The sequence below is a fragment of the Alosa pseudoharengus genome, unplaced genomic scaffold (assembly GCF_046254945.1).
Source record: "Alosa pseudoharengus isolate Yale_2024_CS ecotype anadromous, Long Island Sound unplaced genomic scaffold, YU_APseudo_1.1 YU_APseudo_1.1_scf_2, whole genome shotgun sequence".
In the NCBI taxonomy this organism is placed as follows: Eukaryota; Metazoa; Chordata; class Actinopteri; order Clupeiformes; family Clupeidae; genus Alosa; species Alosa pseudoharengus.
In genome coordinates this window covers 48212695-48284783 of record NW_027468663.1, presented here as the reverse complement: position 1 = coordinate 48284783, position 72089 = coordinate 48212695, and the positions used below count along the sequence as shown (strand labels likewise).

Below are 72089 nucleotides of genomic sequence, written 5' to 3'. Positions count from 1 at the left end.
TACCGTTTATCCCGTGGGAAAGGAAAGGTTTCTGTTTTAAGTCAATCAAGTCATGATGGTGTCATTAACACACTTTGTAGGCTTGTAGTAGGTCCTCATCCATCTCGTCACGTGTTAGCTGGATGTGAGAAATTTATGTGTCAGCTCCTCAAAACATGGTTTTCAGCTAAAGCCCTTCGGTGGAACATGTTTAAAACTCTGAAACCCAACCAGGGAGTGGAAAAACTCGGGAACTAGGGAAATCCCATCCCTATGATTGCCCTACCATCGCCTATTGCTGTCCCCATGCTCAGATTCCTGCCTGCGCAGCCTAGCGACCCACTATTTGCCCGATGACAACTCCTAATTCCTATGGATAATTCATCCCCTACACTGAACTATTTGAACTTAACACTAAATAGGATTCATGCATTATCATACTGGTTATGTAACCATACAACCACTTTGTAACATATACCTCAGGTGGCTCTAAATACCATGTTCTATTCTTTGTATATAGACCTTACTGTCCTGTAACTGACCCGAGGGAGATGGGTCAGGCCCTTGAGTCGTGGATCTGCTTGAAGTTTCATCCTATATGCTTCTACCATTCTTGGGAGTTTTTTCCTCGCCCCTGTTACTCATGGGCTCTGTCTGAATGTTTAACACTCTGTAAAGCGCCATGAGACATGTGTAATGTTTGACGCTCTATAACTGAAATTAAATGGAAATTCTGAGAGCACACAGGCAAGCAAATGTTTGGGCGCAAGATACAGTGCCTGCTCCAAAGATTCTTGACTCACTATCACTGGGATGGAGACAAATTGTTGATGGGCAATGGGCTCCTGTTCTGTCAAAACTTCCACCAGCACCAGAGGCTGTTGTGGAACTTGTGAAGTGTTGTTGTCTTGCCAGCCAATGCAGTATAAGGTGTTCTTGCAAGAGTAACAACTTACCATTCACGCAACTTTGCAGGTGTGAAGGCTCTGAGGAGATGTACACCAATATTAAAAAGACAGTGACAGTGGTGAGGATAAATACTTGAGTGACAATGACAATGTTTTGTTGAACTCTTCAATAATGAAACAAGATGCAGATTTTTTTCTCTTTTTTTCCATTTTTTCTCCAATTTTTTTGGCAAATGATGCAATACATCTTTTGAAAATAGTCTGTATCTCACTTGTCTACCTTATTAGGTGTATATTTATCAAAAAGTTGAACACTTTAAGCCTTTATATTATTTTTCCGCATATATTCTCCGCCATCTTGAATTTTGGCACTAAAAATTAAGAAAAAAATTGGAAACAGGTTGTTTTGTATTCAATGGGGTCCAAGCAAGTAAAAAAACACCAGTTGCAAAAATCTATATGAATCGTTCCTAAAATAACACAATTCCCCATACTAAGTAATGTTAAAGTGTATTTGTTGTCGATTAGCAATCTTTAAGGGTAAGTCAAAATGTGTTGACTTCCCCCCCACTCATTTCTATTTTAGTTAGTTAGGTACAGGTAGCCTTGAGCTGTAGAACTTAAAACTGCTGGCTTTCAGAGGAAATTATCGGTCAATAGCATCTGAAACACTCCAGGTGAAGTCCTTAAATGTCAGTGTGTGAGCGTGAGAGTGGTTGTGTGTGTGTATGTGTGAGAGTGGTTGTGTGTGTGTGTGTGTGTGTATGTGTGTGTGTATGCATCTGCATTGTTATTCATATACTTACGGGTTATCTACATCTTTTCTCAGCACATTAAGAGTGTAATAGACCCTTCCATGGAAATACTCCTTATGAAGGCACTCAGTTAATGAGTTTCTCCAGTTTACATACAACCGATTACAGATATACTGGTCTAGACTCTTCAACTGCAGACAAAAAGTAAAGATGTCCATTAATGCTACTTCAGACAAGTGAAAGACATCCGTACAAATATAAAAGTGTTGTTATTGCCACTATTTCCACAAACAGTTCCAAACACGTGGTTTCACCACGGAAAACTAAAAAGAACATTATACAATTAAAAATTTAAATAGTTCCATTAATATTTGCCAAGTTGCCAACAGTATGAGAATGAACTTACTGATGAGTTCATCAGGATCAGCAGAATTGCGAACAAAGCCAATGATTTAAATGTCTCAAAGTTCTTTTCTGATAGAACATTATAGAACTGACTGGGAATGACGCCCACTTGGTAAATGACTAGCTGTTCTGAAACATAGGAATCATTTATTGTGTTAGACTGTTATAGATGAAAGATAGTGTGCTCAGTTAATTTACAGAAAAATCATGATTCCAAAATATGTCCTCCTCAGCACTAGGTTACAGGGGGGATATGCTGGTTACTTCAGTTTAAGCGCCATTCAGGAAACATCCTCTAAATTTCAGTTAAGATAACAATGCAGGTAATGAGTATCCTTACAAACTGTAAGTGACTGGATCAATTTGACCAGGCTCAGTGAAACCAGCCCTTGTGACATCTTTGTCTATCTTTCGCTGATTACGGCCTAGGACAGCTCTAGACAGTCCAATCCAATCTGCCAGGCTTGCACTAACTCTTCAGCTATCAGTTCAGAATATGCTAGTTTCATAATTTAACTGAATAAAATGAACTAATTGTTCACAGTCATGACAACTAATGCAAACTATAGTCAAAAATAGATACAATTTAGTTGAGGGGACAGTTTCATGGTCATTTGTTTTGATTGATCATTCATAATGTCTTCTTTTAGACAAACAATCTGTGGTGAATACTTCCTTATCTGAAACTCAACTGTGTTATAGGTATAGCTCTGTAGGTAACCGCCTGCAACAGTAGGCCTACTAATAGTAGAGAATGAGAGTTACCATTTTAGACCATAAGAATTTGCACCATGGACAACACACTAGTCACAATCCTAGATAAAGAAATAACAGCATAATCACTTATAAGGTGTTTGTATTTCTACAGTGTTGGTTGATTCAAAAAGACTCACCTACCTAAAAGAGTAACACCAAGCAGGGTCACAAACATGTGGACATTCTGACTGGACCAACATGGGAAAAGGATCCTTTGGATGCTGCAAAATCTCTGAAGACATTTTAGGTCCAACTTTGGTCTAATAATGAAGAAAAGAATAGGCTTTGTGAGATTTCGAAATAAAGTAGACTTAGACTAGAAAACACTTGGATGTGCAACACTTGGATGTCAACTTCATGAAATGTTTCCTATAGTAGGCTAAGGTACATTACAGTGATAAAATAATCTCCAAAGATGTGTAATACATGAATACTTATGGGGGAAAAACTACCTGTAATCTAAGAATAGTAGATTTAACATATCAAATGAATGAATGTGTGTATTTTCTGCATTAGGCCTACCTCTTATGGCTTTTAGCTTGCCCACCTGAAGACATTGTCCAAAACAAACAAACCAAAAAATAGCAAAAAGACTTCGATGCGGTAGGCTAATGCTTACACACATGGGCATATGACCAATGTGTTCACGAGGACCAAAAGTGCAGTGTGGGAATGTCTTGGGTCTAAAGTTTGTGTATCCATGTGACAGTGCGACATAAAAATTAAGTCATGACTTTCTTAAGGAGTGGTGAGTCGAAGCGAAGAATGTCACTTCTGCGATAAAGTACATGTTGACGCGCAAACACAATTCAAAGAACCCTTCATTAGCAGGACTTTGCTATCTCCACCTCTCTCTTTCTTGCATACACATTTCTCACCCGTCGCTCGCTCACTCACTCGCCAACAACCGTGCTGCTGCTGCTGCTGTCAAGAGATGTTGGGGGAAACAAATTCCTCTGACAAAAAGAATAGAATGCTATTACGCCTCCCACTGACTGATGTCTTTAAAATAGCAATGGGCTACTTAAACTGTCCTCAAGGGATTATTCTCAACAAAATACATATTAAACTATACATTTAACTGAAAATCCATTTTGAAGTTGCAAGGTCTTCAAAACCTTACTAACTACCGGAAGAGGACTCTTAATTCAAAAATCAAAATGTGATGAAAACTTGACCCGGAAGTGAAACTTCATCTGGGTCGCAGACTCCTCACATGTTGCTGTTTGTACATGTGTGCCACAGTAAAACTGTCTGAAATGTTTGTTATGTTCCACATTTACAGCAGACAAAACTTCGTTTAAAGGCATTCGCTGCACGACTTAAAGTCAAGGATAAAGTTAGTAGTTATAGTACAGCGAACCACGCTGCTAAGGATATCAAAACATGGGCGTTGAAGTTGAGGTTGTTGCTGGAAGTTATGAGCAGATTTCATTTGGTTATCATGTGTGCAGAGATGGAGAGGTAACGTTAGTAGTGTAACTTATTCAGTGTATTTATTTGTTTGTTGTTTATTTGTGTTTGCATTTGATAGTTCTTTCATTCTCTTTATTATGGCAACACGCACTTTTAACGTTAGCAATATGTATGTTAGCCAAACGAGGATAATCTATCTATCTATCTATAAGTAAGCTGTATTTCTGGCTGAAGTATCTATCTATCCTCACTATCAGGATGTTTACATTTTGTTGTAGGACTGGACATCAACGCCTGACTTCACTCATCACGCACACACAGCTAGCTTGTCAGCTGTAGCATCTAACAACAGGTATATTGCCACAGGCAGTAAAGACGAGACCATTCAGCTGTATGACATGAAGAAGAAGATTGAACAGGGGGCCTTACTGCACCATGATGGTATGTCAACAATATGAGTTGGAGAAAGATCTTGCCTGGTTCTTTGTGGTGATCTATTTTTACACTGTGTGGTTTACACTGTAAGGTTTATTGTTCAGATGTCCCCCTGAAACATGTAGTGACTAAGGTTAAGAGAAGGTTCCATTCTAAAACTCGAAATGAATATGTGACATGTCCAGGTACCATCTCGTGTCTGGAGTTCTACGGCTCATCCCACTTGCTCAGTGGAGGAGAGGATGGACTGATGTGCGTGTGGAGGACAAAGAAGTGGGAGTGTTTGAAAACCATAAAAGCACACAAGTAGGTGTTGAACCTGAATCTATGTGTTATTAGGTGTTGCAGCCCTAATTATTATCCTGACAAGTATTATTATGCATTCTTGATCAGCTGACCTCTCACTAATGTCCTTAGGGGCCGCTTGTCCTCGTTATCGGTCCACCCATCTGGAAAACTTGCTCTGTCAGTTGGTACAGACAAAACACTCAGGTACATTTTATTTGAACTGAACTTTAGTATACTTTTATCTACCATCTACTGTATTATTTCAGTAGTGTGAGAATGTTTTGTTAAAGGTTGTATCAGGGATGGCGGGGTAACATCACTTCTGCTGACGTTCAAACAAAACAGAGAACTAGCTCGCTACTCCCTCCCCCTCCCTCCCGTGCAATTTAAACTATCCTGAACGCACATCTCGTCGGTTATTGGTTGGAACAATTTATTTTGGCTTTTAGTGGTTGGCAGTGGTGGAGGAAGTACTGAATGTCAGTACTTAAGTAAAAGTACAAATACACAGAGAAATATTTACTTTAGTAAAAGTAAAAGTACCACAATGACAACACTACTTAAGTAAAAGTAAAAAGTACCTGCTTTTAAATGTACTTTAAGTATTAAAAGTAAAAGTATTTGCATAATGATTTATTCTCTTAATATCTATATTCTAAAAGAAAAAATAGTATGGGCTGTGGCATTTTAATTAAGCTAGTTTTAGGTTAGGCTATATTCGACTAGATAGTTTTAAGCTAATGCAATTGTGCTTACCATCTGTGGCCCAGTTTACATTCTGACCTACAATTCTAGAGACTGTAATTCTGGTTATCTACTAGGGTGATCTGCTGAGTATATCATTCAGCAAAACACGAGAGCCTGAAGTTTAATGGGGTAGACCAGGGAAACGTAATGCCAATTCTGCTGATTGATCAGAAAAGTTGCTGAGAAAGGTGTCTTTATGATTAGGTTCAGTTTCACTTGCACACACGCACATAGACATTGAATGAGCGCTCACATTTCTACCCCCCCAATTGTAGGCTATGCCTCTTTATTTGATCACACACAATTAAGAAATATTTCCTAATCTGGAAAATGCTGGAAAAGTTTTTTTCGGCCAGCGGTTCTATAATAGTCTACCATTCATTTGTGCCGCAAATGATCAGATGTGTGACAGAAGCATGGTCATAGCCTGTAACAGCAATCTCATCGGAGAGGAGGCCCTAACGCTGCAGATAACAGACAGAGAAAGGCACAGAACACAGTTGCATGTAGTGTAGCCATGGGTCTGGTGAATATAGCCTACCGAATGCAGATGGCTACAAGCTCACGCTTTGCCTGGTCTAGACTAGAAGCTTACGTTTCAAAGATTTAGAAGCTGGGCACATAGCGCTCCAGAATCTGTGGTAGCAACCCCGCCCCCTGGTAAAACAAACGTGTTTGTCAGAGAGAAAAAAAATCTGATCATAAAATGTATCGTAAAAAGGAACGATGGTGTTGTAGAAATGTAGCGGAGTAAAAGTACAGATAATTGCTGTAAAATGTAACGAAGTAAAAGTCAAAAGTATGCACTATAAATTCTACTTAAGTAAAGTACAAATACGTGGAATATTTACTTAAGTACAGTAACGAAGTATTTGTACTTCGTTACATTCCACCACTGGTGGTTGGCAACACTTGTTGTTAGCAATTGTTTTTGTGTGCAGATCTCAGAGCCTAGGCTGCCTACAGAGACGCGTTTTTTTGATGCCTGCTTATGGGGCGGTCAGCTAGCGGATCGTTAGGAAAGATTAGATGAATGTGATCATTATGTTTAGGCCTTTTTTGGCCTGCAATCGCTGATACAACCTTTATCACACACTGCAAAATATATTTTGTGCAGAATGAATTGTGTTTGAAAATGTCAGTGAACCAAATGTCATGTGATGGTCTTACTTAAATTATGCTTAAATCATAGAACATGGAATCTAACCGATGGAAGATCAGCATTTATCAAAAACCTCAAGCAGAGTAAGGAAACTTGTCATGAGTTTTCTCATAATACATTATTTGAATAGTTTAATTGTGAATTTATTGTGAAGTGTTTTCATAAATAGATGTAGTGTGAAAAATGACTTGAATTATATTACTTGTACTGAAACACATAGGAATTACTGCTGCCCACAGTGTGTAGAGATGTAATGTCAAATGTTATTTTCTAGATGCTGATATAGTTAGGTGGTCTCTTGAGGGAGATAAATATGTGGTGGTGACCAGCGATAAGATAGATGTTTACAACCTTGACACTGCCACAGTGACTGCAACCATCACCAATCCCACAAGAATATCATCTGTCAAGTTTGTACAGGTACACTACAAAATATTTTTTGGTGATTGACCTAACTAATAGGCGTTTTCTTTGATGACCATATGTTGTTTTTTCAGAGTTGTGATTTTACGCTATAACATTTGTTGGCTGGATTTGTGTGTGTTCTAGAACACTTGTCTGGCTGTGGCTGGTGATGATGAGACAGTCCGCCTCTTTGACCTCACAACAGAGAAGTGTACATGTGAGTTCAAGGCCCACGAAAATAGGTATGGCTGTCCTTTTAAAAGTTAGAGAATCAACTTATTTCAAATAGATGAGGGAAACTTTAGTCAGATGTAAAACTTTTTTTTGCAGGGTAAAAGCTGTGGATTGTTTTATGCTGGATGACTTCTGTGTTATTGTGACGGCGTCAAATGATGGATTCATCAAATTGTGGAAACTGCATCTTGACAAGGTAATATATATTTAACAGCAGTTTGACTGGTAAAAATCTTACAGCTCTCCTCTCACTCACCCACTCCACATTGCCTGGTAATAATCATGTCGCTTTTGTCCATTAGCTTCCCGAGCCTCCCAAGCTTTTGTTGGAGGTGAACACGACAGCAAGGCTCACCTGTCTGACTGTGTTCAAGCCGACTGCGGAGAGTGAGGCCACAGAGGAACAAAATCCTCAGCCAACCTCTTCTACAGGTACAGTAGTCACTGCAGGTTCACAGCAGGCATAGTTAGTATCTGAAGTAATGGAATAAGAAGGCGTCATCTAGTAAGCCTATGTTTTAATTTGGAGTCACTCTACTAGCTTTGATTTTAGGTCATTCTGTGTCAAATCAGATGAGGTTGCTGCTGCACTGTCTAAATTTTGTTCAAACTATGTCAAGATTGTGAATGCGTCCTAATACCAAGACCTACAAAATATCAGTCAATGCATTACCTGAATTCTTCTTTCGGTCGGCGCTATCTTGCTAGGAGAAGTTTCGTACAAGTTGCATCAACTTGTATTTACTTTCTTCTCACAAGATGGCAGAAACCAGAATAATAGTCAGGTAATGGGTTATAGGTATATATTACCTCATTGCTCAGATAATGAGATAATCACTGACTCCACAAGCAGTCCTTTTTATACCACTACCTAAAATATTGACACAACATTAATAAAGTATTGTATTCGCAGACAAAATACTGATTGATGCCATGTGGGTACAAAAAAGATTTTATAATGCCCTCAAAATCCTCTTTTTGAACTTGATCTGAATTTAGGACCTTAAATAAAATCAGTGGGCATGTAGTACAAACTTTTAATGATCAAGCCATGTCCAATATGGCTTCCAAGATATCGGTAAGGCATTTTTTTGAGTGTAATAACTCTGACCTTAGGTCAAAAAATAGGAAACCTTTGGTATTGAGCAAAAATATTTTACAGGTTTTAGTTTTGGGATCTGAACATTAGGTAGACAAGCTTGTAGGCAAAATCTGAGACAGTGTGGCAACCATAATCCTGGATTTGGCTGATATGACACAGAATGACCCATTTGAGTGGACATTATTGGCAAAAGAGATGCTCTAGCACCATTTCCATAGTCCAGATTGAAAAATCAAGCGAAAGTCCACTGTAGAACAGGATGCCACTCTTTGTTATTTAATGTTTTAAAATGGCAAAAATAATTAATTTCAAGGCGTTTGTCTTGCAGCCACAGATGACCTGCCTTTACCCTCCAAGAATAAGAGAGTCAGGATTGCTACAGAGGAGGTTGTTCTTGAAGAAGAGCGTAGCACCAAAAAGGTCAAGAAGGGTGGTAACAAGAAAAAGACCCAATAAACTCCTGTTTTACACAAGGTCATGAATGAGTTTGTCCTCTGTTGTCTAGTTATACCTGTGTGTTCTCTCCTATCACAAATACTTTAAACAATTACTACTCTGACTTCATAATCAATGTTGTGATGCATTGTATTCTTTACAAAAGAACAAAACGGTGAGCGTTGTGGGTGTGAAAATAGAAAGACTTTGACATCTGCATGTAAGCATCCAAAGTAGGCTATATACCACACACAGACATAAATAATTGTAAGATTAGATTGTTGAACCGTTTTTATATTTATTATGTTATGTTTGGAAGATGAACATATTAGGCTTAGGCTATAGTCTTAGATTTTAACGCAGCACAGACTAAACCACATGTTCCTTTCTCTACTTGTACCTCATAGGCCTAATAAAATATATTCTACACCTAGACAAAGATAATGGAAAACTATTCTGGCAATGTCTCGTTTCATAACTTAATTGCATTTTTGTCCGCTTTTAATCACATTATTATGACCATTAAATGTATGCTATTTTGCATGCTAAAGTCTGAGTCATCACAAGTAAATAGGCTACAATTAGATGAAAATTCTTGTAATTCTATGTGAGACTTCTATTGGATTCAATAAATAATGATGTTCTATTCAAGTTAATACCCGATGTGTTTGGATATCAGGTCTCCAGCTCTCCAAACTTTAATGTCATCTAAAAGCAAGGTGTCCAGTGCCAATTTCATGTAATTGTCTTAAATGTAAAGACCTCATTCAGGATTCATGGGCAAAAAAAAAAGAAAGAAAAAACTGTAATTAAAAATGGTAATCATACTGTAGCCATGCTGATGTATGAGATGAGACAACGCCTCTTCTCATGGTCTCCAGTCAAATGATGAGAAAGCCAGAATAGTTGCTTTCTCTCTTATTCAGCTTCTCCCCATCTCTCTTCTTCAAGCTAGAAAAACAGTTCTACGAAGAACAGAGCAGAAAAATCTATTGCCAAAAACATCCTTTTGATGTGAGTGTAAGTCTCTGTAAAGTGTGTCTGTAATATTTGCTGAGACTGCACTGTAACAGTAACTGCAGCAACACTTTGGCCTCTAGTCATTAAATCTTTTGATGCGTTTTTGCATCTTATGACCTGCACTCTTCCATCTTAGGTGCATGTGAGTGAGCTGTCCCGTACATGCATCAGTATTGAGTTCAATTTCTTCCCTGTATCGTACTTCTTTAGTTTAGGCTGTTTAAACATTTTGATATTCTCTTGGGTGGAGTATTCTGCTTTTTATTCCCTCAATGTCATCTCCCCTGTATCAGGACAAAGATATAGAGAGCCTGTAGGAGGCTGCTTGTGGAAATTGCTGCTTCTTGCTACTTAAAACCCTTTTTGCATACTTTGCCACTCAGTATCTGAAATACATTACTGTTCAAAAGTGCAGCAAAGGTTGGGTCAGTGTTGCAAATTGCTAAGCTGCATGCACGGACGCACGCATGCACGGATGCACGCACGGACGCATGCACGCACGAATGCACGAGCGCACACGAACATCACAAGAATGTGTTGAATGAGTTAAATTCCCCAGTTTCTCAGCGGAGGATGGATGTATTGTGAGAGATTCAAATTGGCCATCTGCTGTAAATGCACCATAACCTCTGAATCTGCCCTTCAGTTGGTTGACTATGGCCAAAGTGAGATAATATTTGTGTCAGTAACTGGTCCTATTTGTACTTTATTGTTCTTTTATTAAACAATTGCACTTTTGGAAAATTGTGACAGACTGGATATTTTAATACTGTGGAGAAAAGTTTTTCACATTATTAAATTCTGATTGTTTGTTCGTTCATAAAGAAGTGTGTAAAAGTGAGTGTGTTTATGCTCTGTGTTTGCCTTTTATATGCTTATGATTATATAAGTGTTATACCTAAATTATACTATATAGTGTTATGAAGTAAAGTCAAAAATGTACAATGGAACTATATGTGTGGATCATACAAGTGCCAGCGCTTAAAAGTAAATATGTTCTCATTCTCATTACCTGTGATATGATCTTTACATGAACAATTATTCACAGTACTAAGTATCTTATGGTGTCAGGACTGCAACTCAGTGTGAGCCTTTGATGGGGGCAATAGGTATTTTAGCCATAAACCGTTAACATTAAAGTAATCCTAAAAATATGTTTCCCTCCTCAGAGTCTGGGGAAAGAACAATAACAGTGCAGTTGTCAGGGTGTCTAGAGCCCTCCTGGGCAGCAAAGTCATAAAGCTATAACCACCCAACTGCTCAGGTCTGACAACAAGTCAAAGATCAAAGTTGAAGTGGCCTAATGCTGAGGCACAATATGCTTTAAATAAAATAATGAGTAAATTAATAACACACTTCTTATTTGAGTATGTGGAGATGTACTTTGAATTCTTAGAGTGTACATCTTCATCTTATAATACAGCACTTTCTCTTCACTTAAGATATCTTAAGACAGGTATTAAATCACAATTACTCAATTATCCTGCACATACTATAGTAATTTACAGATCTTTACAGATCTAAAAATAGATGTTTTAAATAGATGTGACAAAGGTGCAAAGACCATTCATGTATAGCAAACCAAAAGAGGAGCATAGATGGTTCAGAAACAGGGGCCCAGCATGCATACGCAGGCTCCAGTATTCATGTTGTTGCACTAAGATCATTAAGACCACATCTATCTGACTCCCTCATAGAAACTCGTTCTCACCACGGCTGCAAATGACACGGTCACTCACAAGTCGTTTTTGATGGGTCGCAATGTTCGATGTAGATCTTTCCGTTGTGCGCCACCGCCCCGGCGTGGGCAGCCAGAGGCTGGGGGAGGGACGGCACATAGTTCCACTCGTTGGTCTCCAAGTTGTATGATTCCACACTGGACAGGTATCCTGATTCATTCCTTCCACCAAGCACATACAGGTGTTTGTCCAGGCAGCAGGCAAAAAAGCAAATGAGTGTCACCCACTCCACAGCACTATTGTTAAGCAGAAGAGCCTGATCAGCTGGAGACTTCGCTTACTGCCTTGCACAACAGACAGACTGAGAAAGTAATTTGTCCCCAGGGCCATTGAACTGTTCAATGCTTCACTTAAGGGAAGAGGAGAGATAGACTCCTCTGCATAGTCTGTCTGCCTCTTCACCCCCTCCATGTTTGGATACTGTCTGTCCACTAGCCACTTTTTACCACTAGCCACTTTTACCACTGTCTTTCTGTCTCACTGTTTGCGTGCTATATTAGCACATTAGCACATATGCATAACCCCTCCCTCCATGCCACCGCCGAACTGTGGCCACACTTATACCTTTTCTTAAATAGTTAAATATATAGATATATAGACTTTATTTCTGCATTGTTGCACTGTTGGACTTACTCATTTGCACTATCACCATGACCACTATCACCATTGCACTATCACCATGACACTCATTCACACAGAGCACCTTACCTTACCTTACTATGCACAGAGAATCACAGGCTCAGTCCCTGCCTCAGTCATTGCAAGCGCCTCTGATTGATTAATCACCACTATGTGGATACTGTTTTTAGAATTGATTTAGATTAAGTGTTAGTTAGTATAATTTGTATTTTAGTATATTTAGTATATTCTTTATCTTCTACGGTCCTTATTGCTTAGTTGTTTTTATATTATATAGGCTACTTTAATTACTTTTTCTGCTGTTAAAGAATGTGTATGTGTTGTCTGTATGCTGCTGAGACCTTGAATTTCCCCTGGGGATCAATAAAGTATCTATCTATCTATCTTCTAAAAATTAAAAACGAAAGAAAATTGATTGGATCACCTCATCTTAGAAAGACAAAACATTATATATTCATACACATATCATTCATTTAATAACTGTTAACTCCGTATGTGGAATCAAATGTTAAGATATATTTGCTTAATATGAGCTATCCAAAAGCTATGCAAAGAAGAACATCTCCTGACTTGAGTATAAATAGATGTGACAAAGCTTCTGTGAAGACCATACATGTAAAGTAGACCATTCTGAGGTACTATAGGTATCATAAACTCACACCTGGTCCCCTTCTTCAGAACAGAACATTCCTGAGCATTTATATATCTGTATCTATATATATTTACATACAACTACTGGTACCCATACCTACAGGGCTTTGGATATTGGTGGAGTGGGACTGATTTCTCCCAGGGGTGCATTTCCAAACATAGCTGTGTCTCCCTGTTTATTCTAGGCTGGTTTTACAGATAATCACAATGTGTATGCCTTGTTCTACAAAGCACAAGCACAACCATTTACTGTTCTTGACTGATTCACTGGCTTGAAAATAAAATTTGGCAACTGGAGAGTGGGAGGACCACTGCATGTGTCTCTAATGACAAGACGGCATCCGTTCAGCCAGCGGATAAAGCAGACTTCATCAGTGTTTCAGCTCCATCGGCCTGAAGGATCCAGTCAAGCCTCCACTGGTTTCTGATGGTTTCCCGCCTACTGGACTTGGTATAAATCCATTGTCTCAACATGACGGGCTATTATCTAATGTCATTGTAATGGGCTTTACACTTTAAGCTTTGGATCTAGCAGTCTTGTGGTGACAATGCTGGAGACATTTAGATTTATTTAGCTGATGAACATTCCTAGAAATATGGTGACATTTGATGCGTTGATGGGAAATTATTTCATTATCACTGCAATTAAAGGTGTACAGATGCCCATTAAATTAACCAAATCTTCATTGCCACATCCCAAGAGATCTAAATGTCCACAAACCTTAAACAGTCTATAACAGCATTATGAAACACAAAAGTACCCACACAAACCGACCTCTTTTCTACTGCTGAAATGCAATACAAAAATTGGGAGAGCTTTTCTCCACTTAGCCAGCTGTTTGGGAGCTATTAGAACCCATTAAGGTCTAAATGTTTGCCATTCTAATATTTTCCATTTTAAAAGCTTAAATAACACCAGCAGGTTGTGGCTTTTTTTTTAATCGAGGACAGCTCACACTCATAAAATATACAGTATTGCTCATGGCCATAGGTGAAAATCCCAAATGGATAGATGTCAGTGTAACATACCCATACACAAGACCAGTTTGGTCCAGAAGTGCTTTGTTTTATTTTCATAATCTAAAATGCAAAGGACAGAATAGGATTTGAGAATAAATCCAATGTTGAGTGCACAAAAATGTTTCACCAAATGAAATATTTACAATCATGAAAGTAATTTTAACTCTCCTACTTCAGTTAGGCATCAAGTAACATTACAGTATTGTACATATATGATAAAACAGTTACCGGAGTAAAATGTCAATAAATCTGAAATTTGTCAGTCTCACTCTTTTGATTATGTCATGTAAGACTGTATTTTGCACATTTTGATTGTTTGACTGGGGAAACATCTACAGTATTTTGCTTCATTTATTTAGACTGTAGAAGTTGAAAATCTGTTAAACATTAACAGTTACCACAGAACACATAATAAAGAGAGACAGCATATTTTTCTGTTTAATTGAGGCCATTAATATACATGGCTAGAGGTAAACTTTTTTGATTGTACAACCCAGTTATGATCAAATTTAATGCCTCTGTGCCATAGTGTTCTGAACTGAGCATCTTGTCTTAGCTTAAAAAAACATCATAGAGCAATAGTACAAGCACATGGGTTTTAAAAAGCTGTATTCTAGTCTACAACATACCAAGCATCATGACTTTAGATCAAATGAATATGATCTAAAAAAACAAAAAAACAATAATATGATCATAATGCTCTCTCCACAGTAATGGTATATTCTGATCAAACACTATTTTTAAGAGGGATGTTTCCCACAAAAATACTAAATACAAATGGACATAAAGCCAGTTATATCAATTCATTTGAACAGTAAGCGTGCTTTAACATATAAGGCAAAAACCTTTCCATTTAAAAAAAAGGAATATGAACATGTACAGTTGCAGTTTCTCAACACAGATGGAACACACACACTGTACATGTTATAAGTGATTATTTTTCATCATTCAATTCGCAATAAAGAAAGTGCTCTTGTCAAACCAGTAAAAAAATAATTTGTACACTTCCTATTGTCTGAAGAGCTCCCCAATCATTCTTCAAATTCTTTTTTTTTTGTTTGTTTTATTTATATTTCTTTAAAGATCGGTCTGTTTGCCATCACGAGTTTTGATGATAACTCTGCGCTGCTTTTCAGGCGGTCACTTGTTGAATGGCAGGCACGCTGGGAGGATAACCGTGGCACAGGTGGGGCCTGCCAGGGGCTCTGCCACCTCACCCTCCAGCTCGGTCCATGTGCCCTTCTCTGGGCTGTAGCAGATGGTGGACGACTTGTACGCCCCCTACGGACGACAAAACAGGATCAAAATTACCATCACGGTTTCTTGCTAGTCACTCTCAAGACAGTGACTAACATTCACTCCAAAGTGAATGGTTGGTAGATTCTGCCTTGTAAACACACAATTGTAAATGCAATTGAAAGTTTTAATCAGAATTGTAGAGGCAGGAGAGTGTTGTTTTATGATCTTAATAATGGATCAGGCCACTCTCAGTGATCAACATATTTCAACATGAGATTCCTTTAACAATGGAGTAAAAGACAAAAGCAGAGTGTTGAGTATGTATATATAGTATACATACTCTTTTGATCCCTGCATTTATCCCAATCTGTGAATTAGTGAAACACACTCAGCACACAGTGAACACACAGTGAGGTGAAGCACACACTAATCCCGGCGCAGTGAGCTGCCTGCAACAACAGCTCGGGGAGCAGTGAGGGGTTAGGTGCCTTGCTCAAGGGCACTACAGCCGTTCCCACTGGTCGGAGCTCGAACCGGCAACCCTCCGGTTACAGGTCCGGAGGGCTAACCAGTGGGCCACACCTGCCCCATCATGTTGTTATGAGTTATGAGAAGTGCGTGCTTATACCCACCATACTCCAGCTGTAGCCCCCAACCAGGAAAATGCTGTCATCAAGAACAGCACAGCCGGGCCCACTGCGGCCCTCCAGAATGGGGGTTTGAAGGATGTTCCACTGATCCGCTTTGGGATCGTAGCACTCAACCAGCATCACATCAAGGTGGGAAAATCCTGCTATGTCAAAGAAAGGAGAATCAAAACCATTCCACACTGCACTACATCATGCACTGTAAACAGACCAATGCAGGTCCACTGCTTACCTTTCAAGTGATTTCCTCCGATAGCGTAGAGACGGTCATTCATTCCAGCTAAGACATGAATTGCTCGCTTTGTGTTCATATCCTGTTTTCTAGCCCAGACGTCCATGACAGGGTCATAACAGTACAGCCAAGACACGTACTCTCCATTGTGCACCCCCCCTAAAAAAAGAGGAGCAGTGATGGTTCAGAAACAGGGGCCCAGCGTGCATACGCGACTGCTGTATTCATGTTGTCGCACTTAGATCATTAAGGCACAAACTCATGACCCCATACATCTGACTCCCTCACAGAAACTTGTCATCACCACGGCTGCAAATGACACGGTTTCGATGGGTCGCAAAGAATCTGGTAGCTGTCTGACTGACCTGAGATGTAGATCTTTCCGTTGTGCACCGCCCCGGCGTGGGCAGCCAGAGGCTGGGGGAGGGACGACACATAGTTCCACTCATTGGTCTCCAAGTTGTATGATTCCACACTGGACAGGTATCCTGATTCATTCCTTCCACCAATCACATACAGGTGTTTGTCCAGGCAGCAGGCGAAAAAGCTAGCTCTTCTACAAATTAAAAACAAAAGAAAATTGATTGGATCACCTCATCTCGGAAAGACTAAATATTATATTATTTAACATATTATATCATTAATTTAATAACTGTTAACTCTGTATGTGGAATCAATGTTAAGATATACAGTATTTGCTTAGTGTGAGCTAGCTGAAAGCTATCCAAAAGAAGAACATCTCTTGACTGTAGTATAATGAACTGATACCAATTTACCTTTCTTGCATGGGAGGAAGTTGAATCCAGCTATTGAATCTTGGATCGTATCGGCTAACGAAATTGGTACTGTGTTTCCCTGTGAGAAAAGACACCTGTCTTTAGGCAACTAGAAACTTTTATGGGACCTTATATTCACTCCTCTCATTCATGGTTTTAGCAGAAAAATATATTCACATTTAGTCATTTGACAGACTAATTTATCCAGAGCAACATAAAGACACCATACGTGTTGTGTATTTTATATGAATTCTTTCAGTGGCTGTTTTGAGAGCCTCACCATTAGGGTTCCACTGGTCTTCTCCCCCAAGCAGGAGCAGAAAGTTCTCTACCTCTACCACACAGTGATGGGCGCTGTTGTAAGGCATGACTATAACAAGAAAGACACAAGCAAAAAAAAAAATCATTAACTGAGTAACTGACATTAGCTACAACTTCATCAAGTTTGCTTGAAATGTTCCAAATAAAGCAACACAATGACATAACAATATTGTAGCCTGTGTTTCCCATACATTGACCTAACTGTGGCGGCCCACCACAATATCAACATTGACCACCACATAATGATTTTCCAGGTTGTACTAAATTGTGCTTATATCTGGTTAGCATCATAACCACGCTGTGCTAATCTGTTAAAAACTGTTGCATTCAAGTTAATTCTGCAAACCAACCACCACAAATGGAATTCAATTATCTGGGAAACACTGTGTAGCATCTGAATGAGTTGTGGTAGATCATTTCAACTCCGTTATGTGTGTGTATACGGATCCGTTATGTGTGTGTGTACAAGCAACAGTCTCTTAAAATGGCAGTAAGTTTTTGCTATATTTTCTTGCTCACATAGGCCACTCCCTGTGTGGCTGATGCTTCGACACAGACCTGCTTTTGAATGAAAAGTTGTTTATGTTTATGAAAAGAATGTTAATTCTCCAGATCTCCCTTTGTTTTCGCCTCTGCAGTACCCACCTCTGAAAGGCTTGGCAGGCTTTTGAAGCTTTTATATATCTGCATTAAGGTCTGTATTATAGCTATTAACCTGGTAAATGAGGCTAGTTTTTTCATACACACACACACACAAAGTAGTAATGGCAACTTGTCTATCCCATTCATGTTCCATCTTCTGTCCAATCCTGTCTTACTTTGCCTGTCTGACCCCCCCCCCCCACACACACACACACACACACACACAGATACACACACACTCTGCCTCCCCCGTTCCCATCCCCTCCCTGCAGAAATGGAGAGAGATGGCCGTAATGAACATGCTCATGCTCACTCAATAAATCTCAGGGCCTCTGTGCTTTTGAGTGTAAATCAGTGGAATGGCAAAGCCCACCTGTCTGTCTCTATCAGTCATTTCCACTGTCACCTCAGCACTGGCTGATGGATCACAGTTGCTGTAAAATTAGACAGCCTTGAATCTCATTCCTTTCCAATTGGCCTCTTCCATGCAATCTAACTCAACTCACTGACTGACATGCCCAGGCCCTCCATTGAGACTGGTCTCAGTGTGAGGGATAATACAGCTTTATCTTCTTTCTGTGTGTGTGTGTGTGTGTGTGTGTGTGTGTGTGTGTGTGTGTGTGTGTGTGTTGGTTTGTGTTTTGTCTGTGTGCGTGAGTGTGTGTGTGTGTCTACGTGTGGTGGGGTGTCTGTCTCTCTTGTGTATGTGTGTGTGTGTGTGTGTGTGTGTGTGTGTGTGTGTGTGTGTGTATATATATGTGTGTGTGTGCGTGTGCAAGTGCGCACGCATATGCGTGTGTGTATGTGTGTGATACAATGAGTAAGGGAGAGTGTGAGGAGGAAGACAGAGAGAGAGAGAGAGATTACGCTGCACTTCACAGGCATGTGTGATTGACAGAGATTTGCTCCTGGTGTTCAGGGACTGCCATTCAAGCCCTGGATGAGATGCCACTGAACAGATGCTTTTGCTTCCTACACAAATACCACCAGTCACAAAGTCTTATTTACACCAGCTCATGCTGCCTTTGGCCTTTTTACTGAGTAAGACATCCATATATCACTGTGTGTACAGGAATTTGAGATTTCTCACCTTTGAGAGAAATCCATCATTACAACCCAAACACAATTTGTGTTTTGCTCGCTCATGTTTTGTTTTATTGCTACAATAACAACAATATTATAAGCAATGTGCATACTTCTGCAGTGATTTAAAGTAGTTATGTAGTAAAGTAGTTGTGTAGTGACATGATACTCTCATGTTACATACATTTTAGTATGGGCAGCCGTGGCCTACTGGTTAGCGCTTCGGACTTGTAACCGGAGGGTTGCTGGTTCGAAACCCTGACCAGTAGGCACGGCTGAAGTGCCCTTTAGCAAGGCACCTAACCCCTCACTGCTCCCCGAGAGCCGCTGTTGTTGCGCGCAGCTCACTGCGCCGGGATTAGTGTGTGCTTCACCTCACTGTGTGTTCACTGTGTGCTGAGTGTGTTTCACTAATTCACGGATTGGGATAAATGCAGAGACCAAATTTCCCTCACGGGATCAAAAGAGTATATATACTTATACTGTATACATTCATCTATTCTGTGATAAGTAACCATAAACATTTTGATAAATAGAGCAATCACATTATATAGCAGATTTGCTATGTGATGATGAATATAAAACTTCCAAAACTGTTCCTTTTTAGATCCCATTGGCAAAAAGAGGACTACAGTAAAACTGACCTGAAAAGAACTACCCTATATTTAAAATATCAAAATGATTGAACGATGAGTTATATGACATATATATATATAATATTACATATACATATATATATATATATATATATATATATATATATATATATATATATATATATATATATATATATATATATATATATATATGTAATATTATTACATATCTATGACATATTATACATATTATATATTAAGCAGCCTTTCATGGGACACATTTAGCACCTCTTCTGTACCTCTCCACTCTAGTGCAAAACTGCACCATGGTTACACTAGATGGCAGCCTGCACCCACAGAGAATAGAGGCACAAAAGAATACATTAAACGAATTCAAGTAATGGCTGAATTACTGTAGGTCCATCTGGAGATCCATCCTAAACTGCACTTATTGAGTCTAATAAGATCATGACCCTTTATCGATAAGGGTCACTTAAATGTCTGAACTGGCTATGAATTATCAGCATTTTCTCACAGTTGTAATGAAATGATTTTTGTCCCTCCAAAAATGCATAGCATGAACATATAACTGCTACAATAACCTGCTGTCCACAAAAGGCTGCAAATGGATTTGTCTTCCCATTTATGCAATTCCACAGATGGTTTAGCATTAATATTCATATTCTAAATGTGTGACTTACTTATCAAAGAATATTGCTGAAGTCCATTACAAGTCCAACAATGTTATGGTTGGCTAGATGGACTAATAAACACAGACTGCTCTGAGAAAGTGTGCCAAGTCTGACAAATTGTGTGGCTTAGGTAGAGTTAAAAACTCACCCCGTGCTTTTCACAATGGGAATGATTTTCTACCATAACAACCATTTGGATTTTGTACTGTATAGCTGTCAGGGAATATGAACAATCAACAGTCTAAAAAAAACCTGTCTAAACAAAATCTATCTAACAAACGTTTAAGGTAAACAGAGATCTTTTGCAACCTGGCTGTTTCTCCATTGTGATCGTACTGAATTTTAGTATTTGTGGGACAGAGACCTCATACAGTATCCCCAAGTCCTTACACCAAAATAGCTATGTAGTGAGTGTTCAATTATCTGCCAGCTTTCTGTTGTACCTTTATGTTGTTCGGTTGAATGGATACTAACTCTATCTATCCCTTACTACAACATGTCTACCATGCCTACAAAGGCATGTGAGCACGTAGTGTCCGAGTTATAGACTCCACAAATGCCAGATTTCAATTCAACACATACTATGCAGAACTGAAAACTCATGTCTAATATGACTCATATTTTGCAATTCATGTAGTGCTTTGGATCACAAGCTTTCTATTTGACCTTCTACTACTAATAATCTCCTTCATTTATTCACTTAATAAATATCCCATTTCTTTCCAAATAAAATAGGTACCAGGTGCTACAGCCATTACAACGCCTATCAGTTTCAACTGGCATAGAGAGAGAACAAAACCTTCATGACTTCAAAAAGGGGTGATTGTGGCAATGCCAAATGCCAATGTCTCATGAGAAACAGTGCAATGTTGCTGGCACTGACTTCTAAAGGAGTAATGCAATCAGAGGCTTGTAGCTTTACAATGAACCATGTATGCATTAATGTGTAAAGGAAAAAAAATCAATCATGTCATGAAAGTGAAATGTTAATAGCTCATGTGTAATTTCCAAATCAAAATCTCTTTAAGCATTTTTAGAAGAGAGAAGCCGCGGTTAGGTTATAATACACACACTCACTCACCATCACTTAGAGGGGGAAGGGGAGCGGGAGGGAGGGTTGAGGAATGGACCACTGGGGAGTGGAAGAATGTGATATGGTCAGATGAATCATTTTTCATCATGTTCCCAAAAGACAAACGGATGCCGATGTATCGCACACCTAATGAAGCCTGTATGCCTGAGTGCCCAGCTCCAGTGACCAGGGCTGCGGGTGCCTCCATAATCAGACGGAGCGCGTGTACTCGGCACACTCCCGGCCCCCTTAGAAGCCAAGGTCAATGGCAATCATCATTTCACCATTCTGAGATATCATCATTGTCTCACATTAAGGCACTTTTTTACTTCCCGTCGGTAGAGTCAGGGGGAATGTCCACTGTCCACTGCATGCATGTATGGGCAAACGGTTAGGTAATGGTAACCGCGCTGTCTGTACCATGGGCCATGGGAATATCACAGATGGACAATTGTCTTTGGTGTGTTTCATCTCTGATAACAGGCTACACTAGACTGACTTTTGGGAAGGAGTACATGTATCTTACACTCACACATACAGTAATACGGTATGCTTACAGCTGATATTATATCCTATGTCAGGGAATATACTATGAGACTAATCTGGATGCACATGACTGCTCAACATTCCTGTAATATTCTATTAACTATCCACAGCTCTGCTGTCCTGAGAGAATGCCAATTGAACTGCTCTAACGTCTAAAATTGTGCTTATACAAGGACTGTGCACGGTTAAATATTATAAAACACGTGCACGGTTAAATATTATAAAACACGTGTTCTTTTTTTGCTCAGTGACATTGGATCAATTACAGCAAATATGCTGAGAAAAGGCAACATTTTTCTGACCTTTACAATTTTCAGACAAATGGCCCTGCCAAAGGTCAAGGAAGACAGGAAAGAGATGGTATTTCATCCCTGGTAATAATCTGGTGCTGCACAGTCATTAATACTTACATACATGAGATGTACACATGCATATAATGCTGAATTAGATGAGATGTACACATGCATATAATGCTGAATTAGATGAGATGTACACATGCATATAATGCTGCATTAGATGGCAGGGTGTTTTTATGCATATGAATACTCTCGTGGCTTATGTATATGTGTACATATTAATTCAGATTCCAGCATGGCTACCAACTGGTAAATGGTAATATATCATCAACCACAAGGTATTTACTTTGAGTGATTTCATTTATTGGGGATACTGTTCTTTATTTTGACAATGTCTTGTTTCTCCTAAATGATTTAACCACATCCATTTATAACCGCAGTTTAAGTCATTTTCCCAAAAGCCAGAAGACTCCATTTTTTAAAATGCAGCCAAAATATTTAGAAGGAAATCAATTGGCTTGACACAGGCATCCATAATTAGTTTCTGGCTGAGAAAAGGATGCCAGCCCAAATGTTCACGAGCAAGTGTTCATTCTTTTTAATAGAGCAGTTCAACAACAGTGTGTATGTCATCCTCTGATGATACATCCTCACAATATCATTAGATTAAAATGGATCTTGCTGGGAGATATCAGCAAAAACAAGGGAACCCAGGCATAGAGCTCCAGTGTGGTGTAAAAGTCACGCTCTGATTAAAAACTTATATTAAAAGTGATAGTTCTACATCATTACCCCCAGGATGTGGATGGATCCTGTGGGTGAGCATGAGTCTACACAAAACTTTAGTAGCTACGCTTCTCTCAGAAGGAGTTTTTTCTTTCATGTCACTGAGGCGAAGGGCCAGCTCCACTTACTTGTGAGGATCTTCCACGTTTTCTTCTCATCGTCGTAGTACTGGACCAGGTTGCTAGGCAGGCGGTCGGGACCCGGCGGCAGGCCTCCCACCAGCAGGAGCATCCTCTTGTTGGAACGGATTCTGTACAAAAGAGAAATGCTTACTTCCTGTTCTCTCACACTCCTCTCTGCCCCCCCCCCCCCCGGGTATCATAAAGCCACTTAAAGTACACATCACCCCTTCAATTTCCTGGTCTGCACACAGCTAATCACCATATAGTACTCATTTGTTCTTGATCTTTTCTGAGAAGGTTGCATTTCATAGAACAATATGTTGCTAATGTATGCTATGTTCAAACATAAATGTCTTTATCTACCTATCAAACTACAATACATAGACACAAAATTACAACAATGCTGGCATCATAATGAATGCATGACCTGGTACAATGCTGCATTAAAAATGAATGTGTGTTCATCGTTAAAATCAACAGGCACAGAGAATGGCACAGAGGTTATTCACCTTATAAGGTAAGGTAAGGTAAGGAAACTTTAATGTCCCCGAGGGGCAATTGGTTTTAACAGCCAGCAGTACCAACAAATATGCCATACAACATCCTACAAGACATACACATCAAAACATTTAAGACACATACAGAGACAAATAACATTTAAGACACACACAGAGACAAATAAATAAACAAGGCAATGTTAAATATAAGTATAAATAGTAGTTTAAAGCTATTTGTTAATCAGGGAAATGGCAGTGGGGACAAATTCATTCTTAAACCTTTTTGTCCTACACCTTGGCATTGTATACCTCCGCCCTGAGGGGAGGAGTCTAAACTCCCCAAACAGAGGGTGGCTGGGGTCCGCAACAACCGAATAAGCTTTCCTGGTCGTTCTGGTGTCAAAAATATGGTGGAGGTCAGTAAAATTAGTGCCAGCAATCTTACTACATACTTTAACAATGCTCTCCAGTCCTAGCAGGACAGCATAAAAGTCAATAAAAGTAGGATGTAGGTGCAACTAAAATAATCCATCCAACATTGTTTTAGAGGGAGTTAGGCAGGATATTGAGGAGCGAAATATTATTATCATAAGACTTCCAAATGTTTATTTGTCCAAATGCAGCATTTAATGTTCTAGGAATAATATTAGTCCTTCATCGCAAAGTTATCACAAAACATCTCTCACAAGTATTTCTTGAAACATGCTGATGGCGAGCCCTGAGGTCATACTGAAGTGTGGTTTAAAGCTTGGATGCTGTTGTTAACAAGTACACATACAGGTGCCTTAAGCGCAGCTCCAAGTATCTTTTCTTTCCTAAATGAGATTTTTTGAACCCTGCAAAGTTTTAAGAAACCAAGGACAAACCTCTGATCCTCCAGCCAACACCCTCAAATTCATCTGAAACCAGGCATCCCCAGCACATCACCATATTCATTCAACGTTCAGGATTAAAAAATCTCATAATCTACTGCTATCCAATTCTGCTGAATGGGCCCCTTCACATCCACATTCTATAACAACCTCTGAGGCGCTCGGCCATGGGGGAGGGGTGTTCTTGAAACATATTAATTCAATTAGCCATGAAGAGTCTAAAAAACGATCATGAGGGGCGCACACTGAGGCTCGGGCTGGTCTGGGCTATCTTAATGAAAAGGCACCCCATGTGTGTCCTGCTCTCTGAGTCAGACGCACCATATGGGAGATATCTCATTCATAGGCAATAAACGCAAACCACATTTGAAATAGGCAACTGACAACAATGAGAGATAAACAGATAAACCGCTTTGAATTCTCAAAAATACTGTACTTGAAATCAAGAGTATTTCTCAAGCAGACTTGTCACACTGCGTTTGAATGTCATTAGCAGCCCTGGTTCAGCCCACACTACATAATTTCTGCTCACAAAATCGCCATCCCTCCTAGTGTTGTCCACTACAACATGTTGTATTATGTTCATTTTGGCAGATTCATAGGCAAGTGTACAAATATTGTGGATTACTTGCTTTTCCATCTGTAAAATCTTTCTTGAAAATGTTATGTCAGTGCTGCTCTTTTTATTTCAGGTATATTCTGTGAAAAGGATAGTTAAGGTTGGAGCTAATTGGTTGCAATACAGCAGGCCCCACAACATGCGTAGAACACCACATATATTAGGGAAATATTTTAATTTATTCATGGTGCCACTGGGGCATGTTAAACTCACGCAGAGCTTATCCTGCCCCCTGTCCTGCCTGCCTTAAGCCTTACCCCCGCTCCACCGACACGCCATGACTGTCTGGCGGAAGGACCAAGCAGTCTCAGACAAGTTGTCTGACCCCTGACTCACAAACACAATAAACTGCATTTTTTAACACAACATCCCAAAATAGTTTAACGAGGGTCTCCTGTGTTAAATCCTCACGGCCGTTTCCACAGGCTAGATATCACATTGAGCCAAAATTCTAGAGCAAATAAACAAATGATAGCAATAATGCATGTCTGACAGGTTATAGGGTCACTGAATTTCAGCTGGGATGGAGTGAGCCAAGCCTGTCCAAAACAGTGAGATAAGAATGAGCAGGAGTAAGATAATAACATCAACATGTCAATATAACATCACTCCTCTCTCTCTGCTGAAACAATTCCCATCCTTAAAAATATGAAACTGTAGGGCAAACTGGAACTATGGATCGTGGCGCTTTGATACCACTTTTGAAACTAGGATTGTTATACTGAGGCCATAGATCCAGTACAGCCAATGTTAACATGAGCACAGTTACTGATATCCTAGGAAGTCCACGTTGGTGAGTGTAAGATAAGTAAACTTCATAAAAGCTAGTTTCAGCATATGGCATAAACACATAGCCCACATGATATATATCATAATCTGTTAGTTGAGGGGTATAACTGCAGAAATGTTACCCACTTAATAATGAATGTCTATTCTAAGCTTGATACAGACAGCATAATTTGACAGCATTGTAACTACTGGCAGCAACAGAGGATTAATTGATAATTCTCATGTCTGAAGAGTCAGAGAGGAAATAATGTGGCAATTAGTCATTAAATTTACTTCAGTATCTCATCAACTGCTACCAGTGTTGGAGGGAACTACATGTAAGTTGTTTTAAAAACATTTTGTAGCTTGATGGTAGTTCAGCTACATTCTCTTTTAAATAGTGATTTAAGTAATTAACCCAGTTTTGGGTCATAAAAGAAAAGGTATTATCTTTCATTTCTATTTTACAACTGTTTTTTTTCTGCTGTAATTGAATCTTCTACGACCTGCCCCACCCCCTTTTTTCTTTTATCCTGACCATTGTGATGGCGTGCCCATGCCATGCATTCATCAGGCACCCACTACCACACACTTCAATTACAAAATCTTAACAAGTTACCAGTCCTGCTTGATGTGATACCCCCACCTGGACTCTAGGTCTCTGGAGGACAGGAGCCTCCCTGATAGACATTGTACAGTATATAAACTAAAGCTGCCATTCCTTGTGCTTTCCTGTGAAAAGTGGGGTGTTATATTTCATGTGGTTTATGGATAACCTGTCAACAAGTAGGCACTAGTGTGTATATTTTGCAATATGTTCATATCACATGTACACTGTAAATGTTATCATTATTTACCAAGTACTTTTTTCTAAGTAGCTTTGCTGTAGTTCAACTTCTTCAGTGTGGAGTACTGGTACTGTACCTGGCAAAGCTATGCTTCCAAAGTACCCTCCCCAATGCTGCCTGTTACTCTGTGTAAAGACATCCGAGAACCCTATGTGTTCAGTGGTTACATTTTGCATATAATTAGCCAAAAATAGTATCAACTTTCTTTCCAAATGAACTATGATCTAGCATTAAACCACTGATTAGATACCTCTTTACACAAGCTTTAATGAACAAGTATCATATCATCAGTGGTCTATTGAAATTGGCAAGGTAACTGATATACTAAAATGTGCTTGATTTTTACACATACATCAGTGCAATATTGTACCCTAACTTAGACAGCCATTACAAAAATAATGACATTACTAAATTTTAAACACAGGGCTGTTTCATGTCCAGGGTGGACTGCATCTGCTTTGACAACCCACAGCATGTGAAAGCACAGCCATGCCAGCTCACCTGCTCGCCACCGTCTGCCGGCAGTGTTGCCGAAAGGGCATCAGGTGGTAGTTCATGGCGTCCAGCAGCAGCTTCTGGCACACGGGGTCGGTCCTCATGAAGTCCACCGACTGCACCCGCTCCACCAGCTCCGGGGCGGGGATCAGGGCGAAGCGCAGCCTCTTCATGAGGTCGGGGGCGTAGTGCATGCGGGTCTCCCTGTCATGCTCCAGCCACAGCACAGACATCTGGAAGAGAGCCAACTCGGACTCCACCGGGGGAGGCAGGGCGTCCAGCATGGCACACATCTCCTCAAAGTTCAGCAGGAGCACGTCCTCCACCAGGTACTTGTTGGCGAGCTTCTTGGTCTCGTCCAGCCCGTGCAGGGCTGCTATCTTGCAGATCTGCTTATAGTTCTGCACAGATATCTGGTCGTTGAGGAACTGCACACTAAGCTTGGTGATCTGTGGGATGTTGAGGATCTTGCTGACCGAGAGCACCTCCTCCACGGTATCCAGGGAAAGGGTAACATTGGCAGTGTAAAGGTACTCCAGCACTAACCGTAGTCCAATGGAGGAGCAGCCCTGAAGCACCAGGTTGTTGATGGGTCGGGCGCTTGGCAATGGCTTGTCGTCAGGGGAAGAGGAGGGGGTTCCACTGCTGCCTTGATCCTTGCTGGCAAGCCCCTCATTGTTGATCATATGAGAGGAGAACAGAGACCTGAAATACTGTGAACAGGACGCCAGCACTGCTTTGTGGCAGTGGAACTGCTGTCCCTGGGCAGTGAGTGTCACATCACAGAAAAGCTGTTTTCTCCACAGGAGATTGAGCCCGTGCAGCAGGGTGTCACTGTGAGATGGGTCAAAGGTGGATGTTCTATCACCCGATCTGGACATGACTTCCGGACTGCTTACGCCACCTAGAAATAAACAATGCGTGTCAGTTCTCCTAATAAGTATCATACATGCACAACTACACCAGATTGTTGGTAGAAATTAAGTAGGCAGTACTTCAGGTCTGTTTCATCCTTACCAAAGTTTCAAAGAAGCAAACCATAAAATAATTGTGCATGGGCTATGTTAGACTAGGGACCACCAAGTGGTGCCTACAGAACGCTTTTCGGAATTTGTAAATGTTTTCACGGTTTCGTGTTAACTTACACTCCGTTGTCGTGACTTTACGCACACGCTCATCATTAATGACCTTTAGGTGCTAATTATCTCTGTCGAGACGACACTGAAATGGACGCTGCGGTTTAAGGGCTACTGTCAAAACAAAGTATGATAGGAGATACTGCAGCGGCTGCTACGATAACGCAACTTAAGTTGGCGAGAGGAAAAAGAAGGCTACGGTAGGCAATACGGAATATGCGTATTCGAGCATATTCCAGCTTGATAACACGTCTTGCTTTATCCTTGCTATATTCCTTGTCCGGGGAGATATAGATAGGCTATTAGCCTACACAAAAACGCATGGTGATACAAAAGCAATTAGTTTGTCTCAGTATCGTCATACAGTAGCCTAGATGTGCATCCGCGTCTATTGTAGGATGCCCGGCTTAAAATTAAATTCGCTGCTGTTATAAAACAAATGCAAAATAAATACCATCATATCGATCCGACAAAACAATGATACGGATACATTATATTATCGTTGATATTGTAAACTTGATACGAGCTTGCTACAATGTAGTTTCGCTGTCGCCACATTCTCTCAAAGCGCCTGTCACAAGTAAATGATGTGAGCAGCTAGCCTCAGAACACAAGCCAAACTTACCTGACTTACGAGCTTGACAAAAAAGAAAGTAAGCTTCAGGTCCCCAGTATTTTCACTTGACTTTCCTTTGTTCTCCTTTCTTAAATATATCCTTTTTTGTTTAAAGACTATGGTCGATGCCTCAAAATAAACATTGATTCCAACTCTTAAAGACACTATTTCACGTTATTTGTTGACGTTGATCATTTGTTCTCCAGAATTAACAAGAAGTGTGTGAGTGTGTGAGAGGGAGCTGTGCTTTCTGCAAGAGAAGAAGAAGAAGAAATATACGTGTGACAAATTATGCTACCAAGAAACAACACATCATTATCCTTGGGCCTGGGGCTCAGTGAGTCGTAACGAGAGTAATAGGAAATCCACGGTTGGGGAGAGAAACGGTCGTGCATGGCCGGTGGAGAGAGACCATGCAGGGGTATGGATGCTGGAGAGACTCGCAAAATTATGGCTCAAGGCTATTGTAAAAACTGTCGAGCGTAAATGACTGCGATTTCAAACATCTATGGAAGAAAGAAAAGAGAAAGGGGAGAAAAGCGAGTCTTTCCCTCGCTGTTATAGAGAGAACCGTCAAGTTTTAGTGCGCATTGCTAATTAGTCAATTTCTCTCTGCCTTCACAGCCCGACGACTTTGCTGCTGAGCTGAAACTGCTAATTTCTGGGACCAGCCTTTTTTTGGCTGTGAACTGGATGGATGAATGGCTTGTCTCGCACAAATGACAAAAAGCCCCAGCCTTAATCTCCATCGCCAAAATAACCCCTCTTCTCATTCTCTCTTTGCTAGTCCTTCAAAAAGAAGGTGCTTCCAGCAAACTTTTGACGCGCATCAACACACCATATTTTAACAAATAATATATACATATAGTTTTTACATATATTTTATGCAGCCTTAGTAATATTATTTATGCATATTTATCTCATGAGATATAGGTGAGTCAGTCTTATTTAGTGACTCTGAAATTAAACCTAGATAGCCTATACTGCTGGGATAAAAAAAAAGGCTACTCTGTGGAAAATGTGATGCATTTCCAAATACACATTGTTTGATTGTCTGACATTTTAAAGCACTCAATGCAACACTTGTCAAAGTTATCCAAAATGCAACACTTGTCTACAGTAAGTCTAAAGCCCCTAGCACATACATTCCACTGTTAATACAGGACCCCCCCCCCCCTTACAAAAAAAACCCAAGTCTAAGTGTGCCATACAATACAGTGAACAAAGTGGTGTTAAGATCACATGGGATTGTCTTACTTTCCTTCAAGGACTCACCCCTGTGTTATGCACTCACATTCAAGACAGGGAACATATACAGCTGCATGCATATACAACTATTTGTCTCTGAGTATCTCAGAGACAACTTTGTGAGCAACTACTTGCTCAGCCTGCTGCTTTAGTATTTTAGCATAAGAGCTTTTGGAGGGATTCGGTGGAAGAATGTGAAAAGTATGTGTTCAGTTGCTGTATGCGAGCATGCATTCTGTTAAATGCTGTTTACTCTGGAAAAAAGAGTCAATTGATTGCACTTTAAGGTGCACTATTCATAATGACAATCTATCTTTTCCTGGTTTCCACGGTACTTAAGTTTTCCATATTTACATGTTTGTATTTTAGTACACTGGGTCTTGTTTGTCATGTAGTGTTGATTTCTGCTGTGGCCTTAAATTCACATTCATGTAATGACAAGGTCACAGTATTGGAAATCAAAACTCTTAAGCAGTGTCTGTCTACTTCAAATGAGATTATATGACACAAACAATAGAGTAAACTACACTGATCAGGTGATGTTTAATTTATTCCTGAAAAATGAAATGGAATATTCCTGAAAAAGACATGGCATATTGATATGTTTTGTGATAGATCTGTGTCTCTGTGAATAAAACCTTTCCAACAATAAAAGTGAGATATGGCAGATCTTAAGAACTACATGACTAACATGATATAGGATGGAGCTTAATGTAATATAATGTAAACACGTGAAATAGGCTATGCCGAGGCACTTCAGAGGGCATATTTCAGTGGGTATATTTTCAGAGGGTATATTTCGGTATACCATAGTTGCCCTTCTAAAGACAGCTTTGTTGTTTTCATCCCCAAATGCCTCAGTGGTACCATTTGCTCACTTATATAAAGTCACATTCACTGTTTTCACCGTGAACTGGAACTTTTCAGATGGCTTCAAACTGGCCGTATAGCTCATGAATGTCACCTAAAGCAGTGGATTGTATTAGTGGCTTATATCACACATATCTCATTTACAAAAGTGCAAACATATGCAATGAATCAAACCTTCTGAACACGAGTAGAACATAATCTTTTATCTCAGCAAAGGCCTATGCATCTTTCTTCTGTATGGTCTGTGAGTGTATCCACATAACCACTGATGAAACACCCTCTGACTCTCTGCAGCTGTGTAGGCTACTGTCCACTAATATGTCCTGATATACTGAAAGCATTGCAGTAGAACTCCATAACACCATGTGAAATGAGGATTCCCCAACTAATACTATTGCTCTCGTATTATGAGAACTTCCTCCTTCTTTTCTCTATATGGATAGAAATCTGGTAATGTTTGCCGGTATATGAAATACTTTTATCCAAGCAACTTCCAAAACAATCTATAATGGCGATAATACACCAACCGTAATAACAATTGCAAATTTAAGTCATACCGTGGCATTGTTCTTCAGTTGCTGAATATTTCCAGTGGTTAATAATACTCAATGTAGCATTTGACATGAGGACATTTCAATGGCAAGTAAAGGTACTGTATGATATCATGACAATGCAGTCTGTGCAAATAAACTATATAAGGAAACTTTGTTATATGAGGTCCAGGTGTGTTAATTGTGTGACACAATTATTGTCACAGTACTGTACAAAGACGTGTAATGTGCTTTTACCATTAACACAGAACAGAAAAACACGTTGGTTTTATTGATACTAATGCCAAAACAAGCACCTGCTGAATAAGTGAATTGTGATTTTCTCTGGTTGAGTTATAGAAATGGTAAGAGGTCATAAAGGGCAGATCTCAGAGAGTTTATGACTCACAAAATCCTGCAGAGACACAAAATGGTTGTGTTGGTGCTTGTTGGACTCACATTGAGTTTGTTTGAGGGCCTTTGTGGATTGGATACAAACAAACATCAATTGAGGACGTCTCCATGCTGTTGTAATGAAGGCATTTTAAGTCTTTAAACAGAGAGGGACTTGCAGCAGTCACACTGCTGGTGAAAGACATGGAATAGAAGTTCCAAATAACACTAGAGTTCAATGAATACAGGCACTTTATTCCATATACTACATTAGTACCTTGGTAACAGCTTGTTCTAAGTATAAGTATATATACTCTTTTGATCCCGTGAGGGAAATTTGGTCTCTGCATTTATCCCAATCTGTGAATTAGTGAAACACACTCAGCACACAGTAAACACACACTAATCCCGGCGCAGTGAGCTACCTGCAACAACAGCGGCGCTCGGGGAGCAGTGAAGGGTTAGGCGCCTTGCTCAAGGGCACTTCAGCCGTGCCTACTGGTCGGGGTTCGAACTGGCAACCCTCCAGTTACAAGTCCGAAGTGCTAACCAGTAGGCCACGGCTGTGCACTTATACCCTTTTGTTTGCGCGTACTCCTTGGATCAACACCATAATCCTAAATTCTCTAATGATTTTGAATATCAAGGTAAAGTTTTGTTCAACTAAATCGACAGTATGTAATTTACCATGTATTCATAATGTTAACCACTACAATGCAATTGTAGGTATTAACTGCAAATTCATTTTGTTGGTATATGGTGAAAATGAATGACAGATGAACACACCTGTCACACCTTAGCTCTAGCTCAAAACTTCATCATATGTTAACTTCCACGTTATGTACTTCATTAGTGAAAAGGGATTCACTTAAACTTGAGTTATCTTACTGAAAACAGTTTCCTTCTTGTATCATGATTTCATCTCTAAAAAAGAAGCTTCTATTTCAAATTCACATACCAGCAAAAGAGTCTGCTGAGATACACTTGTTATATGAAGTGGCCGTCTCCAACTCTTTAAGCTCCGTGTAGCAACTGTGTCTCCTGAGGCCAATGGACTTCAAATTGTAGGGCACTCTGGTTGTTCTGTGGTACAGGGAGGAGCGCAGGAAGGTTCATCAGATAAGAAAAGAATCTCCAGACTAATTAAACCCTTTGAGACAGAGAATCACACTACAGTGATTTACAACTCTCTCTATAACTGTTCTACCAACTCATATTTATCTGTCATATTACACATAGACTGAGTCCTTGTGGGGGGAAGTCATAGAACTGGCTACATGTATACACCAGGGGATTGTCTGAGTACAAACCAGCATATGCAGAGCCTTTACGATATGAGGGCTTGATGTCCATGTGACAGGTGCCTTGTCAGTGCCGTCATCAATTTTAATCAATCAACCAATCAATGGGTAAAGAAACCAACCAGTCAGCTGCTGTGCATTGCTCTGTCTCCTATCTCTGTCTTAGGAGAGATAACTTCAAGAAGGCATCTCCCCCTTTGGTCTGCGTATATATAGTTATATATCATAAGGTTATATCATAAGGTTATATCATAAGAAGCTCCAATAATAGGCTAACATTTGAAGATATTGAGGAGCTCAGTTTATAGAATATGAAAAAGATCTTAGAACCATGCACAGAGATTATGCAGTCAAAAATCATGCAAAGAAACAGACAGGTTGTTAAAATCGTTCTCAAAATAACAAGAACAAGGATAGCCCAGTAAAGAGCCTGGAAGTTGAGCACAGCCAACTCCCGGGCATAATTCCTTTTCTGCAGGCTGCAGTGGGGAGTATGCTAAGATAGAAAGTATTATTTTCCTAAATGGAAGGTGTCAGATGGTCACGGAAGTGTGATCGGCTGTTCAAGATCACTGCTTCCCATCTGCAATTTGTGACGTGTGAAAGATTCAGCCCAAATGTGCTCACAAACTGGAAATCCTCAGCACTTTCTCTTATCATGGCAAAGCAAGATAACCAGCTGTTTACAGATCAGAGGACATATCATATTAATATCATAGAGTGCGTGATACCATCTTGTTTATAAAAAATATATATATTTTAACTAAGTGTGGTGGTACGGCAAACTTCAAAGTTTTAATTTTGACAGTGAGAGGGTGTAAAATTCACTCTACTTCAATATAACAATAAAAACATGAAAGATGCTACATTTAATCCACGTGTACGTAGGTAGACATTGGGTTAAGTGTGAGCTAAGGTACAGGGCTGCCTGTTAATGCAGGGTTGACAAAGACATTGGAGAGCAAAATACAGGAAGAGCCATCTCTGGATGCATTGTGAAATAGGTGTTAAGCCAACTTTAGGAGTGAAGACCTCCAAATAATTAAGATCACATCATGATCTTTGTGAAATACATTTCTGTTCCAGTATGAGGAGGGATTATTTGAATTACTTATCATGTTTACATTTGCATTTGGTCTTCATAAATCATTCCGTTTTGGTCAGAATATTCACAATATCTTTGGTAGTCCAACTGTTTTTTGTTCAATATTATACATTATTAAGGAATGACAATTAAAAATGCAAAGATTTGAGGATGGCTGTTTTCAAGATAATCACACAGTTGTGACAAGACACTTGCAAGTTATGTGCCACCCCGTTGTTTACTGGGCTTAATTTGATTTCCAATGTCATTTCCAAATCAGACCTTGTACTATTCTGATGCATCAATTCATTGTTAATGTTTCCAAACTAATGAACACAACTTTGTTGATGCCCTACGGATGGTACTGGGGTTCTTGTCATCTGTTAGCATGCAGCCAAGGCACTAATTTCATTGAAACGTGATGGTGAGGATGCACACAACTGGATGAGAGAAAGGTGGAGGCAGAAGGGGAATCTAAAGGGCCACAAGGAGTTTGCTGAGGGATTGCGAGCATGCTAAGTGATTAGCGCTCAGCTCCCACTGTTGTGCTTCTGATGCTTGAGTCCCTGAGACCAGGTGGGCCCGGCTGTTCTGAGACCAGATTATCACTCGTGACAAAAGGAAAGAGAGAGATGGCAAGAGACATAGAGAGAGAGAGAGAGAGAGAGATAGAAGAGAGAGTGGAAAAGGGAACAGGCGGCCTATCCTCTGGAGTGAACGTGTGTGTGTGTGTGTGTGTGCGTAAGTGTGTTCGGTTGTGGAAGATGAAGGAGATGGTGGAGTGACATACACCTGAGGGAGCAGCAGGGCAGCACCGAGGCATGATGGCAGAATGGAGCAGACCGTATGTGTGTGTGTGTGTGTGTGTGTCCCTTTGCCTGTCCATTTCATGTGTTTGTATGGCAGTGTGTGTGTGTCAGTGTGTCTATATGGCCATGTGGGTCTGTGTGCCTTTAGGTGTGTGTATTTTCATGCTTGTGTCCCTGTGTGTATGTGTGTGTGTGTGTGTGTGTGTGTGTGTGTGCCACTCCCAAGCCGTGCTAGCACAAGCTACCCTCAGGGTTGGCAGCAGCCGTGGAGCGGGGGGTGCAGTGGAGCGGCCAGAGGCGCACTGGCGCGATCACCTGGGGAAGGTAAAGCTGTTGTTGCAGGACTGATGGTTATTTCTTGAGAGAATTGTGAGAATTTATTAGTCAAACTACCACCCGAATGGTAAGCTCAATATGGCCTGGAAATAAAGGATCAGTTTATGAGAACCAAATAAATACCTCACTGTGTTAGTAAAAGAAATGGCGAAAAACCATCCAATTATGCCACACCAAGATGCTAAAATTAATCATTTACTCTCACTAGGATCAATTAAGAAATTCTTCCCTTTGCACCATCAAAACAGGGTGGTATTTGGAGAATAGCACTGCTCAGTGGCCTCTGAAACACTGGGACACAATTGGTGGAGGTATTAAACAGTTCAAGAATATTCACTGGGAGGAGATGAGCCAGCCATGTTGCCCCATGTCAATTTGAAATTCACAGCCATTAAGTCTTTAATTTCCCACCCTTTCTTTTGTTCTGACGCCTGCATCCCCATTTTAAAAAATTCTCTGTGTCTAATATGGTCAGCACTCCCAATTATTCACTCCAGTGACAAGTGAAACAAATGAGGAACCAACCAGTGCATTTTGCATTATCTTCACCCCTTGGATACTTTGACAATAATTAACACAATAGCAAGCATGGGATCCCAAACTCTGTCCTTACATTTTGAGAACTCTAGAGACAGGATTTTGCTGTTCTGGCTGTGAGTTGAGAGCTTATGACACAGCAATGCCACACTGTGTCATAAGCCTTGTAGATGTGAGTCGAGTCAGCTGTATGTGACATATACTGTAGAAAGGGCACAAGGAGCTGAACATTGACAAAAATATCCACAAGTTTGTGAAGTCGAGAGGGATGTGTGAAGATGTGACTGGAGTAGAGCTTATATACTAAAAGAGAGAGTGACTGTCACTCTTTGGTCTGTGTCATTACATTTAACATGTGACAAATGAGAAAAGCTCACATTATGCTACATCAAATGTTGAGAGAGATCCTATTTGCTTTTCCACCAAATCAAACAGTAATGCACACAAAGTTATAGGAACACCACCCGTCTCCTCTTTTATCTTATCTTGGAGGTTCAGTGTTGTGCATTTCATTTCCGGTAGGTGAGGTGAATACATGAATTTTCCTATTTGAACCAGAATACGCTTGCATATCCCTCTCCTAAAAACATAATAAATAGATTATTCATACAGCATTTAAGGCAATTAGACAATAAAGCTATAGCACCGGTTCCATCTTTGTCTCACCCCTTCATTTTTTAAAAATTCATCAACCGCTAAAGGACACCCGAATACCTGTTAAACAGAATGGTATGCTTGGCAGACTTCTGCGTTCACCAGATATCATACAGTGACTGCACATACCATAGTGTCTTTTTAACAGCTGCAATTTGTGTTTTCCAATCACCGAGTTGATTTCTGCTCATTATACTCTAGATTCACACCGGTAAGTGAGCAAAGTTTGGATTGATTGACTCTAATTAACTAAAAATTGTTCCAAGCCATGGATTTATTATCAGGCTAGCTAGACACAAATGTCAGAGACTTTCACAAATTATTATCCTGTTAAGATAAATGTCTTGGAAATCAAGAGTGTGGAAACACAGGGAACATGTATTACTTTATGATGAATTTGTTTGTAACCTGCTGCCTTTTTTTGGCATGTTGGACATTTTGGTTTAAGATGTTTACATAAGCGTGAACATGGAACAAACCCATTAGAGATGTACACTAGTAACACTGAGCTAAATGTTTAACACAGTATGCAACATTGTATAGTTCGACACAGTAGGGTTATAACTAAATTAATGTTAAGGCTTCAGAAAGACTGCTTTAAAAGACATTCTCTCTGGTTGAGAGTTTACACACTTTCTCCACTGTTCTAGTTGAGTACTAGCTGAAGCTGCCAGTAGATAAACTATAGCCTACAAATCATTACCAATACCAAATACTTATTTAATTGCAACCAAACTTTGCAATTAACAAAATTGAATCCAGTTTTGGCTAGCCACCCTGTCACTTTGAAGTAATTAAGCTGTGATGATAGAATTGGCAAAAACTGTGTGACAGGCTGGCATTCAGGCAACATCCCAACTTCACACCTTCACCATAACCTGCTGTGTTAACATAGAACCAAAACCCTTAATTTCCTTAGCCTTTCTGGACAAGATACATAGTTTGAGGGGAAATGTTGCAGCATAAGTAAAGAGAATGATGAATTAGATGAATTTCATTAGGAAGACCTGTTTTGAGAAATAATATTATATTGAATTAGTGAGTGACATACCAAGAGATAGAGAAGAGACATAACACATAAAAGATACCGTGTACAGTATATACGGTACACTGTCTAACCATGGATACTCTCTAAAACATGATCATGATTAGCCTGCCTGCACTGTACACAGTATATGTGGCAAACCAGGACCTGCTACCCCTCTCTCTGTTCATACTGTGGGATTTGATGCATGTTTCCTGTGAGATTTAATGACAGCCAAGTCACTGGTTTGCTATCATTTATTTTGAGGATTGATTGGAGGCAGGAGAAGCAGATGAATGAGATTGGGAAGTGTTTTAATTTAAAAGATTGCTGCACAACCTGTAAAAGATAGCAGTCAGACATCCCATCCTTCAAAACACCTTCTATGGCCAGATACAGGGGATGGCAGAAGAGAGACACCATTATCCCCCCACTGAAAAATAACACAGTAATGATGCATGCAGCAATGCAGAGGGGAGATGATAACCATAGTTTATTGGATAACCCTTGTGGCACGTCCAGCAACTTGTAATATACTTGTTTTCCTATGCACTCTTCCAGTCAAAGTCTAATTCTTGTAGCATGTAATAGTATCATGTCACAAAGTTATCATGTAACACCAGGAAACAGTTCATTTTGACCCTGAAGACCTACTTTCAGACTTAAAGAACAAAACTATAATAAAAGAGACAAACAGACAGGATTAGTTTGAGGAATACCATTCAGATGCTTTTTTTGACCATATGATGTTTAAACAAAACTCATTTATTCTAGCAAATTCAAGATGTGTTTTTCTGCTTCTTCAAACACCTCATTGTATTTATTAACATAGATCCATGAATGAAATACATTAATGCTGTTTTTAGTAATTCTATCCTCTTATTCTAACAACCAAGTGTTTACATAGAATTGAGCATGCCAGCTACGATCAAATGTTTTAAGCATTCCATTTTTGAGAGCCAGATAAGCCAGGTCAGGTTTCAGGTTATTTTTGGGCTTCTTTCTAGTCTATTGAAAGGACAACGGAGAGTAGACAAGAAATGAGTGGAAGAGAGATGGGGTGTGGGAGAGAGATGGGGTGTGGGGTGTGACCTCAGGCTTAACTCGGACCTGCGTCCTCATGGGCACTGGGCCATTTATGTGGGAGGGACTCTTAAAAAAAAAAAGGATACAGGATAGGCCACTGTTGCATAAATACACCTTATCCCAGATTCTGACAGTTGGAGTGCAGTAACCAGGATAACAGTACACTGTAAATCTGGACAAATTGAATTAACTCAAAAATTTGAAGAAACTGGTTACCTTATTTTTTTATTATTATTTATTTAATATATAACCATTCAAATATTTATATTTAATGAACTGAGGTCAACAGGAAAGACATAGATGTACAACATAGTTACTAAATAATCAGCTTCATGTTGACACCACATGGAAACTATGCAAATAGTCACAGTTTTTTTTCCAATGGAGATTTCCACAATGGTTGCCCTTACAATATTCAATTTACAAGCATTCACCAACATTTAACTGCATCTACAACCCACATGTCAAAGTTCACCAAGGACACAACCAGTACGACATTGCATTAGTAATGCAGTGCAGCCAATACTGTCAAATGCACACCCTGAAGCTATTTAATTATTTCAAAGTTTCTAGCAAAGGATCATGAGAGTCAATTCATCAGATGTGATTTTTACATAACTCTACTTTCGAGTTAGAAGAAAAATAACAAGTTATGAGTTACTTTAGTTTTTCAAGGATTAAGTTGTGTTACAGTAATATTGTTATTTAGAGTTAGCTTGACTGTTTACACAGTGTATTCATCATGTAGCCTATACAGGGATGTCAATGACCAGGTTTCTCTGTGTTCATGTAAATGTCATATCCTGGATATGATCAAAACTAGGATAAGCCTCATAATCCTGGATAGTGGTGTACGTGTAAACACAATAGTGTCTCTGTAGCAATGCACCAATTGCAGATTAAATTAAGGTTTGTTTAAAGGGATTTGCTTTGGTTAGTGGTTCAGAGGCATGGTGACTATTTACTGTTCTATATGAAAACATAACAGAAAATTAAAGGCTATGAAGATTTATGTAGGGCTCACTCTACCTCATCACCATGTGCCCAATTTAACGATGGAAGATATATATCCCCTCCCCCCAACACACACACACACCATATTACGCCACAAGACTGAAAAAAAAAACTCATGGCTTTACACCTTCTTCATTTCAGAAATTGGGATTTATCTGGCCCCACCCTCTCTCCACCTGCTACTGGCTTCTACTGCGGACAATTCAGCTATCTTAACTGTCTTTATGAAGAATTGTTCCACCCCCAGGTACTCAGGATTAGTTCAGTATCCTTATAACAGTCATAAAGGACTGCAGTTTAATTCACATATTGGCTGTGATTTGTCGACTGTAGATCCAAGGCAGAAATTCTCGGCAGTGACTGCTTATTTCGCTCGTGATATGACTTAAAATATAGCACACACCATACGGACAAGTTAACAAGGTTAAAAACTTGATTTTCACTGCAGGGCTTTTATTGTTTTATTGCAGATACATGAGAGCCTAGCTATATTACAACAGCATTATTTGTTGCTGGTAATCTGTTGAAATCAAAGAATTCAGTCAAAAACACTTGTTAAAAGGGCCTGGTCAGAAAATACCATGTCATGATCATCATATATTTTAAGAGGTACACAAAGTTCTAACTACAAGAGTTTTACTTGAAAGTCCATGTTCATATTCCTTCCTATTTGGTTTCTAACATAACAATGTTAATGTAGATGACAAAGTTGCCATTAGTGGTAGTACCATTATAAGTGCTCAGATTTGGCAAGTGCTTGCATACTTGGTCTCCTAATTAAACACGGCAGGTGAATTTAGTCACACAGCTTAACCAACATACAACACAGAGAGCTGGTAACTACAGTGAGGAGCGGGCCCTGTTCAAATGGCCTGAGACTCCTGAGCATATAGGACAGACCTCCTTGCCCAGCCCTCAGGGCCATGGTGGGGCACCTGGAGGCCGGATGCAGCCATGGCCACCGTTAGAAGCCCGTGGAGGTGGTGTTAGATGCAGAAGGCTGGCTTCTCCTGACAGGCTGAGGGGCAGCCATGCAGCACCACTCTGACTGAGTGGTCTCATCGCCCGGGCTGCGGCTAAGTGTGGCGAGGCTTGCCTACAGACGTGAGGTCTGCCTCAGTCTGAGGGAGAGACTGGGCAGTTATATATATACACACACAAAACACTGTGTGTGCCACTGCCATTCAGTCAGAGTGAGATTACTGATTACTGGAGTTCCTCAATTACTGTAATCGATAGTTGTCACTCAGTACTAAATGCTTCATGAGTCAAGATTATCACCACTCCTTTAAATGGTCTGTCTGGATTGTAGGAAGAGCATTTTGGGTCATTAACCCATATATTTAGGGTAATCCCTGAACCAAATAAACCAGAGAGTTCCTAAATATTTTTTTCAGTGAACAACTTCACTGAAATTTACTGGGTTAATTTAATTTAAGTATTATGGTTTGTTTCTTACACTAACTTGACATGTGAGGTAACGGACACTCTTAACACTTGAGGAAATATTAAACATTTTGTGAGAAGCTACTAGTATGTCAAACCAATGATATATATATATATATATAAAAAAAAAAAAAAACATAAATTCTGTCCAAAGAACATTTTCTGCACCTGACAAATCAAAGATGGCTGCCATGGAGAACCCAATTAGCATTATAGGCTTGACCTAAGGTCTATTGGTAAGAGGTAAACTAACTAAATATCATTTTAATTCTAAGATACTGACACTTGGGGATTAGGCCAACGTTGATTTTTGATTGCTTTGAGTGTCTATGCTGGGGATATTCATGAGCCCTATGTAGCACTATGGAAGCCTGCCTACACCTGTGCACATTTGTCTTCAGATTCCTTATGACTAGAATAAAGAAAAGAGGTATTGACATTACAACAAACATCAATACATATTATTTTCAATGACTGTCTACATGGACACAAGCCCAGCTACACTGAACCAGGATGTTTACAAGAATTGGATGTAAACAAAAAGTCAATTTATTCACTTGTTTCTCATTGCCTCTCATGAGGAAGATGGAAATAATCTAACCATAGACATCATGATGTGTCTGACAACCATGGCAGTTGTAATCCTGACCCCAGAACATGGAGTTTGTGAAATGTCAGACTTGACTGGACAAATATCACACTGGTGTGAATGTAAATATTATGACATTTATGTGTGAATTATTCGTATAAGTAGACACCATACTATATCAATGCATCTGCTATAGAATTCCAGCAAAACATGCAATAAGTCTATCAGCCTAATCTCTTGCACGTTTTCTCATGAGAGGTGGCCTCCGGTGAAATCACTATATTATGACAGACAACTTATGTTAAGGATATACTGTCACAACACCAAGGCTCCTACCAAGCAAATATCTGATTGAAAGTTTGACTCAGGTTGTCAAAACACTACCCACAAATCGCTTAGCTGCCTCGCCATTGCAATCAAATGACAAAAACTCATTCCTAAAATGAAAATGTTTTTTTTCTTTGTGTGAAACCTTGCAAATTGAAAGTTTGTGTATTTCCTAAGGGGGCTCTTTAGAAAGCCACTGGATACTGGGAACACAACATCCTTCCATGCACACTATTTACCCCTGGATTGCTTCAGGCTAATGTCTCAATAATTTTCACTCCTTTTCTCAGGTCCTTCCCACAAAGGACTTGACTAATGATCCATGGACAAAATGAAGCATTTAAATTTATTCATTAATCATTCATCTCCAGCTCATTGAAAATGCTAAACTTCCACAAAATTAAGATTGAATATTGAAAAGTGATTGAGGGAGACAGCTCTCAGAGGATACGAGAGAACCGGGCATAAACAACAGTGGCAAGAGGAGTGGTTTGCTGCCCGGCTGCTGGCCAGACACAGTGCTAGTAGTACACTTAGGGTTACAGAGGTACACTAACTGCTAGTCGAGGTCACCAGGCTTTAGCAGGTGTAATTAGATCTCGAAGATGTGGAGGAGCGTAGAATTTCTGTCAACATGGCCTGTAATTATTCTCTTTTCCAATTAATGGTGACATAGATTAATTATCTGATGAGGCAAAGCCAATTGCAATCATTCACCCAGCTAAAATTAGATCATTCCTGACAGCAGCATGAAAGTCACCTGTTTCATTGTTATGGATTTGCTGCTGGTTAGAGAGGTGGAGGGTGGGGGTGGGGGTGTTGAAGGGGAGGTGGGGTGGGGGGCAGGGGTGTGTGTGGAGCGAGTCGTGGTGGAGTAAGTGAGTTGTCTGGCACAGGTGAGGTTCCAATTACACCGCTATCTGAACCGCCTGCATCGCGCCGCTCAATCCATTGGCGTCCGGGCCGGATTGTTTGTTTGCGTCGTCGCCGGTGGTAGTTGAGTCATCTGTCAGTGAGTGCAGGAAAGCCGAGAGGCGTTGAATTGCCTTTGACAACTCCTCCTGTTCAAATAAAAGGGGGGCAAATGAAATCAATGGGAGAGGGCTAATTAAGAAAAGCAGAGCTTGTGTTGCTGTTGAGGGGGAAAGAGACAGAGGGAGGGAGAGACAGAGAGACCCAACAGCGGTACAGACACACAAAGAGCGACACTGATATTCTGCTTTCATGACAAACCCACTCAGATGGTGCAGTGAGGTGTAGTCTGCAGCTTTTTTATTGTGTGAGGAGAGCGAAAAAGCGAGGGAGGGAGGAATAGAGGGAGGGAGACAGAGAGAGCAGGAAAGAGCAAGAGAAGGGGACACAAAAACACTCCTGGTGAACTGTGTGTGCGGGTTCAGTGCCCGCTCTGTTTTTAAAAAACCTCAGCAACCAGTTTTTCTATTAAACTGCCTTGCACTGTCAACCAGCTTGGGGATCTGACCGGCCCAGCCATGCAGAAATTCTCTGACTAACAATTATATCAGAAACAAGATCTCGGATTACGGCCCCACGGGACCAGCACAGTGGGCGTCTCTTCCAATTATTACCGGCCATTCACAACTCTCCGACTCTGAGTTTCGTTGTTAGCGATTGTCAAATACTGGCCTCCCTGGTGTACACTTGCATAACAGGCACACACACACACAAAAAGTGAAGTGCCAGATTTGGCAGCCGTGGCGTGGCATGGCACGATGCCCCCTCAGCCCCCCGCCGACATCTCCCCACCCCCTCATCTCAGCAGCCTCCTCCCACACCTGACATTCCTCCAGGAGAGTTCTAATGTGAGGTGTACAAGTGTGTCAGAATGGTGCATCTTCATTATGCTCCTGTGGCGTGCTGGGCTGTGATGTGTGTGTGTGTGTGTGTGTAGTGTGTGGGGTAATGCTTATGGGGGCTGAGTGCTCATCACGGTTTCCTTAGCAAGGCCTCTGAGAATGGAACTCGAATGCCCTTAGCAAGCAAAACTCACAGGCTCACAACAGCCTTGTTTACATACACACTTTTTTCTTGGATTGAAATCATTGCATTTGAAAACATCCGACAGATCACACAGATGTCATTCAAAGACCCCAAACTCTATTGGTTTCCCTGTGCTAAACAAAAGGAAAACATCCATTCACAGGTGGTAGAGAGTCCTTGCGAGATTTCTTGTGTTGCAACTGTTTTGCAAAAGGGTGTGAGAAATGTTAGCCTGGAAAATCCAGACCCTGAAAATCTAGAAAGATTAAGGGTCTGGCAAAGAACAATGTAATGGCCCAACTCGAGGGGCAGCAACAAGCATGCATTTAAAAATATCACTGCACGCACTAGAGTCGATCATGTTTACTCTGAATTATTTCGGACTTTGACGCAATCGGATAACACTACGACCAATGTGTACTGTCCTTCAACGTTGCAGCGCTGTCTTCATCAGTTTAGCTGGTTTCCCGGAATGTTGGGGTAAAAGTAACGTGCATCATTGCTCTTTGCCAGAGTGTCTCGCAGAGACAATTCTATTGTGCTCTCGCGAGAACTCTGGATTTCCAGGGTAGAGAAATGTATGAACCCAATGAAAATGTTTGAGCATATTTGCAAGCGATGACTTATGCTGTGCAAAGGTGTTACGTAATGAAGACCTAGTGGATCCCAGTTTCTTTACATGTAAATGTGCATTAGATCCATACTTGCAGATAGCAACACAGAACAGACATGGCATCTCTTATGGATAATGAATGTTTGCTGATTGAATAATAGTGCAAAGGAGTTTCACACAGGTGTATCAGAGATTCAGACTTGTACAAGGAATCTATACCACCTGTGAAAAGATGTTTTCCTTTTGTTTAGCACGGGAAAACCAATATAGTTTGGGGTTTTTGAATGACATCTGCGTTAACTGTTTTGCAAAAGGGTGTGACAAATGTGTGAACCCAATGAAAATGTGTGAACATATTCACAAGAGATGACTTCTGCTGTGCAAAGAAAGTGTTCATGAAGACCAAGTGGATCCCAGTTTCCTTAAGCAGGTCAAGGCAAAGGAGTTTCACACAGGTGTATCAGAGATTCAGACTTATGCAAGGAATCTATACCACCTGTGAATAGATGTTTTCCTTTTGTTTCGCAAGAGATGACTTCTGCTGTGCAAAGAAAGTGTTCATGAAGACCAAGTGGATCCTAGTTTCCTTAGCAGGCTAAAGCAATCAAGAAAAACTGTAATTGTTTTTAAAACATGATGTCAGAGTTAATACAAGCATTAAAGCGATTGAGAAAAACTGTAATTGGCTAGGCTGTGGATGAGATGGACTACATTGGTAGTGTAATTGTTATATAACCAACTGTTTTCACAAAATAAACGTTTGTTCATGTTACAGTACAAGACAAGTAATGAGTATGCACAAAAATTCTGGAATCTGCATAAGCATTACATGGCTGTTCAATCCAATTCTAAAAGGAATAGCCTACACCACCCCTTTCAATCCGATAGTAAATTCCAATTATATCGGGCACTTTTATTCTGATCAAGGTGTTTATGAGTATTTTTATTCCGATTGAGGCATGAATCTGATTCTAATCGGATTAAATGTGCCCATGTAAACCCACGGAATGTGTTTACTGATGGTGGAAGCGCAGGCTCCATGCCACTCTGTGCAGTGACACTGTAGGAGGAGTGGATTATCACTGCCCTATTAGGGCTGTGCAGAGACTGATGGGTGCCAGTCTCACAAAAGCTTCTCGGTCTCTAGTCTAATGTGTCTTATTTGGCCATGTGCTGACCATGTGAATGGTACTGTAGCATTGCTTGTGTGAGTACCTGGCACCATAAAGAAGATCTAGTCAATGACAGTACAGTGTTGCCTTTCTTTAAATACACCCAGAAACTTTCAACATTCAGGGAAAACAGTAAGCCCATTCAGAATGTGTGTGGTACACATTGTCTGACATCCCTGTTTTTTAATCTTTAAGGAATCTGTTCTAAGGAGCCTTGAAACTGTACTTGTGCAGTGTTTATAGTAGCAGAGTTCAGTATACAGTGTTTCCCACAGAATTTAATTCCATTTGTGGTGGTTGGTTTGCAGTAGGGATTTAACGATTACCGGTATAATGGTAAACCGCGATACAAATGTTGACGATAACAATTACCGTTTTCATTTCAAATATCATAATTATTGTGGTTGATTACCACGGTGTGGAAACCGTGTGTTTAATCCCTCCCAGCTTCATCCGAACCTGCTTTTGACATACAGTAGGCCTGGTACAATGAAACAAAACTGGTACCCTACTAATTTTGTTGTCTAATTGATGGTTTTAACTGGGACTTGGATTAGGCTCCACCTGATTTTAAAAGGCGGAACATTTTCACCACAAAACATGCACTGTATCATGTAGCCACTCTGCGTCTTTCTATGTTCGCGTCCACATTAAATCCATTCCTCTCATGTTATCAGGAGAATACAGTAGCCTAAAGTTTTATTTCGAACATTTACTTTGGTCTCACTCATTGGATCCAAATAACAGAAATAGCAAACTCCAAGTCATGGTAGGGTAAGTTAAGCTATAAGTATATAGCCAATTAAACATGACCAAGTAAAAAGTGAACGGGACACTTTTTGAAACTTTTTCAGCTTGTCTAGGCCTATCAGTGCTTTCTGAACATATTTTTAAAAATACCGCGATAGTACCAAAAACCGTGATAATTTTGGTCACTATAACCGTGAGGTTAAATTTTCATACCGTTACATCCCTAGTTTGCAGAATTAACTTGAATACAACAGTTTTTAACAAATTAGCACAGCGTGGTTATGGTGCTAACCAGATTTAAGCACAATTTAGAACCTGGAAATTCATTGTGTGGTGGTCAATGTTAATATTGTGGTGGGCTGCCACAAATAAGTCAATGTATGGGAAACACTGGTATAGCAGTGAGTGTCCATGGTTGTATGTACATGCCACTATTTATGTGTTTACTGTATGTGCATGTGTATGAATGTGTGCGCATGCAGGTGGGAGTGTATGTTTGTGTATATATTGTTTTTGCACATAATGCATACATGTGAGTGAGTCTGAAGTGTATGTTTGAGAGTGTGTGTGGGTCAATTCTAGATTGTAGTATTGATGTGTATCAGCACAATTTTCTGTGTGTCTTGTGTGTTGGTGTGGATGGATGCTTTTCCAAATGTGTGTGGAGTAGTAATTTGAGTGCTTGTGTGTGGGTGCATGCACATTCTTATGTGTACATGTAGTAGTGAGTGTGTGTGTGTGAGTGCATGTGAGTATGTGTGTGCGTGTGTATGTGTGTGTCTGTGTGTGTGTTCACATGCGTGTGCGCATGTGTTTCGGTCCCTGTGTGTCTGTGTATGTGTGTGTGTGTGTGTGTGTGTGGGGGGGGGTGTGCTGCCCTGAGAGGATCTCTGACGGCACTACTGCCTGCATGTCCTTCACACTCGGCGGATCCCTGAGAACTCCTCGCCTTCATGCTCCACTCGCTCGCCTGACTTCTGCACAAGCCTGCTCTGACTACAGCACCAAAACAAGAGCGCCCACTCCGCAGCGCGCAGGGTGCGGCCAATTACGCCACCGCTCTAATGCTACGCTAATGTCTAATGCCTAATGCGACAGCAAAATGGCCTCGGCTGAAACACGGTCTTGTGTTGGACTGTTGTCACTTTAACCAAATTAAAGATGGAATGTGTTTGACATAAAAAAATAAATAAAAAAAAAAAACACTAAAAGAATGCAGCAATGCTCATCCTGGCTTTAACTGAACCGAGGAAGACAGAATTCTTAAAAAAAAAAAAAAAAAAAAGAACATGACACATAATTCCCTTCTGAAGTAGAGATGCCAGACATTTTTAATAGTTTAGAGGCCAGGATACAGAACTGTACAGAGGACTCATTCCTGCCACTGCCCTACACGTAGAGTAATTCAGTCAAATTTCAATGCAATGCAGAAATGCCACCGATGTTGACAAGCCACTGGATGTAAGTGACAATGCAGGCTCTGCTATACTTTGTGTTCTAATAATAAAGTTACTGTCCTGTGTCAGGATTAGCATAAGGTGTCCTGAAATCTACACATATTCTAATATATTTCAGTTCAAAATGAACAAATCAGTGTGAAATGACCTTGTGCGAAAACTGACACGTCCTATAGTAACAGTGCAAGACAGAGCGTGTGCTACACACTTTCTATAATGGAGCTGACATGGTGGGTGACAACAGGCTTGTTCTTGGGGGAAACCAGAGTTCTTTGTGCTCTTCTGTTGAGTGGCTGCAGTGCCCCGATACGTGCTGTGTGAACGCGAACGTGCGAGTGTAGCCCCCGACGCAAGGCTACATATGCTACGCTAGCCACCTGCTGGGCCGGTTCCGGCGGACAGCTCTCATCATAAAGATTCATCACTATCAGCGTGTCCGCTTCGACCTCATCTCAAGTCTCGGCTCCCACCAGCTTCTCACTCTGAAGCAGAGGACACCCCGCTCGGGCAGAGCCACGGTCAGTATAGGTGCTGTATATGCCTGCGTGTAACATAAGGTCATACCTGCGTGTATTTGTGACAAACCGTGTCACCGTCAATAAACACGAGCAGGACATTCTCAGAGTCAAGTCTTAAAGAGGATATATGTGCAAATTCTGGGGGATTTCTGGCTCATTGTGCACTCCAGGGTGATGATAAATGATGAGTTAACCATTAATCTGATCACCACTCAAAGATGACCTTACAGAGCTCTAGAATAAAGACTGATGCAAGATCCAGCAGGCCGTCTGACTGCACTCAAAACCAAAATGTCTCACATGCACCACTGCAAAGCACAAAGAGGGCTCTTGCTCAATGCACTGGGGACAGATATGTTGGCTTTCTCAGACTGATATGCAGCGGCTGCTGTATGTGTGCCTGCACAGAGAGACCAGTGCATTAGCGAGGTCCCACCGCACACATCATTAATTTCCTTATTCACCAGGGTGAGTCGCTAAGGAAGGTGTCTACAACGTTGGGGTGGTAGCAACAAAGCGACCCATGTCATCTGTCGATACCTAGCACGTTGGACCTTTGCAAAGCATGCCCATAACATCTAGTAGTATACTGTATAAAATGTAGAGGTATAATGAAACCCATGACACAACGGTGCTGAGAATTGCCTGTGTGGATGTACCTGTATGTGAATGCTGGTGTTCTTTCCAAGAAACAAACAAACAACAACAAAAAAAAAACACTCAAATGGAAGTATCAGTGCAGCACTATTCTACAGATACACTACCTGCACGGTTGTTATTTTCTGGTTGTTCGCATTAGAGAGGCTCTGGAAATAGGCCAGTTCAGCTTGACTGTGGAGGCTGCGGTGGTTGAAGTATTTCACCATGGCTTTGTGCATCCTCTTCTGCAACAAAGAAAGCTGGGGGGAGGTGAGAGAGAGAGAGAGAGAGAGCGAGGAAGAGAGCAAGAGAGAGAGAGAGAAGGGAGGGATAGAAAAACAGGGAGAAAGAGAGGAGGATAGTGAAAGAGAGGGAGAGCGAGAGAGAGAGAAAGGAGGAATTGGTAAGGCAGGAGAGGAAATTAATGGCAGTGTTCAAGAAGAATGATGGAGGGAAATAGAGAAAGCAGTCAATAGCCCATTCTGCAGTACACGGGCCTGACAGGAATTTCACAGTCTCTTGGTTTCTCTGCCCACCCATGTGCATTCATCAGAAACCAGTCACATCTGGCTGCCAGGATGGGGGGTTAATTTTCTCTAAATGCTTCAGCGGTTTTGTTCTAGCCGAGGCAAACTCTGTGACTGCAAAGCTGATGAGTAAAATATTTCTACTTCACCCAGTTTAACTTTATACCAATCCCCTCAAGACATATTTTACACATACACAAAGAAGTCATGAACCCCCCACCGAATGCAGAAATTATGCCGAGTCCATTGGAGAGACATGCTGCTGCTTTGCTTTATTATTTGAGCACAGTTTTGAGGGGGAAAAAGGAGAACTGCTATACTGAGGGATGCCATTGCTGTGTCACCCCCATCTCTCCCTTCTCTTTCTTCTCTTAAGCTTATCATTGCTTAGCAATGTGTTCTCCAGAGCATGAGAAAACTAAAGAGAATTAGCTCAGCCATCATCTGCTAAAGGGGGGGGGGGGGGGGGAGAGAGAAAAAGACAGGAATTCCGCTTATAGAACAAAGTGTTCCATTGTCTGAAAAGCTTCCTGCTTTCATTTTCTGTTGATGTTGAGTTTGATGCTGGAAACATGTAAAATGTAATAACAATAATAAAAAAAACTCTTACAGGTAAAATGGAACCTAAGACTATTTGATACTTAAATCTGCAGCCTTTAGATAACCCTAAGTGTATCTCCTAGTATTACAGGATATAGCAGATAAAAACATGACAGCCAACATTACGTAAATGACCTAGCAAACGTTAACACTGTGACTAAACAACAGTATTTAAAAAGGGGGGGGGAGGACTTGTAGACAGCCACACCAGCCTAGACCTTTTAACACAGCAGATAGATTAGATGTCCTAAAATGTTTGATTAGAGGGACATATTCTTTGGTTGAGTGCCCAAATTGGATGCACTGGTGTCAGCTGTGGGATGCAGCCTGTGGGGTGCCATAGGGAGAGGACACTGAGGATTACTGCCAGCCAGGGCCTAGGAGTTCACCGCACAACAGACTGCCAAGGTTAACTTTAGAAACTTCTTGTGAGTTTCTTCAAATGTGTACTATGTAACTAACCATACAGAGCACAGCAAGAACAAAATCTCTACTTTGCTATAAAAGGAATTTATGTAGCAGCTATGTTTTGCAATACCGCTGCTCATGTAAGGCTTGGTGTCTGTTTGTGCAGAGGTTTTTTTGCACTTTTTTGCGTATCCGCAATCTTCCATCTTCCTATGCATGTGGTGGCTGTCTGATGAACAAACAGTCACTGACACCTCCTCAGACAAGTGCATGGCAAAAGTTGCAAACTGCATTGTTGGCATTTACACACAAGCAGTCTACTGTTGCATGAAACAAAATGCACAGTTGCATCTTTACTGAGATAATTCCTGTCCATTGCTGAGCCATGGTGGCAGTCATGGTTTCACATTAACTAAGTGTGGTTTGATGGATTCATGGATTCAGCCACTCCTCTCACCTGTCTCTTGACTTCCAAAGAATATGCACTCGCTTGTAAAGAACACACTACATGTACCCTAACCAGTCCATCTGAAATCTCTGTGCTCAACTTCACTTTAGAGCTCTGCCTACACAAGGACAGGCATGCGGGTTACAGTCTCCAATACGAACATCCTGGCTTTATAAGCGCATAACAATATACACAGAGCTATGTTACGCATATGCTATAACAATAACCACACAGATGACTTAAATAAGGACATAGGGTATGAACAGAGAAACATGCATATCTGTTAGAAGCTTTTCATGAAGCTACAATAAAAATATATATTTTTAAAAAGTGCTACAGACCTGTATACACAGTCACATTTAACAATACCGACATTCCCTGGTTTGCACATTTTTTTCCCACAGAAGAGAAAGAAGACCAAGTCAGTGAAAAATAAACAACAAACTGTTAGAGCTGAATACGGAGTAAAAGAAAATCAGGCTTTGATCATGAGCGTGGCAAATCCCGTCCACAGGATTTCAGTTTTGCATGCATTTCTCACTTGATAACATTCATGTAGTTAGATGAGGACTCACAGAAGTATTAGTCTTTTTTATAGGGAAGCAAACAATGTGTTTTACTCATTGCAAAGGTGGTGGGTAAAAATAAAAGATTGCCATCTAATAGCAGAAATATGTAGTTCTGGTGTGCATTTTCTGATACGCATGATACTGCATGAGAGCGTTCCACATAAATCTTGCTCAGCTTAGCAATCAATCTTTTTTTTTTCCACCTTTGAGCAGAGTGAAAAAAAACTTCCAAAACTTCCACATTTCATAAAGTGTTCCAAAGTGATGGACATGCCTACTCTGTGCGGCCATCCACAGCTCTCTTCTCCCCCATACTCCCCCAGGTGAAGAAAAAAAAATCCACCCTATATAGCCCTACATTAGAGCGTGGCTGTCGCACTCCTCCACTAAACTTATCTCATCAAGATTAGATTACTGCGGTGCCCTGCGCGCTGGCTGCCCAACTAAAACCAGCCACAAATTACAGTCCGTGCCGAGTGCAGCAATTCGTGTCATCATGCATATACCTCTCCCTCTCAGCCGTCACATCCCTGCCACATCTGCTCCCTATCTGTTCACCAGCCCCTTTCTTCTGAGACGGAATACTGATTTGTGAATAATTACACAATTGGTTGGTGAGTAAACACAAAAACACACACAGGCACACACACACACACAAACACAGGCACACACACACACAGACACAGACACATATACACACATACACAAACAAGTTTAAGTGCAAACTCTGTAACCAACATGTAATCTATATCAGCAGAGGAAATAATGCTACTGGTATGCTAAAATCTCAGATTTGATCCAGTGAACCACCCTGAATGACCCTACCATAGATCGTGTCATCTTTTCTTCATTCGACTGTATGCATGTATATGCTGCAGAGGACCAGTGTAACACAGGGGCGTCATACATATTCCATCACAAAGTCATAAATGAATTTGGCTTCACATGGATGGGTGTGCATTTACCTGTTTGCGTTCCTGGAATGACACTTCTGCCCGGTTCTTCTCGTCAAAAACAAACACAGCCTCTCGCTTGGCGCTCATCAGGACTTTCTGTAGGTCACGGTACTCGTTGGCTAACCTCACATTCTCCTTCAGGGCCTCCCTTAGATCAGCCTACACACACACACACACAAGCAAGAACTGTGAGAACAAGGGTTTGCACATATATGGCTGTGTTGTGGTATCAGTGGAGTACAGACTACCTTGGGCTCTGTGGAATAAAGTAAAACAGGTCTTCCTCGACCACACACTTAAAACCCATTATTACACGGCTCTTCACAAGGCAAGCTCCATTGAATTGAATGGGATTTCCCAAAGTTCTAGCAGTCATTATTTCCGAGGAAAGGACGTCTGAAAAAAAATGACCGCTGTCATTGGCAACGGAGTTTGTGCTTCTAATTCAGGTATTTCATATCACTACACAAGGACTGGAACTTCATTCAAAAGTGAAAGCAGACGGTTGATCAGCTGTGTTCTAAAGAATGTTTGATTCAAGTTCAGCGTGTGTTGTTGCAAACTATTTGTTTCTCAGCAAATGCCACGATGAACGGTAAAAAATAGGCTAGGCTAAGTAGGCTAAAGTCATATCGTGGGGAGTTTATTATTTTCCCTTCAGGGCGGAACAAGACCCCTCCGCTGCGCGTCGGGGTCCGGTTCGACCTGTCGGGACTTATTATGACCGCCGCGCAGCGAAGCGGCGGTCATATAGGTTTAGTCAGAATTTTTTCTTTTTTTCTTTTTCGCATGCCCAAATTTCCGTCAATGAGTCCCGGGACACTGAAAGACCGGGGTACACGAAACTTGGTGGGCATGTAACCCCACATGGATAGCATGGAACCATCGTTTTTCGTTTTGATCTGTAGCCCCCCCGCTGGACTGGACCCCCGAAAGGAGGGTAGGGCAGACACAGTTTTCTGTGAATATCTCGAAAACCGTAGGGTTTAGGAGGACCAATTTTTTTTTGTATGTTGATCTCAAGGGGCCATATCAACCCATTCCATAACCACTCATTTCATGTATAGCGCCACCTAGTTAAACACAAAAAAGTAAAAATGAGGTGTTGTAATTGAAGGTATCTGTGACCTAACATAGTCAAAACTGCACAAAATTGGAAGTGTAGGATCATTATGACACCCTCTGTATGCACGCCAAGTTTTGTGGAATTCCGTTCATGGGGGGCCGCACAATAAATTAATTTATGTTACTATACACCAACTGGCCTGTAGGTGGCCGGAGACAGTTTTCTGTGAATATCTCGAGAACCGTAGGGCCTAGGAGGTCCACCTTTTTTATGTATGTTGGTCTTAAGGGGTCATGTCAACCCATCCCATTACCACTTATTTCATGTATAGCGCCACCTAGTTAAAATTAAAAAGCAAAAAATTAGGTGTTTTCATCACAATATCTCTGGCTGACAAGGTCAAAACTGCACGAAATTAAAAGTGTAGGATCATTATGACACCCTCCGAATGCATGCCAAGTTTTGTGTACTTTCGTTCATGGGGGGCCTTACAATAAAATAATTTATGTGTACATTTAGTGACGTACACCAACAAAGATTCCCGGGACACTGAAAGCCCGGGGTACACAAAACTTGGTGGGCATGTACCCCCACATGGATAGCATGGAACCGTCATTTTTCGTTTTGATCTGTAGCCCCCCCGCTGGACTGGACCCCCCGAAAGGAGGGTAGGGCAGACACAGTTCTCTGTGAATATCTTGAGAACTGTAGGGCCTAGGATGACCATTTTTTTCCGTATGTTTGCCTCCAGGGGTCATGTTAACCCATTTCATGTGCACACATGTGCACAAACAGATACACACACACACACACACATACATTCACAGTAATCATACGTATGACACATACTCACACAGTAGACATATGTACGCTTGCATGCACAGGCACATACGCAGGCACACACACAAGCACGCACACACACACACACACACATAACATAAACATAACACAAACAATCAAGAATTTCTCAGAATTATGAACAGGCAAGATGGAGGTGGGGTTGTATAAAATTAATTTTACATGTGAAATCTATGAACTAATCATGTTTGGGTACTTGTTGTCTAGCAGATACCAGTGAGAATTGAGTGTGGATAATGTAATTTAGTGAGACAGTTAGAATCATATAGGCATTTCAGCGTGATTTCTTTTTGTGGAAAAAATTTGCAGGACTGGGCGGCGGTCATATTTTGTACCGCTCTGCAGTACATCTAGTTTTCCAAATAATGACCGGCGTTCTATACATTATCCCTTACATAGACTAAAGCAGGAATACAGGACACTCAATGGCTTTCAAAAGGCACATCGAGGAGTCATCTGTGTCACAACAATAAGACAAAGCATTCTTACAAATGCATGCATGCATGCATGCATCCCACAAGCCTTGACAGAAAAATATAAGAATTTGTAGAAGAGGAAGATCTACTGCTAGCCATTTACTCAACTCCTTGGCCATACAGATTTCTGCTGTTGTCCTGCACCTGCCCACCTGATCTGGCTTATGAATCAATCAGAAACTTTGAAAGTCTGACTGTCTGACTTTAAAGTGTATTAAAGTTGGACCGTGTAACCCAGTGAAGGGAGAACGCTTCCTTGAACCACTCCTAAGGCTGGTGCCATCAGCCTCTCTCCCATTTGACAAACTGTGGTGTGCATAATGACAGTACTGACTCATCAATATTCATGCACCGTCCTGTAAAATGTACTGTAGGTAATCACTGCATGCCACTGCAACTATCTCAATGTCCAATTTATTACTTGCACTCCAGTCTAGATCAACCCAGAACAACATCTGTGATGTATACATCAGCCTGAGGTCAGGCTAAATGCCATTGAAATCCACACACTATACAACTGTATGCCATTATACAGTATACTGAGAGTGTGTTGTGGTGAGAGGCTGGAGACGGCACAGATATTAGAGGGTGTTTTGTGAGAGCGTATGGCTCGTGGTGTGAGAGACCAGGGTGGAGTCTGAGAGAAGGAGCCCATGAGCAGGACATGGCCCAGTGTTCCAGAGAGAGGTAAGAGGGTTATGTGATGGAGTGCTGCAACACTCAGAGTATCTGGAAGGGCCGCTTTGGACATGTCTGAAACACACTGGCTTTGGCTCTATGTTGAGTTGGATGGCAGTGACGCATCTTGAAAAATAGCATAAAGTAGAAAAATCCCCTCAAGCTGTGATAAGCTCAATTTTAAAATGGTATGTTTGTATATTTGTGCATATCTAGGTGTACTGTGAGTGTTTTTAAGATATTAAAACATCAAATATTTTAATGCATGGTTTTAATGGCTCATCTTTGAGAGGGGATATATAGAGAAAGGAAGAAACAAAGTATATCTATGAGGGAGTGCATGCTATCTGTTGACATGTTAAACCATTGAGTGAGGGGATTGCAAGAATATGTGTGAAAATGTGCTAGTGTGCAATATAAGAGAAAAAGAAAGTAAGAAACTCAATAAGCGCTTTCAGACATACGTGTAAGACCGGAGGTTCTGCCGATGTTAAACGGTGGGGCCGTATATCTGAACGACATAACCGGTCATATGGAAGTCCGAATTCACCCGGTGTTTATACTACCCCCGACCTAGTATTTCCTCCGGACATTATGTAAATGTGCTGTGTCTGAACGAGGCGTAGAACATGCGGTTAAAATTCACACTTAGTGAGAGGGCGTGTTGGTGACGTTTCTTTCGTGCGTCCATGTGGTTAAATCTGACTTAAATGCCAGTGTTATGATGGAGTGGCATAGTGCTGTCCAGAAAATCTCCGACATGGAAAGATGCAGACATCACGGAGCTACTGTCCATGAGGGCATACAACATTTTGATAAAACACATGAAGGGAATGGCACGTTGTAGCCTACAACTGCATGGCAAGGCCAAACGAATTCAAAAGACTGAATCATCATAAGCAGAAGGCGCTGAAAAGGCAGTAGCCTACAGCGACGTCGTTGACGACAATAACAGGAGTATTTAATAAATTGTTAGCCAACACCGTTTTCTGTTCATTGATAGCCTTAGGCAGAATTAGGCTACAGAAAAGAATACAGGATTTTTTTCTCTCCCGGCAGTAAAGACAGTAGATTCGTGTTTAAAATTAAATGAAAACTAAAGGTAGGCTATAGGCTAATTATGCATATGACCATCCAGAGGAGGCTGGTGATCTGTCAAGAATGATGAAGATCGTAAGATACAGATGGTTTTATTGTTGCTGTCATTATTACCACAAACACGAATTGACAACGAAACCATGGCGATCGAATCGAATAACTACAGTACAACAGATGAGGTAGGATGCATCTTTTGCAATTAGAATTTCGTGTTGGTGAGACCTGTTGCCTATCAGTAGACATGTCATCTCGAGTTCCACGACAGCTTATAGCTAGTGCCACCGAAATATGACACTGAAATCCTCTCACTATTGGAGTCGCTCAGATAGAAACAGCTGTAACGTGGTTAGGACACTTTTGCTGTGGAGTGGAGACGCCATAAGTTAGGTGTGGTTTTGGCAATCAGAAAAGCAATATACTGAAATAGTTTAATGATGTAAAGTCAAGTGCTGGTCTGGTGTGTGTGCACGCAGTTTTTATTGATGAGTCGGAGTGGCAAGGGCATTATAAAACTTCTCGCTCTTAGGCCTACTCATACACCGCGTTGAAATGGCGTAGCTGTCTAAATTCAAATCATATCATGCTAGGGGAGAAATCGTGGGACATCCATTATTTTGTTATTCAGCACCCATGGTCAAAAATATGTTCCCCGCCTGCATTACGTTGAAAACAGATAAATGTGTTTACTCGAAGCACACATACAAATACTGTATGTGCGCACTTACGTGACTATCCTACTTCAAGTATTAGCCTACGCACAATATATTTCTCTTCTTTAGCCTATAATACATAGGCTACACTTTGTAAACAAAAAGCAGCTGTGACAGGCAGCGGCCGCATATATTCTGCGTCATATATCTCGCATCTTGTGAACTCTAAGCCCCCACCCCTCAATCGACAACCACACGGAGATTCTGTAATGTGCGTGTATGTCGTTCACACATACGTCCGTATAAGGTCAGTATTAGGTCCGCAGGTTAGCATCATATCTGAATCATCCGAAGGGTAGGACCTCCGTTTGACAAACCTCCGCATGTACTCCGGAGGTTATATCTGAAAGCGCTTAATGTGTGTGTGTGTTTGTGTATATTACATACAAATGTGCGTAAATGTGTCTTGGTGTGCTCATACACTCCCAGCATTAACTGGGGCACAGGACACAGCCAGACATTAATAATCGTATATTATTCAGGAGAGCATGCAAATACATTACAATAAATAACTGTCTGTTTTCTGCCTGCCCCTTCTCATCTCCAGACCATTTCCAAGCCATCGGCGGCGTGACTGAATATCTCAACTGTACCTGTAGAAATAATGAAGTGTGTCTCTGCAGTAAAACCGAACAGCACTAAACTGATGAGTTTAACCCAGCTGAAAGAAGGGCTGTAAACATGACAAATGCCTGCTATTGATTTCAGCTTTAATTACTCCATGCAGCACTGACAAAGCCCATCTGACGTGGTTGTGAAGTGTAAATGGAACAAATTACACTTCATTGCCCATAAGAAACTGATGGTGTCGGCAGTTTGCATTGTTTACTTTATTCGCTCCAAACACTGGCCCTGATCGCATTAGGGGACGCTGGGCATGAAGAGACATGGCGTGGGAGGAGGGCTGGATCAAGATTGTGTTTGTGTGTGTGTGAGGGGGGGGGGGACACGCCTGTCTTAACGATGGTGGTCACCCAGAGATAGTGAATTTCACCCGGTGGCACCTTGTGGATTATTAGTGATCAGCTGATATCATGGAAGAGCATTAGCTACAGAGAGTAAAATCATTCATTAGTGCTTGTGCTCTCTTGTGGTAAGATACTCTTAGACAGTGGCTCCATATCATGTCAAGTTAACTGTACCATGATTCTGGTGTTTGATCCTGTGCACTGCTTTATAGCAAAACAAAATGTATACAGGAAAATTAAGCAATTCCCAATATATGAACAAAAAGAGGGAACTCGTTAATGTACCTGGTCTACCCATATGGTCATGAGGTATTACTAAATCATTAAAATCAACCTGTTTGACATTTCTGTCGACAGTACTTTGCCATCATTAATAATCTCATCAAACCACCATTATAAATTCAGCACAGATGTATTCAAAATGCCTCCTCAATTGAGTGTAATTCCTGCGCTAGTGTTAATTTCATCTGCCATGCACAGTGAACAATTAGAGTTAGTGAGAGAGCTAGGATATTTTCTCATTAACAAGCTTTCACTGACCTTACAAAGAACTTAGCAAATGTCTTTATGTTATTTCAACACTAATTAACTGAAGAAAGGAAAGACAAGATACAAGAGACGAGAGGAAACTTGACAGAATTGATTGGTAGAACACAGGAGTGGAAGCTGATTTGAGGATATGTTCCACTGACCAGGTTCGGTTCCCTGGCAGAGCGTAAGTCTGCCCACTCTCAGATGTTCACCCATCCTCCGAGTTCTTTAAGTCTTAACATACAATATGATTTTTCATTAACTACACATATCCAAGTTGAGAGACAGGCTTATGCATTCGTGTGACAGGAACTGAGGGGGAGGAGGAGACAACTAATGTGTCTCTACACAGACTTAACATTCACAGGGGTCTGGAATATGAGTCACACAAGTACTGGAGAGAGAGGCCCATTTGCTAGCGATTAAAATGCTAATACCCCAGGTATGCTGTAGAGCTAAGGCACCCCAAGGAAAACACAGAAGCTTACTACTGCTTAGAGGTTAAATAGATGGTTAACCTGGTCACAGAAGAAATAGTTTCAGGACAGTAGTACATGAAGTAATTGTGTACACACCAACATTCCTCATCTGGTAATACAATATATATTAGTATTACACATTTTTATGTTCTATTTTAGATATATTTATACACACAGAAAAAGGCACTGAGGCAATCATTTTCCTGAATAGGGTATTTCAAGTGAAGTGTTACTTGGCAACAATGCAAGCCAATTTGGAAAAAAGGTTGATCAACCTTGGTGGCCACAACACATTCAATTAGGTCAATGTCTCACCTAATGTCTGGCCATAATGCCGCTTGCCATATCCCACTTCATGCACACTGACTTCAGAATTCAATGACCAACCATTACACTGGGCTAATGCAGAGAGAGACTGCATGCTTTCCAGCAAGAAGCTCACACACCACACAGTCTGTTTCCCAAACACTGTAATTCCTGTTGTTTTCCTTCCTTGATTAAGCTGCTTTTTGTTACTGCTGTTGTTGTTTCCTGCAGGAGAAGCCTCCAAAAGACTCTCCGCATTGCTGACTTTTATCTGGCTAATGGCAGTCAGAGTCTATGAGGAAGACTTTTAATTCTCAAATTGTCTCGCGCCAACAACTTTTTTAGAGTTGCTGCACCCGAGTGCATGGCGGATTAGGCTCCATTGCCTTTTCTTGTTTTGAACTAATGCATTCTTGATCACCGTTTAATGAAACTATATACCACATGGCGATTTCACATTAGATAAGCCATGTGAGACTCTCATCAGGCAGTAGGCTCAGGCTGGGGTGGCAATCCTGCCACTGAACCTCACAATAAAATGCCTTTCCCATTAAAATGGAGAGTGATAATTTCTAATGTGCATTTCATGCATTTACTACATATTATTATTTGTCATATACAGGGGTGGGCAAAGGGGACTGTGAGAGTAAACATCTGTTTGTGGGTTAAGTGGCACAGAGGTAACAATAAAGATATTTAGATCAACATGAAACAACAGCAAATTGGTCAATAAACTGGCCTGAGTCCAACCTAAAAAAGCATGTAATCCCAAAGCATACCACTCTCTTTACTTATGAGTCTAACATTAATAGAAAGTCTACTTATTAAGCAAATGGCATTGTTGACGTATATGGTCAATATACATTGACTTACTTATCACTCACTGAAATATTACATTAATAAAATAATAATAATAATAATAATAATAAAAACAAATTCTCAGTTTTGGCCATATAAACATAAACGGACCTTCATTTTCTGCATGACGGCTCTTCTTTCCTTGAAGTGGACATCATGTGCCTCAGTCGTGTCTATTGTTCTGTTCTCACAGCTGGTGATATCCTGCTGTAGGCTGGTCATAACTGTAAGGGCCATCTCGTGCTTATACTGAATGCAGTCACAGATACTCCTGGAGGTCAGGGGTCACCAAAAAGGTCATGCGCAAAGATGAACACAGCACAGGAACAACGATAACAAGACAGTAATTCATCTGCCCTGCCTGTTCCAATTGCCATTTGCAACCTTAACTAATCTTGATTCAGAACCAAAGATATGGTACTGACAAGCTTGACAAAAAAAAAGAGAAGGTGCCAGAATCTTTCATGGCAAGTGGTGTGAGAGGGTGCATGACTATCTCTCCCAAATGTGAGTAGCTCTCATAATTGGACTTCAGGGATTAAGAGTCTGGTGAGGTAATATCACCAGATAACCAGGGCCCCACGTGAGCTGGGACATACAGTGATACCCTTCTGATAGGAATACACAGATGGCAACAATTAAACATCAATTTATCCACTTAAAACCCTCGTCATAAAAAGAGTCATCCCAAATAGTCTATTTTTTTCTGGCAGCACAATGAAATCCCACTTAAACCAATGAAGGCAGTGCATAGTGAAAGACCTTAATGGCATGGTAGATGATTCTGGTAGTCTATAACTGGTATACAAGGGTGACTGCTTCAGTGGGGAATTTTAATTTGATATCACCTAAATTCTTAATGGAAATAGTGGCACTGATGTTGCAGAAAACTCTTGCACTACATGTATAACAGAAAATATTTAGACCAAAAATGTAAGCAGAGTTTCTTACTGTAACTCCTCAATGATGGCAGGCAGAAATTTGGCAGTCCTTTCCATCATGTCTGATTCTTCTCTGTACTCTACAGATATTGAACGAAGCTCTGTGATCCTAGACTTGGCACCCTCATATCTTTCAGAGACATTATTGTGCAATTCCTGTCAACAGACACCACCAGTGTGACATTTCAATAGTAGTGACTCAGATCATATTTTTCCATTGTGGACTGTGAACCTTTGTCTTTGTCTTAACAAAATGATACAGACGCTTAGGTAATGGGGTACTATTCAGCAATCTAAATAGAAGCCTTCACTACTAAACACAGAGATACAATAAAGAAGCAGCCTACATTTGCTATATGTAAAATCCTGACCTTTACTTCCACTGAAGGGGGCAGTAATGACATAACACTAAACATACAAATCCTCTGACTACATGCACGTAACTAGAGAATTGCAGAAACTGACAATGAGTTTCAGAACCTTGGTCTCTGTGATCATTAATATTTTTTGAAAAACAAAAAGCTCTTATTGACCATTACATCCTCTTACCCTGACTGCATTCAGACTTTGGAGTTTAGCATTGCGCTTTGCTTGAAGTTCATTAGAGCAGTTCTGCTTTACCATCTGGAGGTTTGCCAGCTCATCCTTCAGGTTCTTAGTTTGCTAAAATAAAGTGCTGCAGACTTTCAGGTTTATGGACAAACACATATTTGAGGGACCTGAAATTCTTTTAAAACATAAAACATAAAATACAACCCCAACATTCACAGTTGTAAACTCAGTACCTGAACAATGGTATTATCAAAATGCTTGTCCACAAAATGACTGCTGCCATTTATATATGTTACCCCTCGGCCACCACGTTCCTCCAAGGAACATTGTCTGACACTGCCGTCCCTACGCACAAGGCCATTTTGACTATAGTCATTTGTAGTTTTCCGATGGTGGAACAAGCAACCAATTGCTACCAGAGCAGAGGTGTTTATACATGTATGCATGTATAAAAAAAACGTAACACTGCAAGAATAGTGCTGTGTCACATGCACACATTTATGTGACTGTGCGTATGGAAACTTCAGTGCACTATTGGTCAGTGCACTATTGCATTCACAGATCTGTCCAGTTTGTGCTGTGAACCTCCTTGAGGTAGTATTAAAATACTGACCATCTGTGCCATGCTCATTAACGACAGTGGAGGTGCCTCTGATTAAAACAGCATAGTGAGTAGCCCTCACCTCTGTTTTGTCGCTGTAAATCTTTCTTAGCTCCTTGACTACTATCTCCAGAGCAGCTGTAGTGGAGGAGGCTTTCTCAAACTCACTCTGAAGTTCCTTCATTTCATTGTCGGCCCTCTCCTTTTTCTCATTGAACTCCACTTTGGCTGCGGATATCTTACCCTGGACAGCAGATTTGAAATCGCAGAAATCACAGTGTTTTGGTTAGCCATCCCTCAATAGGGTTGCAACTACAGCAAGTACTTATTACAGAAAAAGTTGGCTGTAGTTACAATTCAAGCCTGTAGCTGCAGAGCGTGCCATACTATGACAAACCGTTTTAACATTTAATCAGTAGCAGTAGCCTCATTGTAACTGTAGATATCAACTTTTTGACTAACAATTTCAAGTCTATATATCCGAAATGGGTTGCCGAAATGTAATTTCGTCTAGTAGCAATTCTAAATGAAGATACCTACAATTCATTTCTTACTAATCACAATGTCAATTCTTGATATCAACAATTGAATTTTCACAAGTGGAAATGTACATTGTAGATAACTTAATTATAACTAGTTTATATTTACCAACTCAATTATAGGCCTAGATATTTGCAATACAATTTGACAATTGACAATGCCATCTTTAATGGTAGTGATGTTTAGTGCAGATATCTTTCATTGTTCTTACATTACAGATATCATATCTAGAATTCAACGCTGAACATTCAAAATTAAGCTACTGATATGTTGCCTTGGAATTAAGAATGTGAAGTGAAAAGAATGCTCCTACTAGCAACAATACTTCAGATATCTACAATTCCTTCCTTTCAGAAGTGAAAATGCTAGATCTTAATATAATATGATAATTAGGGCACTATCTGAACATAATATGGAAATAAGAGTACATTTCCAAAATTAAATTGTAACATGCCATTTTTAAAAGATATCTTAAATTAAAGATTAATTGAAGATATCATATTAAATGTCAACCTAGCACACACAATAAAAGTCAATGGATTGAATGATGAAAATTCATTTTGGAAAAGAATATTCAGTTTCTAATAATAAAAATGACATTTCCACATGTCAAAATTGACTGTATCCCGGTTTCTTTTGGAGTACAAAAGGGGTTCTGAAATTGGGATATGTTGCTCACAAACACGAACACAAAAACGGGATACTTCAATATAACCAGGATACTGATGTACATGTAAACACATTTACATGTGTTGTTTTACAGATAGGTGAAATGTCATTTCCACTAGTGAAAACTAAATTACTACTAGTCAGCCCAACTGATTAAATAGTAAAACGATTTGCCATAGTTAGTCTATTGTCCTTGGGTTACCTTGAGGATGGCAATATCTTTCATTTCAACCATTATCTTCTTTTTCAGGTTCTTTGTCACATTCTGAGGTGAAAAATAACATAAGAAATATGGAACAATTAGTCCATATAATGGTCAACATGCAATGCAAGATTTTAAAGTCAAATGTTTAGACTGTGCTAAAAGATATAAACATATTTCACAAAAAATTAGTGTTTTCTTAGACAGAATGGTATTATTGAGAGATGTATGTGTGCACATAAACATCTAACAGTCTTGAACATGTTTCATAGGGAGATTGTGACCTAGGAAATCTGAATGTTTAGCCTAGTTTTGTAGACTAACATCTAGATTCTACATTTGTAGAAAACATCTCGCCAACAAACATGATCATTAATGCACGTTAAACATACAAATAGCATTGCTGTTGTACAGAGTTCTTATATTAATGTAATATGTAATAATGTAAATGTAATATGTATTTAGATATTTGATGAGTTATTGATTTAGACAGTAATAGTTTCGGCTGTGTATTGACAGCATGTGGTCTCACACTGATGGCTTTTTACATGAGTGGCTCTGTAATTTCTCTGATGCTGTAGCAAGGGCAACACAATACAAAATCAAAACACTATATTACGAATTTTCCCTGTGGTGCTTAACCTACACAAGACACCTGCAGCGCCCACTAGTGGAGAATCTATAAGTTACATGTCGTGCTTTACCAGACTCCATATTTATGCAAGATATGAGAGCCTGTGAGGGTGTGCGCTCCTGATCTCGCTCCTCACCCGGTTACTCTGCTCCTCTGTGAAGGTCAGATGCTCCAGGTCTTCCAGCTTGGCTTTGGTGGAGCAGTGGAGCGCCATGACCTGGGAAAGCTCAGTCTGGGTCTTGGTCCTCGCATCCTCGTTCTGGCCAATCTTCAGCTGGATGCGCCTCATGTCCACCTGCAGCTGCTTCATGGCCTGTTCACTGCAGGTGCGCCAGAGAGAGAGAGAGGGAGGGACATATAGACGTGGTACACAGTGCTGTGCTCTGACATTACGAAGTAGTGTTCTTTACAATTCAAACAAGTTCATTTAGCCTAGTTTAGTTCTATATTATCCTATCTGTTCTTATAGGCAGGCTAAGAACTTGGGTATGTCTTTGTATGATAATATCAATCTCTGGAAACCCTTGTATAGGCACCTTGAGTTGGTGTAGTAAAACACAAGTATTCCCTTTTGAAGAACAGACAGATATCAAGAGAGGGTCTGATATGTTCCATGCAACACTTTAACAGACTATGAGACTACAAACCTTTGGTTGATTTTTTTGGTGTAGTCTTCAATCTCTAGCTCTAGTTCCTTCGATTCCTCTTGTAAGGCCATTAGTTCTTTTCGCCTTTGACAAAGATGGTTCTCTAACTCAGCTACTTTGGTTTCACCTGCTTGCCTCTGAAACATCCAAGATTACATCAAATATCCTCTGATCCATCCCAGATTAAAACAGTCTTTACCACAACACTATTCAATGCTACTGATGCTAGTAAATAAAGGTTTGTACAGCACCTGCGTTAAATCTGAACGGAGGACTTTGCAGTCATATTCATACATTTTAATTAAGACACAGATTACATGATTCAATAGACAATAGATGTGGCCCACCTTGGGCTCATTTCTTGTGTTATGAGATGCATTTGAACACCAATCAGCTGTATGCTGAAGAGGAATTTGTGCTTACTCTAATGAGTTCACAAATTGCCTCATAACATACCAACAACTTCTCCCACTATGTGATACAAAATAAGGAAATAAAAGATTTGCCCGGGAAATGGCAAAGATGAGCATAGACGCTAGGAAATGGAGAAAGAAAAAGGCTGATGTCTATTGCTGTAGCATACCCTGATGGCTCTGAGACCATGACGGCTGCAAATTGCCACACAGAAGAATGTGGTTTTCCTGCCCTCCAGAGGACAGTTGGAGTACACTTCAACACACACACACACACACACACACACACACACACTGTCCATCTCCTCTGTTCTTCAAAATCCTGACTGTAATCAAACACCATATTCGGTCACCATAAGACAACCACCATATGACTTACAGATTCACTAATGTGTTTCTGCAGGTCTGCTTTGCACTTCTTGATGTGATCCGTGTTGGCCACCTCCCTCTCTATTTCCATCTTCAGTGCCATAACCTAGGAGCAAACAATTAGAGAATCACATTTACAAGGATCCAGCTAATTTAGGATAGCAGTGTAATTATACTGGCATGTTTATATACATTTTACAAATAATTAATCCATTGTCATTATATTATACAGTATGTTGGTATAATATCAGTCAAATTGTGAATCCCTTCAACTATCACGTTGTTTAAGTAGTAAAACCAATACTGATCACTGGAATAAAGGAATTGAGCAGTCAAGGGACTGGTGGTCCTCATCCCTATGATAGGTAAAACTGTGTGTAAAGTTTATTGGCTGGGTGTTACATTAATACATGGGATATTAAATTACACTGGACAGCACATGTAATACATGTATGGAAAATGTCAAAAACTGGCAAAAAAGCTTGCAATGTTAATTAAATGGAAATTGTGTCGTCAAACCAGGTGTTCATGTAAAAGGACTGATATGTGGTGGTGACCCACTACCTTGTATGAACATTTAAAGTAAATCAGACCAGTAATTTTCAAGTACAGGTCATGTGAGCGCACACACACACACAGACCGACAGACATGATTCAAACCCATCAGCTTTTTGTTAATATCAAATAATACCAACTTCTATATCTAGAAGTTAGCCATTTTATTTGTACTTTTTCTCATGATTGGGTCTCTTTTATAGAAAGTTGTGGCCTTATGAATTTGTGATAGGATACAGTACCTTATCATTGTAAATATCTTCCTGTTTCTCCAGTTCAGGGATTTGCTGAGACAAGCTCTTAAACACATCATCCATTTTTGTAATGGCTTCTTCAGTCTCTTTGACTTTTTCGCTGAGCCCAACCCAGAGTGACTCCAGTTCCTCATACTTCTCCCTTAAACAAACAATATTTTTTGTTGTTCTTAAACTTGCAGATGTCTTATACATGTAACAAACAAATATGGTACGATGAAATAGAAGTGACATTTCAAGATTCAAGATTAATTTATCGTTTACTTGTCATTATAGATAAGCAGAGGAAAACATCTTCATCTTCATCAGCAATATGTAACAAGATGTTAGTGCTAATGTTGTGAGTGCTGTGCTGATGTTATAGCAGCTATCTGAATAAGTGGTGTGTGTGTGTGTGTGTGTGTGTGTGTGTGTGTGTGTGATCACAGACAGACAAATAACAGGCCCTCATTGTCCATTGTTCAAGAGCCTAGTTGGCTGGTGGAAAAAAACTATTACTGAGCCTGCAGGTCCAGGCCTTGAGACTGCGGTACCGCTTGCTAGACGGCAGCAGCTGAAACATTCTGTGGCTAGGATGGATCATCTACTGTACAAATCCTGGATTGAGGGGGAACTCACATCCATTGATGCCCTGGGCTCTCCCAAAATGTAACCACTTTTCTCAGGGGTGGGCATCAGTCAGAACAATAAAATAGTCTAAACCCTACCTATAGCTGAAGCTTTCCCTAGATAGACGTTAAGATACTTTAATATGAGTTAAAGTAAAATATACACTGTGAAAAAATACCAGCAGCAGCCGAACAGGATCCTAGGTTATAAGCAGTGGAATGGTGAGCTGGCTGAAATTCCTGTATACCAATAGGCTAGTATTATTAATTACAATATAAATGTGACATGTAAAGAATTTAGATGTGCGGTGCCTCCGCTCTGGAAATACTACACCTATGTTTAAGCTAGTGTATAATGTCTTTCCTAAGAGTTACACATACAGTATGACCTGAGAGTATGCAAATGTAAGCTAGTGAATTAAGTACTATAATGTGCTATATCACCATACAAACGTAAATATACCAGCATAGTATTAAAAAAATGGCTGGCTCTTTCTTAATGTGGCAGAGATTCAACCACCACTACAAAGCTGACCGACATCTTAACTCACTGTCGTTCCTTTCGATGGAGCTGCAATTTGGCCAGCTCCTGCACAAACTCCTTCTTTTGCATTTGAAAGTCATCCTCTTCTTTTTTCAACTCACACTCAAAGTTAAGCAGGTTTTTGGTGGCCTTTGCAAACGACTCATCAGCCTAGGCATTAAGAGTAACAATTTCAAATCCTCATCAATAAATCATAAATCAATTATAAAATGTGTGTAGAGAGAGAGAAAAATAGGATGTCTATGTAATAGGAGGTATGTAGATAGAAATAGGGTTCCTGGGCAACATATATATACATTGTATCATGTATCATAAGCCCAGAAGCCCTATTTCGTTCTATATAGATCGTATTACATAGACCTCCTATTTCTGTGATTTAGCAGATTTAGCATAAAGTCAATGAGCCTCCTCTAACTTTAAAATTCTAATCTTCCCCCTCCCATTCTTACCCTTTCCTTCTTACGGTAGGCAACAACAGGCCAAATGTATTCAATAATCTTTTGTTCTCTGTAAAAGTCAGATAGTCAGATATACTGTATGTACTGTTATTGATGGGTCTACTTTTATATTTGTGGTAGGTTTATTCATGTTTACTACATGCAAATTGAGAACTTTTGAGTGTTCTTGAGGGCTCAGTTATCTTTTCGGTGTTTCTGAGCATAGGCATTGGGTTTGTTTGGCTGCATCCTCAGCAAGTTTATTCTGGCACTGATAACTTTTTGAAAAGCCTTTGACTGAATTATCACTTCAATACACATTTATTTGCTTATAATACATATCACATACACAATTTTGAAGTGTCTGACCTCTGATTTCTGCTGTAGCAATTAAGGATAATTATTATTTGGCAGATAAATACTGCCTGGCTCCCCTGAATTAAGGGGGCAAAGGGTTCTCTATGCAACAGTCCCATTCATAAACCCTAGGCTTTAAAGGCATGGGTCATGTTTGACCCAGGAGGCACCTAACCCATTTTAGATTATTTGAAATCTCTTACTGTTAACACCATGAAAAACAATACCTCAATCTGCGCAGCTCTGATCTTGTTCATGATATCAGTCTCCATAACGAGCTTCTCTTTGACAAGAGGGCCATGCTTCTTCACAAAGTCAATGTCTTCATTCAGTCTGAGGTGCAACACCTGAGTGTGGGTCACCTTGTCTTTCACTTGTTCCAGTTTCCCCTTCTTTCGTATCAAGTGCCAATTCAGCTCACGGATGTCACGCATGCAGGCCTCATGCTCTGAGCAGGAATACCGAAACAAAATACCTTCATTCAAGTATAATCCACTCAGCAGTCACTACTAGAGACATGAACATCATATTCTAGACCGAAGTGGCTGAATGTCATGGCAGACTAGATTAGAAATGGCCACTTCATGAGGATGTTTGAGGTGGCAAGCGCTACATTGTGTATTATGAACCAGCTAAAACCCAAAGCTCAGATCAACAGAGGCTCAAAGATGTTCAACCTGATTGTCTGAAATGGCAGTATAGACGACGCTACAGTCAGTATTACATGCCACTCACCATTCTGAATTACCACAGGAAACTCCTGCTGCCTCCAAAGTGTAAGGCTGTCCATTTTCTTCCTGAGTCTTTCACGCGTCTGCTTTTCCTTCAGGAGTGCCTCCTTAGCTTCTTGACGATCTGCTTCAAGTCTGTCAATCAGGTATGCCACCTCCATAAGGATATCCATGGCTTCTTTTCGCAATGTGTTCATCCCATTGGAAGGATCTGCTAAAAGAAATACATTCTTACTAAAAAACACACACAATAACCCTCATATCATGATTCATAGTGGTTACTGTAAACAGTCTAACAGGTGGAGCTTCAGATACAAAGTGAAGGTTGTTAATTCATGAGCACAAGCAGCTTTCAATTAATTTACTTTATACCAAATAAAGTGAAGCCACCTCCAAGAAGTCCTATGCCTTCAATACACAGTTCTTTTGGAAGGCCATCCTCTTTTCCATCACCAGATGTCAACCTAAAATACAGCATAAATTATGACCTATTTAACTTGGAACAACCCATTATTTCCATGCACTTCTTGCAACCTTGTTAAAAAATGCAGATCAATGCCCATAGACTTTGATATAAGTTATTGTCCAGTCTACTGGCAGATGCACTCTTTTGATTCCCAGTATCACATTATGGAATTTCAATCGAGGGCAATAACAAAGACAACCATAACATCCTGTAAATGTTACTAAGATACTATTAATGAGGCATGCATCTTCAACATATATATATCTCTGATGAAACTGTCTCTAATAAAATATTTCTTTCTTTATCAAGAGAAAATGGTATTCCAAATCTCTTTAAAAAAAAAAAGGCACAGCCTGATGGAATCGAATAAGAAAGGTAAGAAGTGTTTTTGAGACCTTGGGACCATGTATCTGTGTCAGATACTCATATGATATAGCATCATTATAGTCATTAAGAAGCTCTTTTAATATGATAAAGTCACAAAATTTGTCAGTGGCTCTAGTGATGACTCAATCTTTGCTTAAAGTCTACCCTTGGGTTTTGACCAATTTTAAGCATCCTATGTAGATGAGCATCTGTTGGGTATATTTAGTTGTTACATGGTGGATCTGGGTCTGGGATATTGATTCTTATAGTTGCAGTGGAAAAAACTGATGAATAGGGCTAAACATCTCCAAAAGCTGTTAATTGTTGTACTATTACTACTGTTGTTGATACTGTGATATCATGACAAAACTTACCCAAGCATGTTGTTGTTCAGATTTTTCCCCTCTGACCTAAGATGCTACCCATGGTTCAAAAGGGAAAAACATAATTTTAAAAAATTAATTAAATTAAATGTTTAATTAAAACATAACCACAATCAACTCTGACGTTTAAACTGCTATAGTGTGGACACTTGCTGTGATATGGCCGTTTAAGACATGCTTTACCAGCTGCAGCCAGCTCTCCAGCTTCCCTTTTAGCTCTTGGATATGGCAGACGGCTTTATTCACACATGGTGATGGAGTGTTAACTAAGGCGCAACTGCGACGCCTACTGGGGCACACCGTCTGACGGTCCTCCTGATCTGAGGAAAGTTATCAAAAGGATATGAAAGCACAAAGCAAGCAGAAGGCTGCTTCAAAAATAATGAAAATGTATTTGTGTGTGTGTGTGTGTGTGTGTGTGTGCTACATGTGACGTCATCCTAAAGTACTTAAACTGAATTTAAGCCAACAGAAACTAAATAATTTGTATTCGTTTCAACGACTGGATTTAAACGACAGTCTTATTTGTAAGAAGGATTATCTGAAGAAGAATAACATAACTTGTAATGCAATATTTAGTTGTAAGAATTATAACTTCAAGCGCAAATTTTCTCACCTTGTAAACTGGACGCCCCTTCCCTCGAGGGGTATTTCAGCAGTTCCACGTCAGGCATGATGTTTCAAATGTGTGTGATCAACTCACCTAAGCAAAAATAATTACTTTGACTATCACATTTCATAAGCCATGAATAACGTTATCGTTGCTTAGCCATTTAGTTTACACAGGGCATGGTACAATTTAAGTTAAAGATGGCTAGCCCCACCAGATCGAGCCATATCCAGGTATCGAGCCATGGTTGTCCTGGGCAGGTGTAAGTTATGCTAACTTAAC

General features: G+C 40.3%; 4 protein-coding genes across 7 annotated transcripts in view; 1 reads left to right on the top strand and 3 right to left on the bottom strand.

The window, feature by feature from the left end:
* abcd4 (ATP-binding cassette, sub-family D (ALD), member 4) overlaps window positions 1-3939 on the bottom strand; it is a 16228-nt gene extending 12289 nt beyond the window's left edge. Inside the window, exons 1-4 of one of the 4 annotated variants that reach the window (XM_076295283.1) lie at window positions 3326-3939; window positions 2945-3063; window positions 2049-2176; window positions 1694-1833 (exon numbers count right to left, since the gene is read on the bottom strand). In XM_076295283.1, coding sequence (XP_076151398.1) covers window positions 1694-1833; window positions 2049-2176; window positions 2945-3063; window positions 3326-3360 — 422 coding nt within the window. In that variant the 5' untranslated portion in view covers window positions 3361-3939. Of the gene's footprint in view, window positions 1-1693; window positions 1834-2048; window positions 2177-2940; window positions 3064-3325 lie in introns of those variants that run through there. The other 3 variants (XM_076295284.1, XM_076295286.1, XM_076295287.1) reach the window with 3 other exon arrangements.
* Window positions 3940-3977: 38 nt separating this feature from the next.
* pak1ip1 (PAK1 interacting protein 1) lies at window positions 3978-9065 on the top strand. The gene is made up of 10 exons (XM_076295288.1): window positions 3978-4267; window positions 4498-4660; window positions 4840-4960; window positions 5072-5146; window positions 6882-6934; window positions 7126-7271; window positions 7401-7498; window positions 7587-7686; window positions 7793-7922; window positions 8921-9065. Exons 1-10 carry the CDS (start codon window positions 4190-4192, stop codon window positions 9046-9048), a joined length of 1092 nt encoding a protein of 363 aa, XP_076151403.1. The 5' UTR covers window positions 3978-4189; the 3' UTR covers window positions 9049-9065.
* A 6171-nt stretch (window positions 9066-15236) lies between these two features.
* On the bottom strand, window positions 15237-28126 carry klhl14 (kelch-like family member 14). The gene is made up of 8 exons (XM_076296036.1): window positions 27252-28126; window positions 23153-23274; window positions 17271-17360; window positions 16991-17069; window positions 16580-16770; window positions 16215-16373; window positions 15968-16125; window positions 15237-15377 (listed from the first exon to the last, which is right to left on the bottom strand). Exons 1-8 carry the CDS (start codon window positions 28124-28126, stop codon window positions 15237-15239), a joined length of 1815 nt encoding a protein of 604 aa, XP_076152151.1.
* Window positions 28127-43153: 15027 nt separating this feature from the next.
* On the bottom strand, window positions 43154-71871 carry ccdc178 (coiled-coil domain containing 178). The gene is made up of 17 exons (XM_076293308.1): window positions 71814-71871; window positions 71347-71517; window positions 69987-70193; window positions 69479-69699; window positions 68465-68607; window positions 67294-67447; window positions 66507-66602; window positions 65715-65851; window positions 65204-65387; window positions 64434-64496; window positions 63105-63266; window positions 62419-62532; window positions 61880-62025; window positions 61040-61199; window positions 52910-53059; window positions 49518-49652; window positions 43154-43306 (listed from the first exon to the last, which is right to left on the bottom strand). Exons 1-17 carry the CDS (start codon window positions 71869-71871, stop codon window positions 43154-43156), a joined length of 2454 nt encoding a protein of 817 aa, XP_076149423.1.
* Window positions 71872-72089: the final 218 nt, after the last annotated feature.

Bases quoted from the DNA above. Each gene is read 5' to 3' on its own strand.
- pak1ip1 (XM_076295288.1), top strand. From the start codon at position 4,190: ATGGGCGTTGAAGTTGAGGTTGTTGCTGGAAGTTATGAGCAGATTTCA. The intron at 5,147-6,881 runs GTACATTTTATT...CTTAAATCATAG, and splicing joins GGTACAGACAAAACACTCAG to AACATGGAATCTAACCGATG. The intron at 7,687-7,792 runs GTAATATATATT...TTTGTCCATTAG, and splicing joins GGAAACTGCATCTTGACAAG to CTTCCCGAGCCTCCCAAGCT.
- klhl14 (XM_076296036.1), bottom strand. From the start codon at position 28,126: ATGTCCAGATCGGGTGATAGAACATCCACCTTTGACCCATCTCACAGT. The intron at 23,275-27,251 runs GTGAGCTGGCAT...TCTTTTGTACAG, and splicing joins CGGCAGACGGTGGCGAGCAG to AATCCGTTCCAACAAGAGGA. The intron at 16,771-16,990 runs GTAAATTGGTAT...TTTAATTTGTAG, and splicing joins CTTCCTCCCATGCAAGAAAG to AAGAGCTAGCTTTTTCGCCT.
- ccdc178 (XM_076293308.1), bottom strand. From the start codon at position 71,871: ATGCCTGACGTGGAACTGCTGAAATACCCCTCGAGGGAAGGGGCGTCC. The intron at 68,608-69,478 runs GTATTGTTTTTC...CTTAATGCCTAG, and splicing joins TCAGAGCTGCGCAGATTGAG to GCTGATGAGTCGTTTGCAAA. The intron at 43,307-49,517 runs GTAGTGTATCTG...TTATTTGAACAG, and splicing joins AGAAAATAACAACCGTGCAG to GAGGAGTTGTCAAAGGCAAT.